The sequence below is a fragment of the Triticum urartu genome, chromosome 7 (assembly GCF_003073215.2).
Source record: "Triticum urartu cultivar G1812 chromosome 7, Tu2.1, whole genome shotgun sequence".
NCBI lineage: Eukaryota > Viridiplantae > Streptophyta > Magnoliopsida > Poales > Poaceae > Triticum > Triticum urartu.
In genome coordinates this window covers 89,257,709-89,329,797 of record NC_053028.1, presented here as the reverse complement: position 1 = coordinate 89,329,797, position 72,089 = coordinate 89,257,709, and the positions used below count along the sequence as shown (strand labels likewise).

The following is a 72,089-nucleotide window of genomic DNA, read 5'->3' as shown; positions in this document are numbered from 1 at the left end:
TATTATTATTCGCCACATGATATGTGTTTTGCTTGGAGCGTAATTTTATTTACTTTTGTTTTGCTTGTTGTTTGAATAAAATGCCAAGATATGAAATTATTAAATGTTAGAGAGTCTTCATATAGTTGCATAATTGTTCGACTACTCATTGATCTTCACTTATATCTTTCGGAGTAGTTTGTTGTTGCCCTAGTGCTCCACTTATATCTTTTTAGAGCACGGTGGTGGTTTTATTTTGTAGAAATAGATGAACTCTCATGCTTCACTTATACTATTTTGAGAGTCCTAAACAGCATGGCAATTTGCTCTGGATATGAATTTAGTCCTAATATGATGGGCATCCAAGAGGGATATAATAAAAACTTTCATATAGAGTGCATTGAATACTATGAGAAGTTTGATACTTGATAATTGTTTTGAGATATGGAGATGGTGATATTAGAGTCATGCTAGTTGAGTAGTTGTGAATTTGAGAAATACTTGTGTTGAAGTTTGTGATTCCCGTAGTATGCACGTATGGTGAACCGTTATGTGATGAAGTCGGATCATGATTTATTTATTGATTGTCTTCCTTATGAGTGGCGGTCGGGGACAAGCGATGGTCTTTTCCTACCAATCTACCCCCCTAGGAGCATGCGCGCAATACTCTGTTTCGATAACTAATAGATTTTCGCAATAAGTATGTGAGTTCTTTATGACTAATGTTGAGTCCATGGATTATACGCACTCTCACCCTTCCACCATTGCTAGCCTCTCTAGTACCGCGCAACTTTCGCCGGTACCATAAACCCACCATATACCTTCCTCAAAACAGCCACCATACCTACCTATCATGGCATTTCCATAGCCATTCCGAGATATATTGCCATGCAACTTTCCACCGTTTCGTTATTATGACACGCTTCATCATTGTCATATTGCTTTGCATGATCATGTAGTTGACATTGTATTTGTGGCAAAGCCACCGTTCATAATTCTTTCATACATGTCACTCATGAGTCATTGCACATCCCGGTACACCGCCGGAGGCATTCATATAGAGTCATATTTTGTTCTAAGTATCGAGTTGTAATTCTTGAGTTGTAAGTAAATAAAAGTGTGATGATCATCATTATTAGAGCATTGTCCCAGTGAGGAAAGGATCATGGAGACTATGATTCCCCCATAAGTCGGGATGAGACTCTGGACAAAAAATAAAAAAGGGAAAAAAGGAGGCCATAAAAAAAGAGAAAAGGCCCAAATAAAAAAATAAAAAATAAAAAAATGAGAGAAAAAGAGAAAAGGGGCAATGCTACTATCCTTTTACCACACTTGTGCTTCAAAGTAGCACCAGGATCTTCATGATAGAGAGTCTCCTATATTGTCACTTTCATATACTAGTGGGAATCTTTCATTATAGAACTTGGCTTGTATATTCCAATGATGGGCTTCCTCAAAATGCCCTAGGTCTTCGTGAGCAAGCGAGTTGGATGCACACCCACTAGTTTCTTTTGTTGAGCTTTCATGCATTTAGAGCTCTAGTGCATCCGTTGCATGGCAATCCCTACTCACTCACATTGATATCTATTGATGGGCATCTCCATAGCCCGTTGATACGCCTAGTTGATGTGAGACTATCTTCTCCTTATTGTCTTCTCCACAACCACCATTCTATTCCACCTATAGTGCTATGTCCATGGCTCACGCTCATGTATTGCGTGAAGATTGAAAAAGTTTGAGAACATCAAAAGTATGAAACAATTGCTTGGCTTGTCATCGGGGTTGTGCATGATTTAAATATGTTGTGTGGTGAAGATGGAGCATAGCCAGACTATATGATTTTGTAGGGATAGCTTGCTTTGGCCATGTTATTTTGAGAAGACACGATTGCTTTGTTAGTATGCTTGAAGTATTATTATTTTTTGTCAATATTAAACATTTGTCTTGAATCTTATGGATCTGAATATTCTTGCCACAATAAAGAGAAATATATGGATAAATATGTTAGGTAGCATTCCACATCAAAAATTTTGTTTTTATCATTTACCTACTCGAGGACGAGCAGGAATTAAGCTTGGGGATGTTGATACGTCTCCAACGTATTTGTAATTTTTAATTGTTCCATGCTATTATATTATCAACCTTGGATGTTTTATATGCATTTATATGCTATTTTATATGATTTTTGGGACTAACCTATTAACCTAGGGCCCAGTGCCAGTTTCTGTTTTTCCCTTGTTTCAGTGTTTCACAGAAAAGAAAAATCAAACGGAGTCCAATTGACCTGAAACTTCACGAAACTTATTTTTGAAAGGAAAGCAACCCAGGAGACTTGGAGTCCACGTAAGGGAAGCAACAAGGAAGCCACGAGGTAGGGGGCGCGCCCTCCACCCTCGTGGGCCCCTCGTGGCTCCCCTGATGTACTTCTTCCACCTATATATCTTCATATACCCTAAAATGATCGGGGAGCACAATAGATCCGGAGTTCCGCCGCCAGAAGCCTCAGTAGCCACCGAAAACCAATCTAGACCCGTTCTGGCACCCTGCCGGAGGGGGCAACCCCTCTCCGGTGGCCATCTTCATCATCCCGGTGCTCTCCATGACGAGGAGGGAGTAGTTCTCCCTTGGGGCTGAGGGTATGTACCAGTAGCTATGTGTTTGATCTCTCCCTCTCGTGTTCTTGAGGTGATACGATCTTGATGTATCGCGAGCTTTGCTATTATATTTGGATCCTATGATGTCCCCCCCCTCTACTCTCTTGTAATGGATTGAGTTTTCCCTTTGAAGTTATCTTATCGGATTGAGTCTTTAAAGATTTGAGAACACTTGATCTATGTCTTGCCGTGCGTATCTGTGGTGACAATGGGATACCACGTGATTCACTTGGTGTATGTTTTGGTGATCAACTTGCGGGTTCCACCCATGAACCTATGCATAGGGGTTGTCACACGTTTTCGTCGTGATTCTCCGGTAGAAACTTTGGGGCACTCTTTGAGGTTCTGTGTGTTGGTTGAATAGATGAATATGAGATTGTGTGATGCATATCGTATAATCATACCCATGGATACTTGAGGTGACATTGGAGTATCTAGGTGACATTAGGGTTTTGGTTGATTTGTATCTTAAGTTGTTATTCTAGTACGAACTCTAGGGCTGTTTGTGACACTTATAGGAATAGCCCAATGGATTGATTGGAAAGAATAACTTTGAGGTGATTTCGTACCCTACCATAATCTCTTCGTTTGCTCTCCGCTATTATTGACTATGGAGTGACTCTTTGTTGCATGTTGATGGATAGTTATATGATCCAATTATGTTATTATTGTTGAGGGAACTTGCACTAGTGAAAGTATGAACCCTAGGCCTTGTTTCAACACATTGCAATCCCGTTTGTGCTCACTTTTATCACTAGTTACCTTGCTGTTTTTATAATTTTCAGATTACAAAAACCATTATCTACTATCAATATTGCACTTGTATCACCATCTCTTCGCTGAACTAGTGCACCTATACAATTTAACATTGTATTGGGTGTGTTGGGAACATAAGAGACTCTTTGTTATTTGGTTGCAGGGTTGCTTGAGAGAGACCATCTTCATCCTACGCCTCCTACGGATTGATAAACCTTAGGTCATCCACTTGAGGGAAATTTGCTACTGTCCTACAAACCTCTGCACTTGGAGGCCCAACAACGTCTACAAGAAGAAGGTTGTGTAGTAGACATCAACAACCATCACCGACGGTCGCAAATGTCAGAGAGGAATCAGTGAGGAAGAGTCTCCACTATATAGACTCGGCAGACCGATAGTCAACCCGTGATGAATAATAATGATCTAATTTAATTTTTATAATACATATATTGAACTGTACAAGTTTAATATTTGAATTATGAATGTAGAAAATGTCGTCATCGGACAACGAAAGTCTCCCGGGGGAGTGCAGCTGGTGCAACGACGATCGAGGTCTGTGCGACAGGCCTCACCTGGACGAAGATCGGTGCTTCAGCATTAAGCTCCAGGAGACCTTCGATGTTGAAACGGTACGCAACGACGAAAAGTGTTTTTTCGTAATTAAGCATGACTTCAACTATTTCAATGTGTAATTTTCATCTTTTACAATTTGAGTAGCTTATCTCATGCCATGCAAGATGCTATGTCTTGGAGAGGATGGGTTTTGAAGACCATGAAAATTTCAAAACAAAAAAATTCACCTAAGAACCCATCATGATGTGGATTTTGAAGTAAATATGTATAATTCTAAGAGCGTAACCCATTTTGGTTGCAAAAATTGGGAAGCACTTTGCAAGGTGTATGGTTTTTATGAGGGTATGCTTGTCACCATGGATCTTGGTGATCCTAACATCGACCAAGACAATATGGACATTTGGGTCCTTGTTGATATACGCTTTCAATTCTATCGCTATGTGAGTTTCTCAAACATAGTTATTAACTAATTTATATTGTTCATTTCAAAATAGTTGACAGCTTATTTCCATTGACAGCTTATTTTCATTCTTCAAACAATGTGCGGAACATGATAGACAGAACCTACTACACTGATGGCTCTGAGTTAACTTATCAAGAGAAAAATCATCTGGTCGCATTTTGTACTGATCTTGAAAATTACAATATCTATTATGAAACTCCTCCCCATTATGGTCAATACGTGCCACTAGTGCACGTGTTGAACTACAGTAACATCCATGGAGATGTGGTAAGATTTTTTAGTATTATGACATCCGTGCATCTTTTGCATTAATTCTTTTAAAACTTAACTACATTGCTAACTACGAAGTTATTACTATGTTTTTCAACAGAAAATCCCGAATGATTTTGTGCGTCATCTGATGTATCAGAATGGTCGCCTTGATGTTTTAAACATACAGCCAGGTTATCATACGAATCTCACCTGTCCATATTGGATTTCTAAAAGAAGTGGAGACATGAAAATCAAAGAATGGAAAAAATGTATGGACAGTCGTAAAGAGGTACTTGAAAGCAACATTGTGCGAAAGGCAATAATTGAAGACAAGATAATCTCCATTCTTCATAATGGAGAGTCAGGACCTATCTTGTTTTATGCTATTTTACCTAAGAGAAGGTAGTAGGTCCTAGTTAATAATACTCATGATCATGTGCTAAGAACGACTAAGTAGGATTGGTTAGATGACTATGATGATGATGTGGTATCGAGTAGAAGTTGTATGATCAATGATGATGAGTATGACTTGTTATTATGATACCAATGATGAGTTATTTATTATTATGATCGATGATGCATGATGCTAAGTTATTATATGAGCATGATTACTTATTATATATAACAGCAGGTGAAATGAACCTGGATTAGATTGTGAAACCAACATGTGGTGCACATCGAAAGTACTACTAATCCAAACTAGATCAAGTTTGGATTAGAGTAGTACTTTCGACATGCACCACATGTTGCCTCCAATTGAATCTACTCCATGTTCATTTCACCCACTGTTATATATAATAAGTAATCATGGTCATAAAATCATATGATGAAAGTACTGTATATAAAACCACACAATGTTCTACGGGGTTTGCTTGTTGAATTGCATCAGTGGATCTACGTGATTGGCAGAAGCAAGAGAAAAGAAGACGTGGCATGGACTCATTTTTTTCAAAATTGAAATTATCTGGATGAATGAAAAAAAAGAACACCGAACCACCGTGAAGAATGAAGGTAGGGGAAAACATATGTTGCTTGTCCATACTTGTTGCATCGCACCGTCTGTTCCGCATAATTGGGAGAAGCTAGAAAAAAAGTGATTGCCCATACTTGTAGCGTCACACTGTTGGATCTACACAATGGGAGGAGCAAGGGAAAAATTGTAGAATAATATCATCATAATTTTTTGGGGAGAAAAGATGAACGGAAGGAAAAAAATCAAAATCATCATAATTGTTTTTGGGGAAGCGAGAGAAGAAAATCAAAATCATTTGAATAAACAAAAACATGATTGGGAGAAGCAAGAGGAAAAAATTAAGAGCGTTACTAAAAAATTAAGAGAAGCGACTGAACTGGCAGAGCTAAGAGAAAAAAATAGGCAATATCATCATTAAAAAAATTAGGAGAAGCAAGTGAAAAAATAGGCAAAATCATACGTATGAAAGAAGAAAAGTCATCATTTTTTTAAAGAAGCGAGAGATAAAAAAATCAAAATGATCTGGAAAAACAAAAAGACCAACCGTGTATGTCTACACGGATCTGAGGATCGTATAGCATTAGGCGAACCCAATAGCCATACGTCGGCCTTTTACCTCCGCAGACCTGTTAGATCAGCGCTAACTAATTCGTGACCGCGTCGTTGGTGACAACCGGGTCAGTACCAGCGTATTTAACCAGCGAAGTTGCCTACCAAGCTTGCGGTGTGGTACTAAATAATGGCGACCCGATCGATGTGCTCGTTTCCGGCGCACCAGCAGCTGAACGCTCGCTGGGCCACCCTCGTCCTCGGTCCACCAGCTAAGCTGGGCCTCTAAGGAAAATAAAAGTAGCGATTTGTTTTTTGAGCGGAAGATCAACTAAAAAAACGTTGCCCCCTAAAAAAAAGTTTCTTGGGTGACAACGAGCGCTGCGCTGCACGGTGGGGTTTCGACGGTTTCGAACACGCGACCAACGGAACCGTACACAACCTGAAGATGTTCTCAAGGAAAAAAAGACTGAACACGTTTTTTTGCGAGAAAATTTCCATCTATCCATCTTCCATCATGGCGGTACAACGGACACCCGAAATAATAAAAATTACATCCAAATGCGTAGACCACCTAGCGACAACTACAAACACTGAAGCAAGCCGAAGACGCGCCGCCGTCATCGCCCCTCACTCGCAGGAGCCAGGTAAAATTTGTTGTAGTAGACAGTCGGAAAGTCGTCGTGCTAAGCCCCATAGGATCAGCACAGCAGAACAGCAACCACCATCGATGAAGTGTAGCGTAGATCGGAAGGATTGAGCCTGAAGACACACCCATGTAGACGAACTATGATCGATCCGAGCAAATCCACCGAGGACATATCCGCCGGAGACACACCTCCACATGCCCACCAACGATGCTAGACACATCACCGAGACAAGGCCTAGGCAGGAAGAAACTTATTCCATCTTCAGGGAGCCGTTGTCGTCTCGTCTTGCTGAGCATGACATATACCCTAACAAAACTCGAAGGGACGTCTAAAAACAGAGCCCCCCCACCGGCAAGGGCACCATGCCCTAAATCCACGGAAGACGAGGCGGACCGGCGGCAGCACGTTATTCCTATGAATAGCAATAGCACTGAGAGTTTAGAATATCAGAGTGAGAATGACATCTCTGTAACTTGTAAAAGAGTGTGGTGAGAGGGTTGAGGCTGTAGTAGGTTTTGATGGGGCTATGGTTCATGTTACTAAAGAGATAAATGGGGGAGAGGAAGAACTTCAGGAGAGGAGGAGAGAATCTATGGGAGAGGAAAAGGAGGAGCGTGGCACTCCAAAGGAAGCAACCGGCCCTGGGGCTGCCGGTCAACTGACGGGCGCGTCTGATGACGCCCGTCAGGAATCATGAAAATCCTCAGTTGGAACTGTCGAGAGATGGGGCAACCTCGTACAGTTCAAGAGCTTGTGTGTCTGTCTAAGACGCACCGTCCTAATGTTATATTTCTTTCCGAAACTAGGAAAAATAAAGAGTATGTTGAGCTTTTGCGTTACCGGTTGGGTATGAATAATGTGTTTACTGTTTCTGGTCGTGGTAAAAGTGGAGGCCTAGCTGTGTTTTGGGATGAAGCATACTCTTGTGAGCTGAACAAATTTGGTGAACACTTTGCGGATATGTACGTCAACAAGGGTAATGGTACAAAGTGGAGGTACACCTTTATTTATGGAGAACCTAAGGCGAGCCAGAGGTATTTGATGTGGGATCTTTTGAGGCGGATTAAACCTCTTGGTGTTGGGCCTTGGTTTATGGTTGGGGATTTTAACAAAGCTATGTCCCAAAATGAGCACTTTTCTCGTCATAAGAGATCTGCTAGACTCATGGCCAATTTTCGTGAAGTTCTGTCGGATTGCAATTTATTTGATTTGGGCTTTTATGGTGTTCCATGGACGTATAGTAATAAGCAAGGGGGCGACAAGAATGTAAAGGTACGTCTTGACCGTGCAGTGGCCTGCCCTTTTTGGTCTTCTATTTTCCCGCAATGTAAGGTCTCCCATGTTATTAGCTCCAGGTCTGATCACTGCCCCATTTTAATTGAGTTGATGGGTAATGTGCGGGGTGGTAGGTTTGCTAGGCAGTTGAAATATGAATCTTATTGGGAGAGGGAAGGTCATGGTTTGGATGAACAGATAAATGTTTGTTGGAAGAGAGGATCAAATATTAAGGATCTGAAAGATGTTGCTAATAATTTAGAAAAATTAATGAAATCTCTTCATGGTTGGAGTCGGATGCATATTGGGTACCTTCCAAAGAAACTTGACTGGGCTCGTAAGAGATTGAACATTTTGTTTAATAGAACTGATCATTCTGCTTTGTTGGAAAGAAAGAAAAATTTAGGGGAGATGGATGAACTTCTTATCAAGAAAGAAATGTTATGGAAGCAGAGATCTCGTCTAGATAAGATGAAAGGGGGAGACCATAATACAAAATATTTTCAGCGAAAGGCTTCTTGGAGAGAAAAAAAATATTCTATTTCTGCTCTTAGGAAGGATGATGGTTGTCTCACGGAAAATTTGGAGGAAATGAATTAAACATCTTTATTCTTGTGATGCTTCGGTTGATCCAACTCACATTATTTCGATTGTTAAGCCCCTTGTGACTGATGATATGAATGATGATCTTTGCAAACCTTTTACGGAAAAATAAATAAGTGACGCTCTCTTTCAAATGGGGCCGTTAAAACCTTCAGGACCAGACGGCTTTCCTGCAAGGTTTTTCCAACGGAATTGGGGTCTAATCAAAGATGATATTATCAAGGCTGTTCAGCAATTTTTTATTTCTGGAATTATGCCTGAAGTTATTAATGATACTACTATTGTTCTCATACCAAAGGTTAAGAATCCTCAATTAATCAAAGATTTCAGGCCGATCAGTCTATGCAATGTTATCTACAAGATTATTTTCAAGTGTCTCATTAACAGGCTATGACCGCTCCTTGATGGTATGATTTCCCCTACTCAAAGTGCGTTTATTCCGAGAAGGTTAATCTCTGATAATGCTCTCATAGCTTTTGAATGTATGCATTCCTTAAGTACGCTTAAAGATTTAAGAGGGGAGTTTTGTGCTTATAAGCTGGATCTTGCCAAAGCCTATGATCGTGTGGATTGGCAATTTTTGCAAGGTATGTTGGGGGCGTTGGGTTTTACGCCGCAATGGATAAAATGGATCACGACATGTGTTACTTCTGTGAAATTTGCGGTGCGCTTTAATGGCCAATTGTTGAAGTTGTTCTCACCTACTCAGGGCTCGGGCAGGGAGATCCTTTATCTCCTTATTTGTTCTTTTTTGTTGCTGAGGCGCTCTCCTTGTTGCTTAATGACGCTTGTGCCAGGGGAATTCCTCAAGATTTCAGGCTGAATAGACAAGCACCTGGCATTTCTCACTTATTATTTGCAGATGATAGCTTGTTATTTTTCAAGGGGTATCTCGATCAAGCTCTAGAAATTAAAAATATTCTGACGATATATGAGAAGGGAACTGGACAGTTATTGAGCCCTGAGAAGTGTTCCATCATGTTTGGGAAAAAGTGCAGCTTGGAGAAACAAGTGACTATTATGGTTATCTTAAATATTACTGTGGAGGGGTTTGAGGATAGATATCTTGGATTACCGGTCCCAGAGGGTAGAATGAAGGCTGGTAAGTTTCAGTATACTAAAGACAAATTTCTGAAAAGGCTTTCTGACTGGATTGAAAAATATGCATCATCTGGAGTCAAGGAAGATTTGATCAAAATGGTAATTCAGGCCCTACCAGTGTATGCTATGGGGATTTTCAAATTTCCGGTTTCTCTTTGTGAGGAGTTATCCCAGATTATAAGGAATTTTTGGTGGGGAGATGAAGAAGATAGAAGAAAAACACATTGGTTGGCGTGGGACAAACTAACAAGACCTAAAGGTAAGGGTGGCATGGGATTTCGTGATCTCAGACTTTTTAATCAAGCGCTTTTGGCCAAACAAGCATGGCGGCTGGTGGTTTATCCGGACTCACTGTGTGCGAAGTTGATGAAGGCAAAGTATTATCCTCAAGGACATGTTCTGGATACGGTGTTTCCGCATGCTACTTCGGTAAACCTGGCAAGGTATTGCTCATGGTCTGGAACTCCTAAAGAAGGGGATCATCTGGCGGGTCTGTGATGGATCGAGTATTAATATTTGAAGAGATAATTGGATACCTAGGGGGCATGGCCTTAAAATTTCAGCTAGAAGGCATAATACCAGGTTGAAGTGGGTATCTGATTTATTCATGAGCGGACACAAGTGTTGGGACGAAAATTTGGTTAAGTATCTTTTCTACCCATATGATGCGGAGGAAATTCTTAAGACTTGTATTCAGGCCTCTAGGGATGGGGATTATGTTGTATGGCACCATGAGAAGAATGGTATTTTTTCTGTTAAAAGTGCATACAATTTTGCGCTTAAACTGAAGGATAGTCAGGACACCTTTGGCCAATCTAGTAGCAAACCAGAGGGGGAAAGGGGGATTTGGGATTTAATCTGGAAAGCTAATATCCCTCAGAAGATCAGGATTTTTGCGTGGCGAGTTGCAACTAATAGCTTGGCGGTCCAGATGAATAGAGTTAAACACCATCAGACTGATTCAGGTACATGTTCTATTTGTGGTGTAGAAGATGAAGACACTTTTCATGCTCTAGTGAGTTGTTCTAAAGCACGTGCTCTACAACTGACATTGAGAGAGATGTGGAATATTTCGGATGAAGATGTCTTCAAGTGCTCAGGACCAGATTGGTTGTTGATTTTGTTGGCTCAATTAAGCGTGCAGCAGAGGGAGCAAATCTTGTTTCTTTTCTGGCGAGCATGGCATTTGAGAAATGACTTAATTTTTGGGAAGGGGAAAGAATCTGTTAATGCCTCTACACTTTTTTGGGGCAACTATTGGGCCACCTTCACATCCAATAACGACACTGTTCAAATGGATGCTAGCAACAAAGGTAAGGAGAAAATGAGCGGTGTTGTAGCTGATTTTACACTGTTTAAAGATAATGTGATGTGGACACCTCCCCCTAATGACCATATTAAGATCATTTTTGACGCCAGTCTTGTGGAGAGTCTTAGTGCAACCAGTGTGGGGTTGTGGCTCATAATTCTTCCAGAGAAATTATTGTTTCTTCGTGGGATTTTATTGATCGGTGTACCAGTGTGAATGAAGCTGAACTCCGCGCCTGCCTCGCAGGACTTTATATAGGTATCACGCTTCACCAATCTATTATATTAGAGACTGATTGTGCTTTTGTACATTCGTTTCTTGCAAATGAGAAGATTGACAGGTCCCCTCTGGCTGATCTAATGAATGAGGCTCTGAGTATATCCAGGATGATCCAAAATTTTAATATCTCAAAGATAAATAGGATTGCCAATAGGGTGGCACATGAGATTGCTAAGTTTAGCTTCGATACTAGGTCCGGTGGGATTCTTTTTAGTTCTGTTCCTCCCTGCGTGATGTATGATGTAACGAATGATTGTAAGAACTTTCTTTGGATTAATTAATATATGGGGTGTTTTTAAAAAAATATGTTGCTGGGCCATTGGCGTGGAGGATGGAGCGATGGAGCATGACCTTCATCTGTTGCTCGGGCTGCGCCCTGCGTCACCGTCTTCTGTTACGGCGGCTAGTCCTCCTTGTTGCCAGAGGAGATGATGATCTCCTACTTCACCGAGGAACCGGCCGCCGATGAGGACGACGGCCCCGGAGTTCGAGGGCATCGTCACGAATCTCTGGAGCCCGTTCCGGAGCTGTCGTCTGTCGACGTCGAGGCTGACCTGCCCATCGTCGGAGTTGTGAAGGAAGAGCTATGGTGAGGACGAGGACGCGCGAAGCGATGTGTTGAGTGCGACGTGGACGACGTCGGATCACAGCTTATATAGCCTCGACCAGACCATGCGAATGGACGGTGAGCCGCTTCAATGTGGCGTAGCGGCCAGAGTTGATTCCTCATGAAGTTGCGTCCGCATTGAAACAGCGACTCCCCTCAGGCGCATCTATCAGCATCGCCCTCCCGTTTGGTCACATCATGCGGCATTAATGTTGGCCACTAGGTGCTCCGGTCCGGCATTGATGCGGCACGTGCATCGGACGTAAAGCGCGAGAGAGATGGATGGGGTTGTTTGGTAGGCCAGGGTAGTCAGTCGCGGACATGACAGCTGTCCGGACGACCACAAAGCCTCACAGTTTATCTCGAGTTTGCGGAAAAAAACATGTTCGAACCATCGAGCGAACCGATACGGGACCGTTTTGGATGACAAAATATATCCGGACCACGCGGTCCGAACTGTTGCGGGTGATTTGAGGGCCGGCGTTGGAGATGCCCCAACGTTAACATTTGTAAATGACACAAAAACTGAAATTGCTGCCAGACGGTTTCGTTATCGATGGTTCAATGAACCCAGCTTCAAAAGACGGATGACACGCACCAAGATGATCCGATCCTACGACAGATCATCAGCAGTTCACCGCCTCCGTCGGGTCAACTGCTTCTTTTCCATTTTTCCTTCGCAAAAAGTCCACTATTTCCGTTATCTGAACAGCACAGCGCGTGAAATCTTTCCTGGGAGGAATAGATTACTCATTAATGGACTAAATCGAATCCGCCCCCCACCACCGCCACCGCGAGAGGAAGAAGACGGCTTCCTCCCCCAGCCGTCGTGGCGAGCTGGCGAGGGGATACGCGACGCTATGCCTGCACGGACACCCGGCCGGAAATCAGCTGCAGATTCATTTTCGGGCCTTGCCCGGCCGCCGCGTATCCTCGCTTTTCTGAGCCTACGTGAGCAACATGATCTGATCAATCAGACGGTGGCAAGCTGTCACACCGAGAGACGAGTGCCGCACGTTCGCTCGTTGGGTTTGCCGATTGTCCATACTCATTGCATTGTACCGGTTGATCGGCGCGGTTTGGAGAAGCGAGAGAAAAGAGATGTTGTGGTGCATTTGTTTTTTTTCAAAAATGAAATCACACTGACGAGCCATTACGAAGAAGAGAAAGTCAAATAAAGTATTCATTGCTCGTCCATACTTGTTGCATCGCACCACGGGATCTACGGGGTTTGCTTGTTGAATCGCACCAGTGGATCTATGGGATTGGGAGAAGCAAGAGAGGAAGACGTGGCACGGACTCATTTTTTCAAAATTGAAATTGTCTTTATGAATGAAAAAGAGAACACCGAACCACTACGAAGAAAGAAGGTAGGGGAGAACATATGTTCCTCGTCCATACTTATTGCATCGCACCACAAGATCTATGGAGTTTGCTTCTTGAATCACACCACTGGATCTACGTGATTAGGAGAAGCAAGAGAAAAGAAGAGGTGGCACGGACTTATTTTTTTAAAATTGAAATTATCTGGATGAATGAAAAAGAGAACACCGAACCACTGCGAAGAAAGAAGGTAGGGGAAGACATATGTTGCTCGTCCATACTTGTTGCATCACATCACAGGATCTACGGGGTTTGCTTGTTGAATAACACCACTAGATCTACGTGATTGCGAGAAGCAAGAAAAACATGACTGGGAGAAGCAAGAGGAAGAAATTAAGAGCGTTACTTAAAAAAATTAAGAGAAGCGACTGAATTGGCAGAGCTAAGAGAAAAAAAATAGGCAATATTGTCTTTTAAAAAGTTTAGGAGAAGAAAGTGAAAAATAGGCAATATATCATATAAAAGAAGAAAAGTCATCATTTTTGAAGAAACGAGAGATAAAAAAATCAAAATGATCTGGAAAAACAAAAAGACCAACCGTGTACGTCTACACGGATCTGACAATCGTATGGCATTAAGCGAACCCAATAACCATACGTCGGCCTTTTACCTCCGCAGACCCGTTAGATCAGCGCTAACTAATTCGTGACCGCGTCGTTGGTGACAACCGGGTCAGTACCAGCGTATTTAACCAGCGAAGTTGCCTACCAAGCTTGCGGTGTGGTACTAAATAATGGCGATCCGATCGATGTGCTCGTTTCCGGCGCACCAGCAGCTGAACGCTCGCTGGGCCACCCTCGTCCTCGGTCCACCAGCTAAGCTGGGCCTCTAAGGAAAATAAAAGTAGCGATTTGTTTTTTGAGCGGAAGATAAGTAGCGACTTTGGGTGACAACGAGGCCGAAGAGAAAAAAAAGTACGTAGCGATTTGTGTTTTGAGCGGAAGAAAAGTTTAGACCAGGCGACCAACGTAACAGTACACAACCTGAAGCTCTTGTCCCAAGAGAAAAAAAAGACTGAGCATGTATTTATTTATTTTTGCGAGAAATTTTTCGTTCTATTCATCTTCCATCATGGCAGTACGGCGAACACCAGAAATAATAAAAATCACATCCAGATGTGTAGACCACCCAACGACGATTACAGGCACTAAAGTGAGCCGAAGGCGCGCCTCCGACATCGCCCCTCACTCGATGGAGTCATGCAAAATTTGTTGTAGTAGACAGTCGAAAAGTCGTCGTGCTAAGCCCCCATAGGAACAGTGCAGCAGAACAGCAACCGCCGTCGATGAAGAGTAGCGTAGATCGGAAGGATTGAACCTGAAGACGCACCAACGTGGACGAACTATGAGCAGATCCGAGCAAATCCACCAAGGACATATCCGCCCGGAGATACCTCCACATGCCCACCAACGATGCTAGACACATCACCGAGACAGGGGCTAGGCGGGAAGAAATTTACTCCATCTTCAGAGAGTTGTCGTCGTCTCGTCTTTCTGAGAATGACATAAACCCTAACAAAATTCGAAGAAACATTTTAAAACAGAGCCCTCTCACCGGCAAGGGCACCATGCCCTAAGTCCGCAAAAGACGAGGCGGACCGGCGGCAGCATGTTATTACTATAATATAATTTTGGCGATGGACCAAGGAGAATGAATGTCCTTCGATCCTCAGACCAAAGTATGTTGCCTGGGCCATTGGCGTGGAGGATGGAGCGATGGAGCTTGACCTTCATCTGTTGCTGGTACTCCTTGTTAGTCATGACGTAGAGTGCGCTCTGTGTCCCCGTCTTCTGTTGCCGCGACTGGTCCTCCTTATCGCCAGAGAAGATGATGATCTCCTACTTCACCGAGGAATCGGCCGCCGATGAGGACGACAGCCTCGGAGTTTGAGGGCATCGCCATGAATCTCCGGAGCCCGTTTCGGAGCTGCCGCCTGCCGACGTCGAGGCCGACCTGCCCATTGTTGAAGTTGTGGAGGAAGAGGGGTGGTGAGGACGAGGACGTGCGAAGCAATGTGTTTAGTGCGATGTGGACGGCGCCGAAGCACGACTTATATAGCCTCGTCCAGACCATGCGAACGGAAGATGAGCCGCTTCAATGTGGCGCAGCGGCTAGAGTTGATTTCTCAGGAAGCTGTGTCTGCATTGAAGCGGTGACTCTCCAAAGGTCGCATCTATCAGCACTGCCCTCCCGTCCAGTCACATCACGCGGCATTAATGTTGGCCACTAGGTGCTCCGGTCCGGCATTGATGCGGCGCGTGCATCGGACGTAAAGCGCGGGAGAGATGGATGGGGTTGTTTGGTAGGCCAGGGTAGTCAGTCGCGGATATGACAGCTGTCCGGACGACCACAAAGCCTCACAGTTTATCTCAAGTTTGCGGGAAAAAAACATGTCCGAACCATCGAGCGAACCGATACGGGACCGTGTTGGATAACAAAATATGTCCGGACTGTTGGGAGCGATTTGAGGGACAGCATTGAAGATGCCCCAACATTAACATTTGTAAATAACACAAAAACTGAAATTGCTGCCAGACGGTTTCGTTATCGATGGTTCATTGAACCCAGATTACAAAGACGGACAACACGCACCAAGACGATCCGATCCTGCGACAGATCATCAGCAGTTCAGCGCCTCCGTCGAGTCAACTGCTTGTTTTCTATTTTTCCTTTGCAAAAAGTCCACTATTTTCCTTATCTGAACAACACAGCGCGTGAAATCTTTCCTACGAGGAGTAGATTACTCATCAATGGACTAAATCGAATCCGCCGCCCCCCACCACCACCGCCAGCGCGAGAGGAAGAAGACGGCTTCCTCCCCCAGCCGTCGTGGCGAGCTGGCGAGGGGCTACGCGGCGCTATGCCTGTGCGGACACCCGGCCGGAAATCAGGTGCAGATTCATTTTCGAGCCGGCCGCCGCACCGGCCGTCGCCATCGACGCCGCTTCAAATCCATGGCTTTTTTTACGCTTTCCTCGCCAGCGGCTCCTGCGTAGTCCTTTGCCACGCCGCCCCCCCCCCCCCCCCCCCCCCCCCCCCCCCCCCCCCCCCCCCCCCCCCCCCCCCCCCCCCCCCGCGCGCCCAAACCTCCTTTAAAACCCCGCCACCGTCGCCACCGACTCGCCATCACCCGACAGAGTGAGCTTTATTCCCCCGGAAAGAAAGTAGCTACGGCGAGAGGGCGGGAGCGAAGAAAGTCCGGCGAGGAGGAGGAGGATGCCGGGCGCGGTGAAGGCCGGGAGCAGGCCGCCGTGGCTGGGGCTCGGGGCGGCCGTGTGGCTGCAGGCGTCGGCGGGGACCAGCTCCGCCTTCGCGCTCTACTCGCACGCGCTCAAGGTGGCGCTCGGCGCCGACCAGAGCCGCGTCGCGCTGCTCGGGGTCGCCTGCAACGTCGGGGACAGCCTCGGCCTCCTCCCCGGCGTCGTATGCAACAAGCTCCACCCGGCCCTGCTCCTGCTCGTCGCCGCCGCCTCCGGCCTCCTCGGCTACGGGGTCACCTGGCTTGCCGTCTCCGGCCTCGCCCCGGCGCTGCCCTACTGGCTGGTAAATGAGCTCCCCGATGAGATCCCCTTTTACTAGATTAATCCCTACTGTAGATCGGTTCTAGATCGTGAAATCCTATGCTTCAATTGCTCTGCTGGGTTACATTGTAGAAATTGATATTAGGGGAAAGGCGTTATGCTTAGTTGGGACCAGCTAAACAAGTGTCCCTTTCTAAGATTCCACAAACAAAACCTATACCAACTGTTGGCGAAAAGTTAATCCTCGATTGCAATTGGGCGAAAAAGTATCACCTGCATTTTGGCTTCATTTGCCGGGCGATATGCGCATAGCCTGATAGCCACATAATTTCCTTTACAAAATGGAAGCTTTCATCGCCTCGAAGAGCCACATATTGAGGACATCTTACTAATTTACGCGGCGGAAGATTGGCCTTACTAGGCTAGCTCTTTTTTCCTTACTTTGATCACCATATAGTGGAAATTTACTAGTGCCAATCTTTGCTTTGGCCCTATTGCAGATATGGATCGCATTATGCATGGGTTCGAACAGCGGTGCGTGGATGTCGACCGCCGCATTAGTAACCAACATGAGGAACTTCCCACTCAGCAGAGGGGCTGTTGCCGGCATCCTCAAGGGCTACTCTGGTCTAAGTGCAGCTGTATACACTGCCATTTACACAGGTGCGCTTCACGGTTCAGCTGCAAACCTCCTGCTTTTTCTCACCCTGGGAGTTGCCATCGTGTGCCTTCTGGCCATGTACTTCGTGAGGCCTTGTGAGCCTTCTCTGGTGGAGAATTCTTCAGAGCGAGTTCACTTCCTGTTCGTACAGATCAACAGTGCTCTTCTTGGGGTTTATCTCGTCTGCGCCACGACATTGGATCGTTTTGTGACTCTCACCCCTGCTCTGAACTATTCCTTGATTGCTATCATGGTCATTCTCATTCTTGCACCGTTTGCGATACCCGTGAAGATGACATTGTTTCGAAGCGTCCCAAGGAAAGGCACTTCTGCTGCTGCTGACAATGATCAAACAGAACCATTTCTTCTGCCTTCTTCCTCTGAACAAAACTTCGGCAAAATTGAAGATGAGGATGCTGCAGATATTGATCTTCTCTTAGCTGAGGGTGAAGGGGCTGTGAAGCAGAAGAGAAGAAGACCAAAAAGGGGGGAGGACTTCCGGTTCCGTGAAGCTCTGCTGAAGGCAGATTTCTGGCTGCTCTTTGCAGTATTTTTTATAGGTGTTGGGTCTGGGGTCACCGTTCTTAACAATCTAGCACAAGTTGGAACTGCAGCAGGTGTTGTTGGCACTACTATATCAGTCTCTCTCTTCAGTTTGGGAAATTTCTTTGGCCGCTTAGGAGGCGGTGCTGTTTCTGATTATTTTGTCAGGTAATCGAATCACTTATTTATTGAATTGCAAAACAAGGTGTACTTTCATCTACCTGTCCAAGCACCAGTTGGTCTACATAGTTGCTCTACCAGTTTCATGGAGTTCTTTTGGTTATGTGGTTGTTTATTGTTTGTTTTTTGGACAAAGTGTGGCATGCCAAGTTAGCTAGGTAACCAATGGATTTTTTTTCAAACAAAAATATTTTTCTGCCATTATCCTAATGGAATTGTTAGAACCTTCAGTCCAGTTTCAACTTACAAGCCAATAAAGAATGAGTTGACCTCTTATATTAAAAAGGAACACGTTATGTCTGCCGTGGGCTATGGATCAAACTGTTTCTCTAACTGAATTACTAAAGCCTCCATTCCAGCTTCAGATTACAAGCCAATAAACAATGGGTTGACAATATTTCTCTCCCTTATTTTTTTTTCTGACAGACGCGAACAGTAAAAAAGTTCCCAGCCCCAACTGTGTATGAAATATAAATATACGACCAGAAACTTTCTTGTTTGGATGCAATGCACGGTTGAATGCATTTGTTCACATTTTAAATTTGATTTAATTTTTCATCCTGCGGTTGGTTAACCAAAGCTTATATTCCAGGTCAAGGACACTTCCACGGACAGTACTGATCACATGCACCCAAGTGGTGATGATAGTCAACTACCTAGTCTTCGCGCTGGGTCTCAAAGCCACGCTCTACATCTCCGTTGCCATACTCGGCGTCTGCTACGGTGTCCATTTCTCGGTGATGGTGTCGACGTCATCGGAGCTGTTTGGGCTAAAGCAGTTTGGGAAGATCTACAATTTCATCTTGCTGGCGAACCCGCTTGGCGCGCTTGTGTTTAGCAGCCTCGCCGGGTATGTCTACGATCATGAAGCGGCAAAACAGCACAGCGTCGCAGCAGTGGCGGGCTCTGACCATGTCATGGTATGCTACGGCCCCAGCTGTTTCAGGCTCACGTTCTTTGTGCTGTCAGGCATGGCATGCTTGGGAACGTTTCTGAGCGTGATCCTGACCGTGAGGATCCGACCAGTGTATCAGACGCTCTATGGAGGTGGACCCTCGAGTCAGCCCAGGAGCTCTGCGCATTGATGCCCGGTGAGCTTGTTTAGTGATCTGTTGTAATATATTGTACTTGAAATATGAGCACGTTTTTATTTATTTTTGGTGTGTTGTGTGTGTGTGTGGGTGGGGGTGGGGGGAGGTGCTCTGTATTGCGAATTTTGGGACCTGGTTGTTGACAAGTTCAGTCTTGGTCCTTGTATATGATGAGGAATGAGATATGTTATTTTTCGAGTCGCTGCTTGTTTCTTCTGGTTGATCTGGTGGAGCATGAACCTGAGGATACAAATAGAATCCTCATTTTGTTTTTGGAAAAAGGAGGGTCAGACCTTTGGCCTCTGTATCATGATGATGCACGTTTATATGAAATTGCCATTTTGGATTTCCTTCTGATGTTCGTGTTTTGAGAAACCAACCATGTTGAATGGATTTTTGGACATTTTTCCTTTTAAAGAGAAATCTCACTTGTACGTGTCAAAAAAAAATCTCACTTATAACTACAATTCTTTTCTTTGTTGAAAGCCAGTGCTGCTACCTGTTTTTTGCATAGAAAGGAAATGCATTTCCAGTGCTTTTCACGCCACTGCTACTTAGTAATTCTGAAAATCAACATTGTCACATTGGCGGTTGTTCCTTACTTCATACTCCCTCCATTCCTAAGTATAAGTCTTTTTAGAAATTCCAATAAGGGACTACGTACGGAGCAAAATAAGTGAATCTACACTCTAAAATATGTCTATATATATCCGTATGTAGTTTGTATTGAAATCTCTAAAAAGGCTTATATTTAGAAACGGAAGGAGTACTCTTCATTGCAGTTTGATTCACTCATCTGTAGGAATGACCTCAAGGCGCAGGTCCTCTCTAGGTGATCGCATAACTCATTAGAATTTAATGTTTCAGAAATTTGATTATTTCTTTTTGCATGCAGATATAAATTTGAGTTGGGAGTCGGTATCGCACAACCCAACTACGCAAACTGTATCTCCTTCCAATTTCGGTCATGAATTTTTCAGTAATGAACACATATGCATAGATATTTTCAAGCAGAAGTGCTGACGGCACATCCAAAGAAAAAGATAGGTAATGTATTTTTTAACAGGCACTGCTGTTACTTCCAGAGAATTAATTTGGGACGTTGATAACCACCGCACGTGTGGTCTAGAGGCAGATCGCCCGGACGGAGACGTGCGGTGGGAAGCAGCATCGACCGAACGATTTCCCCGAACCAAGACGTGCGGTGGGAGGCAGCATCGACCGAACGATTTCATTCGATCGACTCCAGCTGTACCCCTCTTACTGGGCCACAAGCGGTCAAAAGCCCAACAACAAATATATAAAAAAACTGCGAAAAAACTATATAAAAGCAAAAAAAAGCTGTTGGTTAAAAGACACGCAATTTACCTATGTGAACTATAGGGAAAACAACAACGAAATAACAACATGTTGCCATTGTTTAAAAACATAAATTTCGCCAAAATGACAAAGAACACATGGCAATTTTTTTCCGAGTATTTCATATTTACAAATATGTTTGCAATAGTCCAAAAAAATGTTCGTGATACATAGAGCTTAGATATTACTAAAAAAACCAAAATGGTTCAAAAAAGATCCTTTTTGATACAAAAATGGCACAAAAAGAAAAAAGTTCAACCAAAATTGTCGCGAGCAATGGAGGTAAAAATCGCCATGTATGTGAAAATAAAAAATTTCATGGCGATAAATGTAAAATTGTATGGCAAATAGAAAGGTTTCCGTGGCCAATTTTTTTAAAAAGTAAGAAATTGACATGGCAAAAATAAAGTAAAAATGCCATGGCAATAAAAGTAAAAATAAACATTATAATTTTTTGCAAAAAGTTATAAATAACCAAATGGCAAAATTTTATGTTACACCAAATGGCAAAATCTATTGCATCCACTATCGCATTTGGTACTGAACACACAATATTCATGGGAAAAAAACAACATATTTGCCATGATCCATTTAAAGTAAATTTCCCATGATTTGTAAAAAATAGAATTGTCATGTAGTTTGGCATATCTATTCCGTTTGAAATAAATTTGCCATGCTTCATGAAATAGAATTGCCATGGTCCATGGGAACAAATGCCATATAGTATGGCATATCTATTCCCTTTGAAACAAAATTTCCATGCTTCGTAAAGTAGAATTGCCATGGTCCATGGGAACAAATGCCATGTAATATGGCAAATCTACCCCGTTTAACTTAAAATGTCATAGTTCATGTAAAATAGAATTGACATGGTCCGTGGGAACAATTGCCATGTAGTACGACAAAATATATCCCATTTAACTAAAGTTCCCGTGTTTTGTCAAAAAAAATCCATGGTGGAGGGTGGAAATTCCCATGTAATATGGCAATTTTGTACTCAACAAAAAAATTCATTTCAATAAATTTGCCATGCTTCATTAAATATAATTGCCATGGTGCGTGGGAAAAAATTGCCATGTAGTATGGCAAATCTAATCCATTTAACTAAATTTGCCATGGTTCATAAAAAAACTTGCCAAAATGTGGAGGGGGAAAAATTGCCATGTAGTATGGCAAATCTATTTCATGTGATGTGGCAAAAAAACTATTGTACTCGGCACAAAAAAATCCATTCAATTTTTTTCCATGCTTTGTAAAACTATAAAACTATCGTTGCCATGAAACATGCACTAAGATTGCCATGGCCCATTTGAAAAAAGAAGATTTGCCATGTTACAAAAAGAAACAAAATTGCCATGGTCCATATAATTAAAAAAATTGCCATGCTCCATAAACTACATTTGCCATGATACATAGACTAAGTTTGCCATCGTCCCATTCTAAAAAAGAAAAATTGCCATGTTGGAAAGAAGGACAAAATTTTGACATGTTGTCGTTCAAAACAGAAAATTTGTACTATGCATAGACTAAAAAATGCCAAGATCCATAAACTATAATCCCCATGATGCATGCACTAAAATTGCCATGGTCCCGTTCAAAAAGAAATTGCCATGTTGTAAAAAAGAGAAGAATTGTTGTCGCCCCGTTTACAAAGTTCAAAATTAAGTATGAACAAGAAAATTTGCCATGGCAGATTCGTATCAAGAATTGCCGTGTTCTGTATGATGAATTTACCCCGTGTGAAAAAACACAAAAGGTTGGAATCAAGTATGAACGAGAAACTTGCCATGGCAGATTCGTATCAAATATTGCCGTGTTCTTTTATCAAATTTTACATGAAATTTGCCAAGAATGTGAAGTAATAAAAAATTGATCAAATGTTGCCATGGCAAATGCATGTTTCCTTTTGCCATGGTATTTTCAATGAAAATGTCATCTTTTACGTAATAAAATTGTCGTGTATGTGAAAATAACACAAACAAAATGATCAAAAACAAATTTCCATGGAAAATGCAAAGTCAAAATGCCATGGCACATGGAGTAATAATGCTATGGTACATGAAAAAAAAGATAGATTTGCCATGTTATATGAATTAAATTTGCCACGATAGTAACATTGAAATTGCCATGTAGTTATTGAGTAGCATGCCAAATTGTTAAGTAGGAAAATGTACATACATATGGGTGAGTTGCCATCTACCATGAAACCAACAGGGCAAAATTAGGCTGATTGAACATGGGGGAGTTGCCATGTCTATATTTAGTACCATTACAGAATGATGGCATGAAGATGGCAAACATGGCAAAAAAAATCATTTCAGCCATGGCAATTGATGGGTTATGGATCTGATGAACTTGCCAAGCATTTGGTATAGTAGCATACCAATTGCTTGGTACCTGTTAACAGACATAACAAATATGAAACATGGCAAATTTCAGACTTTTATAGAGAGGGATTTGCTATGTATTTATTCAGAAATATGAAAAAAAAAGGCTGTGTTGTGGTTTGAAAAACATGGCAAACAACGCAAGTTTTTACAGTTCCACACATAGGGCAGGTTGCCATCTATTTATTCGGTAGAATGGCAAAATGATGAGAGGACAAATGTAAATGCATTAACTGTCGTATGGCATATCAGAACACATGGCAATTTTCAGCGCCAAAAAGTAGGATAGTTGCCGTGTATTTATTTAGAAGCATGGCAATTGATAAGAAGTGGAATTGTAGACACATTAACATCAGTATGAAATGGCAGATAACACAAAAACACATATTTCAGCTACAATTTTTGTGAACATGCATACATATGAAAAATAGTGAGTAGAATTAGCCATTTTCATAATAAAATTTGCCATGGAAACAACCATTTTCACACCGGGGCAGGAAACTAAAACATTCAGTAGGAAAATGGTGAAAAAAACCGGGAAAAAAAAAACGCAGGGGGGGGGGACCTGTGTTTGGGAAGTGACAAGCTAACGAGAAGATTTCAGGTAGGTAGATAGCCGGGGCCGGCCATGCCGACAACGCTGCAGCGGTGACACCCACGAGAAGAGGGTGGCGCCGGGAGGAGCTTCATGCGCGATGGGGACTAAATTCACCAGAGAATGGACTTGCTCGAGCCGCCGCCATGCTTGTACTTCTCCCCACGCTCGAGCCGCCGCCGCCTTTCCTGCGCTCGAGGCCGCCGGAGGTCGACAAGCGAGCGTCCCTGCTAGGTGGCGCGAGCCACCCCGTCGTCGGTTTGGACGGCGACGCAGAGGAGACCGCCAAGCCTCCACGCCCGCGCTCCCTACGATAGAGAAGCTCCCGAGCGACAGCCGCACCCTCAAAGCCCCCCTCCCCACCCGATTTCCGCTCGCCCCCTGCACGTCGCCATCCGCGACGGCGAGGTGCCCATGGATGCGCGGCCGGGACGGGCCTGGTTCTCCTGCTCGCGCGTACGATAGGGACCGGCGGAGCACCTCCACGCTCGGCGCGACAGGGCCAGGTGGGAGGGGAGCGCCTGCTCGGTCGATGAGCAGGGTGTATGGCCGTGGCCGGTGGTCCAAGGTGGAGCTGCGCGGGGACGGTGAGATCCGCGGGAGAAAGAGAGAGAAGATGATGGAGTGGGGATCTGCAGAGTGAGCTCAAGACAGAATGGCAGAAAGAGTGAGCAGCGGAGTGGATAAGATAGTCGTCCGGTCGTGCTTCGTTCAGCCCGAACGCCCACAAAACATGACGTGGCAACCACTCCCGCTTTAAAAATCGCAAATCGCGATGGAGGGCGATGGAAGCGTTCGGGCGAAGTGTTTTCATGCCACACGTGTGGGTGTTAGTATTTCCGTTAATTTGGTACATCTTTTAAACGCTTAAACAAACTCTAGTATGAGACCCAAAGACATGATGACCCGGCTTAACAGTTGGCAAAGGACAGGACTAAGGCCCTGTTTGGTTCAGTTTTTATCGACGGATTCCGCTGCCGCGCAGCAGAACCTGAACCAAAGGGCGAACCCAGCAGAATCCAATTTCAGAAATCCGCTGCCAAAATCTGAATCAAAAGCGGAAGCAGTCCAGGACGTGCTTTCCAAAATCCGATTCCGCTGCGGGCCAAAATCTAAAAAAGTTGTATCAGCTGGTTTGCCAAATGACCTACATCTTTTTCACATCAGATTTTTCACAGCTGTTTTTTCACAGCTGCTTTTAGAAATCCACAGCCGAACCAAACAGGGCTTAAGTGGTAACGTTCTAACGGCTAAGGCGGTGGCCTAAAAGTGGTCCATTTTGGGTTGTCAAAATCTATCATTTTCAAGCATTTTTTTCTGGTGGTCGTCCATCAAATAGGTGTTCCAAGTTTATTCTTGAACTTCCTCTTTGCCTTGAGGTCGACCACAATAACTGTGATGTCATCCTTGCTCCCCTTCTGGAGAGCAAGCTTCGACAAGTATTCAGCAGCCTCTTGAGCGGCTGGATCTGATGAGTCACCGCTTCGTTCCGCCGATGATGAATCTATGATGTTCTTTTTATGCCATAGAAGTATTCTTTTGCGAGCAACATCACACACCTCTTGATTTGACAGTACGTTCCAGAGGCCATCGCTGGCAAGAATAAGGAACTCGTCCTCCTTCTGTCGAGGAACAACTGTGACCTCTGGGACTGGAATTATCCATGGCTTCAGATACCAGTCACCTGTAGCAGGTACAAGGCATGATAAGTTTTGTAGCTTACACTCATACAGTAAGACAAAAGTGAATTACACAACAAAACTAGGATGTACTATAAAACCAGGTCTAACAGTGACTAATGAATGATAAGAGATGGTACATCGACCGTACGGAATAGTCTATGATAAGAATCCGTATTGACTGCAAGAGGCAGGTAACTGAAAAAAGAATGTTTCTTTAGTTGACAAAAGAATGTTAGCAATATATGTGCAATCATGTGGTTTCGTAAGATGAATGTCAGATTCAGCTGGAAGATCTACAAACCCATGTGTATGTCCAGCCCAAGGAAAAACAATTGAAGTAACAAAGGCAACAAGTAACTAATGTAGGCAGCCATAAACATTTAGTAACTCTTTGAATTAGAAGATTCTTATTGGATTTTGAAGGATTTCAACTCATAAATTGTTGTTCCTATAAAGCCTATTGGATCATAGGAGTCAAGCTAGCTACAACCTTCTATATAATTTGCATTAGGTTTTTAGCATCAGGTTGCCTTGTGGAAATTTCTTCAGTCTTCAGAAGTACTCCGTCCGAAAAAACTTGTCCCCTAAATGAATGTATCTAGCACCAAGTTAGTGCTAGATACATCCATTTGAGGAGTAAGATTGAGACAAGCTTTTCGGACGGAGGGGGTATGAAACATGCAATTTCTAGATAGCATTTCGATATGTCCTTGAATAGGGACAACCAGAAAGCTTCTTTTACATATTCATTTGTTTCGATATGTCCTGCATATGGTTTACAGGTTTAGGGTTAAGGAATAGCAAACATACCAATTGATCGCGACATGCTAAGGACACCAAAAACTCGATAGCCATCCCACTGTATGATCTTGCCACCCGCCGCCTCAATTCTTGCATACTCATCCTTCCTGTTAGGCTGGAGTACAAACGAATAATTAATGTAAAAATAAATAAAGCCTGAACCAAAAGTTAAACAATTGTTTAAGAAAAGAAGCCTCACAGGGCATGGGACCTTACTTTGTGATCCACTGTCAATGGCATGGCCTGCTTGCCACGGCAGAGCACTGCCCGTGAATCTCCACAATTGGCAATAATGATATGTGAGAACCAGACGACAGCGACAACCGCTGTCGAACCCATGGTCTCAGGTGCCAGAGGTTCTACCTCGGCTGCCTTAGCTAGGCCTCTCGTGCCGACACCTTGCCCTCCTCCTCTGATCACCTTGCCCCCGACCTCGTCATCCACCATACAGAAGACATCCACAAACGCCTTTTCCCACTGCTTCTTGAACTCCACAGTTCCCCAGCTAACACCAGACAAGGGCCTCTCTGTCCTACCGAGCTCCTCCACCAGCACTGCATGGAGCCGATCCCGGCAGTAATTTGCAACCTGAATATGAATCAAGCAGAATGTAGTAACGCACCTATCAAAAACTTTGCGTACAGTTCTCTCTTGGGACATAAAATTAACTAGCCTCTTATTATTGTCATTCATGGTCGGGGACTTGGGATACCTGCACGCCACCGTGGCCATCGTATACACCGAAGAAGTGTGCACGAAGGCGAAACCACATGGGATAAGGCCCATCAACCATCGCGTTTCCCGTGAGGAAGAGCGGCAAGCTAAAAAATCGTGGTACGGCGATAGCCGCGTCCCAATTCTCCGGCGAACGGCTAGAAATTGACGTGAGCCCCCAGAATGCCGCACATTCCACTATATAGGCACTCGCTCCAGCAGCACCCCCGGACTCAGATTCCGCACTGTCCACGCTGCTGGAGTCGCTGGTCACGATGCCACAGTCGCTTGCCAGAGTGCTGAAATCGGTGACCACCCAGCATGAACTCTGCGCGTCTAAGACCTGCGCTGAATGTTGACTGAACTTTTTCTTATTAATTAAAGCGGCCGGTTTTCCCTTTTACAAAAGAAGAGAGCAAGTGCAGAATCAAGAGTAAGAAGCCATACCTTCGACAGAACATCACGTAATCATTCAAGTCCATATCGGGATTTTGCTTTATATATTCGAAGATCCTTTTCTTCCGACCTCCATGTTCATTTAACGGGTCTTTATATCGTATCGAATGCTGTTCCTCTTGAGGATCATACTCTTCCTCTATCCAATCTGCTCTTTTTACATAGTCATAACTAGGAAACCTTGGATGATTGCGAATGGCATCCTTAAATGCAGACTCTGCAGCCCTCCTGTCAGGTTCTTCGGCTCCAGGGGCAGCCCCAATTGTTCCAGCAATCTCCTTGAGGTTTAATAGGTACTCGATGCCAGCAAGAAAATGATCATAATCTTCTCCTCTGTGAGCATTGAAACTTAGCTCGAGCCTCTTAAGATTGGGCAATGCTCCTTCCTGGAAGGCCAGGCATATTGCGCCACATGTGTAATTAAAGTACTTGAGAGCTGGGAATGTCCCTCTTTTGAAGATCACCCTTTCTGCCGTGGGTTGCCGGACATGCAGTGAGAGAACTGTCAGGGCTGGCAATTCTGTCAGTATATCCATATCTTTCATCAGCATCTCACCAACAACAATTTTCAGAATGCAAAGTTTCCGAAGTTGACCAATCCACTCTGGAAGCCTGGAGAAGATGCAAATGGGGGGCGACAACTCAAGTCTCTGAAGAAATATGGGTGGAGAGGACATGCTGCTCCATACATCATGGTAAATTGCCATGCCTGAAACACCAGGAGCCAGAGTGACATATTTGAGGTTAGCCAGTTTCCCAAGAGAAGAGGCCAGAGCTGCCAGGTTTCTCTTCATACGCTCATTGGACTCCGCTGTACAATGCTCATCTGAGTCCTCAGTATAATAAGTGAGGTGAAGATCCTGCAGGTTCACTAGGTCACCAAGGCTCAATACATTGTCCTCGGAGTTACTGCCAATGTCAAAATAGTGTAATGTACGCAGAGAACTGATGCGGCCAATCTCATCAGGTAGATCTGTCTTATCTCCAAGAGAAAGATACAACAAACCCGGCAGATGAATAATATCCAACGGAACTGCAGACACTGCTGCATCAATTATCAGTGTTTCCAAGTACCGTAGCATTCGCATCTGGGTTGGTAGCTCTACTTCCACACTGGCATCACATAAAATTTTCAAATATCTCAGCTGAAACAAACTGCAGATTCTTGCGAGATTGAAACTGGTGCTCCCCCGTTGATCACCCCAAAATTCAAATATTAGGACTCGGAGAAGCTTAAACTCCACAATTGAAGGCACACACTCAAGGATTCCGAAAAAGCCAATTGATCGAACTTTTGACAGTGATAGACCAGTTGGCTTCGTTGCATATCTGGTATTGCTGAAGTGGAACGACAGCCGACGAAAGTTGCTATAATGTCCTCTGATGTTCTGAGAGTAATCTAATGCAGTGATAAATCTTTCTTCAGTAGACTCAAGTGTAATAAGATCGAGTACAACGTGGTGCAGTGTGCAGGACAGCACCTCACCATTGTAGTTAATATCCACGGGTTGGATCATTCCCCTGTTGACAAGTTCTCCAAAATAGCTATATGCAACCTCCCATGTGTCTGTTCCTTCTGTTACACCGATGAAACCTTCTGCCATCCATTGCTTAATCAAATCAATCTTCCACATTGTGTAGCCCTCTGGATACACCCTAGCGTACATCAAACATGTCTTCAAATGGCGAGGAAGACTGTTGAAACTAAGCTTTAATATTTCCTGCACTGTCTCTTCCAAAGTAGAATTTGTACTCAAATTCGAATATAAACATTGTTGCACATACTGCCATAGCTCAGCGTTGTCAGGCTCGCTTGTTAAAAGACCGGCTACAAAAATGGTTGCTAGTGGCAAACCAGCACATTTGGTTATGATTGGCTCAGAAATAAAGTTTAATTGTTCAGGGAATATGCATTCAGGTCCAAAAACCAGGCTGTATAACAGTTTCCCAGAGTCTTCCCTGCCAAGGGGTTTCATCTTCAAAATATTATTAGACTGATCATCACAGCATTCCTGAGCTACACCCTCACTTTCTGTCGTTGTTATTATTCTACTGCAATTAGTACCTTCAGGGAAAGCACTGGTAACAATATCCCATGCTGTCGTTTCCCACAAATCATCAATTACAACAACATATCTGCAAAAGAAACATACAAAATTGTAATATGAATAATTAGGAATAATAATAAAATATCATGTGTATAGAAACAGTTATTGCGGAGTACTATAAAGGCAAACTACAAGTGGAAACCGAAGTCAAGGGCCTCATCTTTTAAAAACGGACAGACCCAGTGCTGGAAGCTTCCACACCAGGTGTGATGTGGGGAAGGATTATACGAGGCAAGCCTTACCCCTGCACAATGCAATGCAGAGAGGCCGCGTCGAACCCATGACCTCTTGGCACAAGTGGGGAGTATTTCACCATTGCATCAGGCCAGTCAAGGGCATCCTTGATTGGACGGAATTCTTACATTTGGAGAATTCTATTCCTTATGAATTGACTTACCGAGTTTGTTTGATTTGTAATACTGAAACCATAGAAATTTTTAGTGTGTACTACCCTGCATGCAATTCTATTGTAGAATTTCCACTCAGTCCGAAGTAATGAATTTTTTTCTTTTTTTTATGAGAACTACGGGAAACAACTATCCTTACGAAAGTTTCATTTTTTGATATGGTACAACCACAACCAAACAATTTCTATTACATGTTCTTGTGCTTTTGGAATCCTGAGTCAAAGAGTCATATAAGTTTTTTTTAATAATAGAATCATCCAGCTGTAAATAATGATTAAATTGTCACTAGACACATTTCAAGTAGACAATATAGAAAGGTTGAGGCATGTTAAACCAATAAAAAATTAGAAATTGTCAGCATGAACACTTCCTTATTTATGATATTATTAATTTGCTAAATTTTATCGTGCATATACACTTCCTCCACGAATATGTATGTAGAAATAAACTTACTCTCATGTTTACAAAGTTTATGAAACTTGGAAGTATGTTAAAACAAATTTGACCTCATGGTATTTAGGTACAGACTGAACTTTATTTGGCAAAAGGAAACCCATAAATTTCAACTGAAAGAGGCAGCAACCACCAACAATACAGTACCTCTTGTTTTGGAGATGTTTGGTGAGATCGTCAATGAGGTTTTGCACCGTGCAGGAATCAGAGGGGCGTCGATGTCCCTGAACTTGAGAGAGAATGCCCCCAAGTAATCTCCTCATGTCAGGCTTCCGGGATGCCCGGACGAAAGCTCGGCACTCGAATTGCTCCCCGAGTTCATGGTACACCTGTTTTGCAAGCGCGGTCTTGCCGATCCCTGCAGGTCCAACTATGGCCACCACTTTCAGCTGCTGCTCCTCCTCATCGATGAGCCACTTGACAAGCTTCGTCTTGGCGTCGTCCACACCAACAAGGCAGTGTGCAGCCTCTGCATACATTGCTGGAATCCGGCCGTGCCCAGTGAACACACATCTAGAGCTCGAGGTGCAACCATCAAGATACCTTTCATGTCGTTCGATCGCCTCCCGCACCAGGGCCCTGAGATCTGTGATCTTGGCGGCCCTTGTGCACGGCTTGCGCTTGGGAAGCCAAGCAATCTTGACACGGCCAACCTTGTAGCTCTGCGCCGATCTCATCTTGGCATCGGTGTGCGTCGACATGATGCTGTCGATGAAATCCTCTATGTCATAGCAGAGTTCACGCACCTCATTCATCCAGTATTTTGCCATCTCGTTGGGGGAATCTGCCGTTGACTGCTCCACAAGGGCGACGCTTATCTCTTCCAGATCTGCCTTGAGGAGCTCGATTTTGCCCTTGAGTGCCTTTGGCAGCCGGTAATCCGGAGGCAGCATCGAGTCGAGCTTCCTGAGAAGGGGCCCCATGGCACCAAGGGAAGAACTCATCGGAGCATCCATGGCGCTCGGGGCGGCCAGCGAGGAACTCATCGGAGCATCCATGGCGCTCGGGGCGGCCAGCGAAGAAGTCATCGGAGCATCCATGGCGCTCGTGACAGCCAGCGAAGAGCTCATCTCCGCCTGGAGAAATAAATCAAAGCATAGAGAACACTCTGTAAGAGGGGAAGACCAACAATGGAGAAAGCAATAAAGGTGGATCAGAGTACGGGTAGATGGTCAACGACTGAGCGCGAGCGCATGCGAATGTGAGACTCCTAGCAGGTATCGCGAGGCGCGCAGCGCACGCCCATACGGGTTGTTGTCGTTTTTTATTATTATGCAAGTACTCTCTCTATCTCCAAATATAACGTTTTTGACACCAGGCTATTATGAGAACGTTTATGAGTCGCTTTCCAACTCGGAACGTAGCCGCCGCCGACGCAGGGCGATCTAGGTCAGCGGCCGCCGCCGGCCGCCACTTTGGCGGCGGCCGCCGCCGCCGCTACTCCTTCCGACCCTCTGTGTTGTGGTAGGTCGTGATTAGTTTTCATCGGGAGATTACTCGCTGTTTGTCTCCCGCTGAATGGATCTGATCTGGTGCATGCAAGTGTAAGTCCTACGTGTTTTGAAGGCTATGTACGCATGCAATCTCAGCACGAGGTGATTGTCTTGGGTGTTGAGAGTTGGATGCTAGCTTGATGTTTTGACGAGGATTTTTTTTTCTGCTAGACCTGTTGTCCCCTAGTGTTAAAACTAGGGTTTGCTGTCCTCCGGCGGCTACAGCTGTTCGAGAGTTTTTCGTTCATCGTACGTCGTCGTCTCCAGCGACCGGGCGCAATGAAGCTAATCAGTTGGAACTGCCGTGGTATGCTTTCGCCCATGGCAATTCGAGAGCTCTTGGATCTTCAAGGGCGTGTGAAAGCGGATGTGATTTTCTTGTCTGAATCCCATCTGAATATAGCTAAGGCAATTGAGCTAAGGGTGAAGCTAGGTTTTGATCGTTTTCATATTGTTGATAGTGATGGACGATCAGGAGGTCTTGCACTTTTTTACAACCTTTCATATGAAGTGGTGTTAAATTATACGTCGCCTAATTTCATTGATGATTTTGTCATGGATGGAATCAACGTGTCATGGCGGCTGACTGGTTTTTATGGAGAGCCAAACTGGGACATGAAACACTTGTCATGGACGAATATGAGAACCCTTCATCACAACTCAACAGGACCATGGATGATCTTTGGAGATTTTAATGAGATACTAGTTGCTAGCGAGAAGGAGGGTGGAAACATCAGACCGCAACAATATATGCAGAATTTTCGAGACTGTGTGGATGATTGTGGTTTACAAGAAATCATGTCTATAGGGGACCCTTTTACTTGGAGTAGAGGTGTGATCAGAGAAAGGCTGGATAGAGCCTTATGCAACGAAAAGTGGGCTGATATTTTTCCTTATGCAGCGGTTATCCATGAACACCATGTGCATTCAGACCACAAACCAATACTGCTAGATACAGAATATTATTCCGCAATTATGGGACAGAGGCAAAGAGGTGAAAGAAGGTTTTGAAGCAAGATGATTGAGTGAATCTATAGTTGATGAAATTGTTAAACGCGCCTGGGAAAGAGCGAAGCTGGCAGGGATCGGTCCTTCGCTTGCATCCAGAACCAAGTCAGTTAAGGATGACATGTTCATTTGGGACCGTGATACACTCAAAGGTCCGAAGAAGAGAATTAATAAGTTGAAGAAAGAGCTAGAGAAGTTGAGAAGATGTACACTGACAGAAGAAGTAAGACAGAAAATCAAGGAGGCACAAATCCTAATAGAAAACCTATTGGATCAGGAGGAGCTAGTGTGGCTGCAACGTGGACAAGCCAACTGGCTACTACATGGTGACAGAAATACATCTTATTTCCACAAAGCAGCTACAGCTCGTAAGAAAAGGAATTGTATCTGAAGATTGCTTGACGATACAGGGGTTTGGAAGGAGGAGTTGGATGATATAAATAGTATAATTACGAGTTATTTCAAAGAGCTTTTTACATCCCAGGTGACCGTACCCGATATTAATGTTTTGAGTAAAGTCCAGAGGCGAGTTTCGGAAGCAATGAATACGACCCTGATGGCGCCATACACGGCCGAGGAGGTACGGAAGGCTCTCTTTTTCATTGGAGATTTCAAGGCACCAGGACCAGATGGCCTTCACGCGGTCTTTTATAAACGGTTCTGGTCTATGTTGGGTGATGACTTGGTTATGGAAGTTCTGAATGCGATCAATTCCCGGGTTATGCCACAAGGGTGGAATGACACTACTATTGTCATGATCCCAAAAGTAAATTCCCCGGAGAAAGTTACTCAATTCAGACCGATCAGTTTATGCAATGTGGTATACAACGTAATTTCTGAGATGATAGTTGCGAGACTCAGGGTGTTACTCCCAGAGATCATTAGCCCTACCCAGAGTGCCTTTGTTCCTGGTCGACTCATTACGGATAATGTGCTAATAGCTTACGAGAGTTTACATGCAATAAAACAAAAAAAGGTGGGCAAAGATGGTTGGTGTGCGGTGAAACTTGATATGCATAAAGCCTATGACAGAGTTGAATGGGTTTTCCTAGAAGCAATGTTGTTGAAGCTGGGATTCCATGAGGACTGGGTTAAGATGATAATGTTGTGTCTGTCTTCTGTTGAATATAAGGTGAGATATAACTCAGTGGAGACGGAATATTTCAAACCCTCCAGAGGTCTTCGACAGGGTGACCCACTCTCCCCATATCTGTTTCTCCTATGTACGGAGGGTTTGACAACCCTACTTTCTCATGCGGAACAGAGTGGAGACTTAATGGGGGTCAAGGTCTGTAGAGATGCACCTGTGGTAACAAATCTACTCTTTGCTGATGATTCATTAATTTTGATGAAAGCTAATATTTAGAATTCAATGTGCTTGAGATCAATTCTGGATTTATATTGTGCTGCATCCAGGCAACTTGTTAGTGTTGACAAATCAAGTATCTTTTTTAGCCCCAGCACCGAGGTAAATATGAAGGCTCAGATTTGCTCTTGTCTGAATATCATGACCGAGGCCTTAAATGACAAGTATCTGGGATTGCCTGCTACTCTTGGACTTGATAAAAGTGACAGTTTTCAATATCTAATAGATCGGTTAATTATGAAGCTTACGGGGTGGAAGGAGAAGTGTCTCTCTTCAGGAGGGAAAGAAGTTCTTATTAAGTCTGTTGCTCAAGCAATACCAACTTATGCGATGTCGGTCTTTCAAATTCCTAAGAAAATTTGTAAAGGAATCACAGATGCGATATCTCGTTTTTGGTGGGGTGATGATGCAACTCATAAGAGGATGCACTGGTTTGCATGGTGGAAGATGTGTATTCCCAAGAAAGAAGGGGGTATGGGCTTCAGAGATATTCACTGCTTTAATCTTGCACTTCTGGCAAAACAGGCATGGCGCCTTATTGACAACTCGGACTCTTTGTGTGCGTTGATCCTTAAGGCGAAATATTTTCCTGATGGAGATCTCATGAATGCAACTTTAAAAAAGAAGGCTTCATATACATGGCGGAGTATTATGGCCAGAGTTGATACACTCAGACGTGGGTATATTTGGAGAGTTGGTGATGGTGAGAAAATTAGCATATGGGATGATCCCTGGATACCTCATAGCCCAACAAGAAAGGTGATTTCACCAAGGGGCAACAATCTTCTTTCTAGAGTTTCTGACCTCATTGATCCAGTGACAGGGAGTTGGGATGAGCAGCTGGTTAACCAAACGTTCTGGCAAGTGGATGTTCGAAGGATTTTGGCCATTCCACTACCATTACATGAGATGACAGATTTCCTGGCATGGAACATGACAAAGTCAGGGACTTCCACGGTGTGATCTGCATACCATACAGAATGGGAATTTCAATTTGGGCACAAGTTGGAATCAACGGCTGGAGCTTCAAACCCATCTTATACATGGGACTCGGTATGGAACTTAGTCTGCCCAGCAAAGATAAAAATATTTATGTGGCGCGCGCTCCAGAGTGCTATTCCCTGTCGATCTATCCTGGCTAATAAGCACTTGAAAATAAATCCGAGTTGCCCAGCCTGTAACCAGGGGCCTAATGTGAAGGAAATATGCCCTAGAGGTTGCAATACACGCTTTGATAAGTTTGAGGTTGCAATGCTTATGTGAAAATGTTTTCAACCTGATAAGCTCAAACCCAAATCGGAGAAATATGTCTTCATAGGATACCCAAAGGAGACTGTTGGGAACACCTTCTATCACAGATCAGAAGGCAAGACATTCGTTGCTAAGAATGGATCCTTTCTAGAGAAGGAGTTTCTCTCGAAAGAAGTGAGTGGGAGAAAAGTAGAACTTGAAAAGTTAATTGTACCTTCTCCCTTATTGGAAAGTAGTTCATTACAAAAATCTGTTCCTTTGACTACTACACCAATTAGTGAGGAAGCTAATGATGATGATCATGTAACTTCAGATCAAGTTACTACCGAATCTCGTAGGTAAACCAGAGTGAGATCCGCACCAGAGTGGTACGGTAATCCTGTTCTGGAAGTCATACTACTAGATCATGATGAACCTACGAACTATGAAGAAGCGATGGTGAGCCCAGATTCCGCAAAATGGCTTGAAGCCATGAAATCTGAGATGGGATCCATGTATGAGAACAAAGTGTGGACTTCGATTGACTTGCCCGATGATCGGCAAGCCATAGAAAATAAATGGATCTTCAAGAGGAAAACGGACACTGATAGTAGTGTTACTATCTACAAAGCTAGAATTTTCGCAAAAAGTTTTTCGACAAGTTCAAAGGTGTTGACTACGATAAGAGTTTCTCACTCGTATCTATGCTTAAGTCTGTCCGAATCATGTTAGCAATTGCCGCATTTTATGAAATCTGGCAAATGGATAAACAAAACTGCATTCCTTAATGGATTTATTAAAGAAGAGTTGTATATGATGCAACCAGAAGGTTTTGTCAATCCTAAAGGTGCTAACAAAATATGCAAGCTCCAGCGATCCATCTATGAACTGGTGCAAGCATCTCGGAGTTGGAATACATGCTTTGATAAGTTGATCAAAGCATATAGTTTTATACAGACTTGCGGTGAAGCCTGTATTTACAAGAAAGTGAGTGGGAGAACTACAAAATTTCTGATAAGTATATGTGAATGACATATTATTGATTGGAAATAATGTAGAATTATTCTGCAAAGCATAAAGGAGTGTTTGAAAGGAGTTTTTCAAAGAAAGACCTCGGTGAAGCTGCTTACATATTGAGCATCAAGATCTATAGAGATAGATCAAGACGCTTGATAAGTTTTTTTCAATGAGTACATACCTTGACAAGATTTGGAAGTAGTTCAAAATGGAACAGTCAAAGAAAGAGTTCTTGCCTATGTTACAAGGTGTGAAATTGAGTAAGACTCAAAGCCCGACCACGGCAGAAGATAGAAAGAGAATGAATGTCATTCCCTATGCCTCAGCCATAGGTTCTATAAAGTATGCCATGCTGTGTACCAGATCTATTGTATACCCTACACTGATTTTGACAAGGGAGTACAATAGTGATCTAGGAGTAGATCACTGGACAGCGGTCAAAATTATCCTTAGTGGAATAAGGATATGTTTCTCGATTATGGAGGTGAAAAAAGGTTCGTCGTAAAGGGTTACATCGATGCAAGTTTTGACACTAATCCAGATGACTCTAAGTCTCAATCTGGATACATATTGAAAGTGGGAGCAATTAGCTAGAGTAGCTCCATGCAGAGCATTGTTGACATAGAAATTTGCAAAATACATACGAATCTGAATGTGGTAGACCCGTTGACTATATTTCTCTCACAAGCAAAACATGATCACACCTTAGTACTCTTTGGGTGTTAATCACATAGCGATGTGAACTAGATTATTGACTCTAGTAAACCCTTTGAGTGTTGGTCACATAACGATGTGAACTATGGGTGTTAATCACATGATGATGTGAACTATTGGTGTTAAATCACATGGCAATGTGAACTAGATTATTGACTCTAGTGCAAGTGGGAGACTGAAGGAAATATGCCCTAGAGGCAATAATAAAGTTATTATCTATTTTCTTATATCATGATATATGTTTATTATCCATGCTAGAATTGTATTAACCGGAAACATAATACATGTGTGAATACATAGACAAACAGAGTGTCACTAGTATGCCTCTACTTGACTAGCTCGTTGATCAAAGATGGTTATGTTTTCTAGCCATAGACAAAGAGTTGTCATTTGATTAATGGGATCACATCATTAGGAGAATGATGTGATTGACTTGACCCATTCCGTTAGCTTAGCACTCGATCGTTTAGTATTCTGCTATTGCTTTCTTCATGACTTATACATGTTCCTATGACTAAGATTATGCAACTCCCGTTTACCGGAGGAACACTTTGTGTGCTACCAAACGTCACAACGTAACTGGGTGATTATAAAGATGCTCTACAGGTGTCTCCAAAGGTACTTGTTGGGTTGGCGTATTTCGAGATTAGGATTTGTCACTCTGATTGTCGGAGAGATATCTCTGGGCCCACTCGGTAATGCACATCACTATAAGCCTTGCAAGCATTGCAACTAATGAGTTAGATGCGGGATGATGTATTACGGAACGAGTAAAGAGACTTTCCGGTAACGAGATTGAACTAGGTATTGAGATACCGACGATCGAATCTCGGGCAAGTAACATACCGATGACAAAGGGAACAACGTATGTTGTTATGCGGTCTGACCGATAAAGATCTTCGTAGAATATGTAGGAGCCAATATGGGCATCCAGGTCCCGCTATTGGTTATTGACAAGAGAGTTGTCTCGGTCATGTCTACATAATTCTCGAACCCGTAGGGTCCGCACGCTTAACGTTCGTTGACGATATAGTACTATGAGTTATGTATGTTGGTGACCGAATGTTGTTCGGAGTCCCGGATGAGATCACGGACATGACGAGGAGCTCCGGAATGGTCCGGAGGTAAAGATTCATATATTGGATGATATGGTTATGCCAAGGGGTCAGGCCCACAGGGCTATAAGTCGGTGCAAAAGGAGTTTTGCGGAGGCCAGGGGGCCAAACGCCGGAGACCCTGGCGTCTGGCCTTGGGCCAGACGCCGAGGCCCATGGCGTCTGGGCCAGACACCAAGGTTTGTGGCGTTTGGTCCTGGAGTCCGAGTGGGACTCTTGCCTTTCGGGCAAAACCGACTTTGAGGAGGTTTTTGCTCCAAGTTTCGACCCCAGGGCTCAACATATAAATAGAGGGGCAGGGCTAGCACCAAAGACACATCAAGAAACACCAAGTCGTGTGCCGGCAACCCCGTCTCCTCTAGTTTATCCTCCGTCATAGTTTTCGTAGTGCTTAGGCGAAGCCCTGCGAAGATTGTTCTTCACCAACACCGTCACCACACCGTCGTGCTGCCGGAACTCATCTACTACTTCGCCCCTCTTGCTGGATCGAGAAGGCGAGGACGTCACCGAACCGTACGTGTGCAGAACTCGGAGGTGCCGTGCTTTCGGTGCTTGGATCGGTCGGATCGTGAAGACGTTCGACTACATCAACCGCGTTGATATAACGCTTCCGCTTACGGTCTACGAGGGTACGTGGACAACACTCTCCCCTCTCGCTGCTATGCATCACCATGATCTTGCGTGTGCGTAGGAAATTTTTTGAAATTACTACGTTCCCCGACATGATAACATAAGACATATGTTGTTGGAATGCAAATTGGCAATGGACGTGTGGAAGATGCTCGGTCTTGAGCTTGTTATCAAACAGGCACTAAAAGTTGACAAGGCAGGTGAGCTTGTGTTGGCACATCTTCTGTGCCTTCCAGAACAACAAATCCAAGTGTTGGGCTCGCCGAAGTTCAGAGAAACGATGGCAATGACAGCTTGGTATTTGTGGTATGAAAGGCGAAAATTGACACATGACGAAGAAACTCAAAGTGCATATCAAATCAATATGTCAGTGAGAGGCTTAGTAGCAAATTATACCATCTCTTACAGCCCAAAGGCTCACGTCCGTTCAGATGCTTGGTTGAAACCAAAGTATGGTTACGTGAAATTAAATGTTGACGCGGGATTTGATAGTGACACACTCGCAGCAACATTGGGAGCAGTTATCCGGGACCATAGGGGGAAATTTATAGCGGCTGCTAATGAAAAGATGGACCTTTGCTTCGACTCGTTCACAACAGAAGCAATTGCAGTGAGGTTTGGTTTGAATCTTGCTAATACCATTGGATGTAGTAAGATTGAAGTGAATTCGGATAGCGTGGAGGTGGTGAATGCGTTGAGCCAAGGCTACTCTTCTTCAGTCGCTTCATCCATTATAGATGACTGTTATTTCATGTTATTAGGTTTTTCCCATGTCATTTATGATCATTGTAATAGGGAACGTAATCGAATAGCTCATGAACTAGCAAGGTTAGCTAGATTTTCTTCTCCGAGTGTTTGGATGGATAACGCCCCTAACGAGGTTATCCCTTTACTTGTAAACGATGCTACTTTACTTATGAATGAATAAAGAAGAAGAAGTTTATCAAAAAAAATATAAAAGCGTTAAATCACTACTTTAGTGATATAGAGGGAGTAGTATTTAAGAATAGAGGCTTGAGAGGAGTCCGATTTTGAATTAACGAAGTCATTGGCTATAATACATAGACCAACAGCTTAGAGAAACAACAATGGATACAAAATGCTAGAAAAGGAGCGGCGAAACAAAACAAAGGAGGACGGGTCTTGGGAGAAGGACCATCATGAACGAATCATGCCGTTCTTCAAGCGATAATAGCCGAAGGAAACAGACGGATAATGACAGTAGAGCGGTAGTCAGAGCAATAGTACTCTATAAGCGGTACTACCGTTTCACTATCGTGCAACTACTGCGTGATGGTAGAGAGGCAACACAAAGCCTTCTCCAAGGGATTGCTCTAGTGAGCAGTACTTCCGTGAATTCTCTTCTGCCTTACAAAGGGAGCGGTTGTAGTACACGCAGTACTTTCAGCGGAAGTACCGCTTATCGTGGTAGCAAGCGGTACTACCGCTAAACCTCTACTCGATATAGTCATGCGTAATAGAGGGATGCTCCAAAGACTAGGAAGGGAACGTGGGTGCATATGGTTTGTGTACGTGTTGATTCTACTGATGCCTTTCAATACGGACCCTCTTTCAATAGTACGGTTTTTCTACGACTCAAATCAACAAAAAGAAACGCCAGAAATAAACCGTCTTTGCTCTTTTTATCACTGAGGGGAATAAACCGTCTTGTGCCATATCTAATGATCTTTGAAATGCTTAAGACACACGGTTAGTCCACAAAGCACATTGTCATCAACACCAAAACCAATTAGAGAGAGATATGCCGTAACACTAAGGGTAGTAATATAAATACCCCCTTTAGAATATAGCCAAGATGAAGAACATCAATATCAAAAGTTAAAAACATGCACAGACTAAGATGGAAGAGAGAGCAGAAACTGGAACTTAGGTAGAACTTCATAGAGATCTACATCTTAAGTTAGATACGAAGAATGAAAATTTCTTCAACAAAACACAAATGACTGCAAGCACATCAATAGTAGTCAATGTGCCTCTTAGCTCCTGTAGATTTGTTTTCATATGCTAATTAACCCAAACAAATCATTACTAGCACTTAAATTTGGGTGCGTTAACATAAGAAATGTTTATAGGCAGTCATAAATTATTATTAAAGCCGGATGGATGAAGTGGCGCCAAACTTCTGGCATTCTCTGTGACAAGAGAGTGCCACAAAAGTTAAAAGGCAAGTTCTATATAGGAAGATGATTCAACCTGCAATGTTGTATGACTCTGAGTGTTGGCAGACTAAAAGTCGACACGTTTGATAGTTAGGTGTGACGGAGATGCACATGTTGAGATAGATGTATGTGACCACACGAGGAAGGGCCAGGTCCGGAATGACGATATATGAGATAGAGTTAGGCTAGCACCGATTGAGGAGAAGCTTGTCCAACATCATTTGAGATGGTTTGGGCATATTCAGCGCAGGCCTCCAGAAGTTTCAGTGCATAGCGGACGGCTAAAGCATGCTTAATGTCAAGAGAGGTTGGAATAGACTGAACTTGACATGTGAGGAGTCCGTAAAGAGAGATGTGAAAGACTAGAGTATCACCAAAGAACTAGTCATGGATAGTGATGTGTGGAAGCTTTCTATCCATCTGCCAAAATCATGAGTTGGTTGCAAGATCTTATATGTTTCATGTCTAGCCTACCTCAACTTATTTTGGACTAAAAGCTTTGTTTTTGTAGTTTCGGGCAACATAAACTAACTTATTAACTATGGCATATATTGAGGTGACATGAACATCTTTGGCTACTAATAAAGTTGGCCATTATTTTGTGAGTACCCGACACGTTCGAGAATGGAAGAGAAAAAATCACCTCGGAGTTGGCTTGCTTTGTATTTTCTTTATCTGCAATATAGTCCATTTCAGTTGTTTTCAAATAACTTCACCTATACATAATATAAAAATGATAATGTACCCTTGGTACCTGCTAGCATCTTGGAGCTGAGAACCTCATTAGCAGCATCAGTCATAACGCCCATATGTGTACTTCTGTAACAAAATCACGATCTTCCCGATCAGTCATCTCAAATCATATTGGGTAGACAATATGAAGGTTCTTACTGGTACTTACTAGCATAAAAAGCAATATTTGCTGAATCTATACAGATATGAAAATTTTCTACATTGTGGAAGCCCAACAGATTATTTAAGAAACAAAATGAATTTAGTGGACCTGGAAGAACAATGGACATAAGATATTTAATTTTATACCTTGACTTTTGAATACAGTTACCTATTAGAATACATTGGCAATGTTTAGCCATCTTCAACGATCTAAAATTTACTTAATGGTGTAATAGTGCTAGAAATTATGCTAAGAACTTTTTACCATGTAAAATTGAAGGTTTGGAGTTATTCGTGACTTGTAATGGCTCTAGATTATCAGAAAGCTATTTGCAAGTCAAACTTATATGACGAATTTGAATGTCAAAGTAAAGGGGAGACGTGAATAATAAATATAAATATTTATTTGCTATGATTTCTTATATGCACGTGCAAATACATTTAATCAGAAAACTAAATTGTTGAAATTTAAAACAGGGCCACTATACAAGACAAGGCAAAGAATTAAGGCAACCAATTGTATGACTATAGGGGACAATCAGAAAAGTTTACTGTTCATGGAAGAGCAACAAGGAAAATAGTATTTACGAAGATACTAATAGCAAGATGAAGCGGGCATATTTGTAGTCTTATCTCTCTTACATTTTCTGCTTATTTAAATCGCGCAGAAGGAACAAAAGCTGGTTTGCCTGGTAAATGAAAAGCATCACTATAAGATTATTAGCAAACGTACATACAAGATCAAACATAATTTGAGCAGATGAACATAATATGTATAACCTGGTATATGAAAGCATCTCTTGGAAATAAACTTAATATTTAGCTTGTAGCTTTTGTCATCAAAGCTATGGGGGTGGCCCTAAAAAAACCCATCTACTATTAAGCAACTGCCTAGATACTTGCGACTGGATTTTTAGAATCATTACCTACAATAGCTCTAGGCAATGAGAGAAACTGGGCAGTGTCCTATGAATAAAGAGAAGTGTAGAAGAAATTGAGCATGTGATTCTGAATCCAACTTGCATCTCGTTGTCTACTCTCGTAATCACGAAAGGCGCACCAAATCAAGTACTCCCTCCGTAAAAAGAAGAAGATTGGAGCTCATTGGTCTCGATGAACATACAAAAGTGGGTTTACATGGGCTGCACGGAGTACACCCTCCCCCCCCCCCCCCCTCCATGCGGACGTCCAGAAGCACATCTTGAAGGAGAAGCTCATGGAAGCAAGTATGCTATAGAAAGACCGTCAACTTAATTTTCTCCCCATTATTCTGTCCCCACCGAAGGATCAAGATGGTTGACTACGGCGGGGGGGGGGGGGGGGGGGGGAGGGGGGGGGGTGAATAGGGGACTATAGAATTTCATCTTTTCTTCAACAAATTTTAGGGGCTTTGCTATTCTTCTAAATGTATTCAGATGATGCAATATATATGATGGTAAACAAGTCAAGTGACTAAAGTAAATAAGATAAGTGATGAAGCTTGGATAAGAAACAACCGAGGCATGCAGACACACAAATGTATTCTGATTTTCACTTCCTTTTAGGGAAGTTAGACACCATTGGAGAGGTGCAAGGAACACAAAGTACCCCCAAAGCCAATGGCTCACCATCTTCTCATAACAAAAATCCCTCGTATCACATCCATGTAGCAATTTTCATATCCATAATGCATAGTTTCTCTAATATTTACCAGTTTTACCAAGTTCATTGCACAACTTTTAGTTTTTATTAGTTTTCCTTTGTTTTGTTGTCTTTGTAGGTGTATTGGCATGTTCATGGACTTGGCACATAAAAAAGGACCAAGTTGGGGCCAAATCGGAGAAGTTCTAGGCATCAGATTTGGGACCTACGAAGAGTTTGATATATTGACATTTTTCAGAGTGTCCAAATTGAAGATCCAATACCATGGGTGTAACGGGCTTTTCAAGAAGAAACCCAACGAGCCCAAGGACACCAAAATCGAAGTTCGTAGAAGAAATGACAACCAAAATATGAAACTACACGCGCATAGTCCAGGGGAGAAGACGTCGCCTGATATGACCGTGCATGGTCGTGCCAGTGCTCGTACCAGTCTCCGAAAGCTCTAAAATCTACCACATCTCACGCGATTCTTCAACGATTTCGTCCCGGTTTGTTTCTATGCATTTCTTGGCAACCAAGAGAGGTGTTCGGAGAGTATTTGACTTCCCTAGAGCTCTTGGATGAGGGGTTGGGTGAAGGATCTATGGAGGAGACCCGAAAAGGCATCCTGCTATATATTCACCTCCAACCGTAGTCACCATCAATCATCATCAAAAAGTCTTATCTACTCCACAACGTGCCGCCACACCTCCATTGTTGTAGAAGAGTCATCTCCACGATAGAGGAAGGGCCAAAACAAGGATGAAGGGAGGAGGAGGCTCCGCATACGCCCGACACGAGCCATAGGACCGGTGTCATCTCCATCGACATCGGCATGCCTCTCTTCTCCCCCAGGACCATGTTTTCTCTCACCTCTATGTTCTCCATATACATGAGTAATTGCATTTGTTCTCGGGGAAATATGGATGAGCTCTAATGCCTTATTTTAATGCTAATGATATACAATCCTTGAAATATGTTTATGTTAATAATCCTCGCGATGTTGGTCGAAGTCGGCCACCCAACATTTGCCTTTTTTGGATGAAAGGTTATTATTGTTGGTCTGTTATGGGTTTGCAGAGGTACCGCGGTGAAAAAAGCTACTACCTCCTTTCCTGGCCATTGCAATAGATTAACGGAGACAATCTTTTGCTGCATCCACGGGAAGACTCTTAATCACTGTTGTCGTAACGTGCATGTGGGGAGGAACAGTGGCGTATGTGATGTGTGGGTGCTGCATGTGCACATATCTGTACTCGGCTCCACCCACTTATAAAAATATATAACATGGATTACATCTTAAACTAGATTATGTACTTCCTTGACTGTGTATTCTAAGTACTACTCCCTCCGTCCGGAAATACTTGTCATCAAACTTGTCAATTTTGATGATAAGTTTTTTCCGGACGGAGGAAGTACTACTGATGAACCCTGAGGATGCCTGATTACTCAAGTGCCACCCATTTATTTGTAGTCTCTTTTTATTTATGTTTTTACCCGCGTTAGTAGTTTAGATAAACCCGAGTGTGGCGCTGCAAAGGCCGAGCTACATGGAGCTCGTTTTACAAAAGAAGTCAAAATATATTTAAAAGTTTTAAAAAATGTCAATATCTTTTCCACAAATAGATATGCATATTCGTCAAGTATGTATAAAATTTCATCAACTAATTTGATTATTTGCATGCTGCACAAAAAAGACAAATATCTGAACCAAATACAACAAAGAAATTGATTATTTTAATCTGTGTATTTGTCTTTTTGTGTACATCACATATATTCATATATGTTTATGAAATTTTATACATGTATACTACAAATATATGTCCACATGTATACTTTTTTCAGATTTTTTTGAGATGTGGAAAAGGTATTTTCGCTGAAAAAATAATAAAGAGCTTTATGGAGCTCGACCTCTGCTTGCACTTTTCGAGATAAACCCCCCTTATTATTTTCATAGCAACTTATAGAATAGACTATTTTCATACTAGACTTTAGTCTGGGTAAGAAGTTGTTGTGTATGTGACACGTAATTGCTCTGGGCTGGAACAACTGAGGCCCGTGGAAGATTGCACTATCTTTTCACCTGTGGGATTTGAATTTTTTAATTTTCCAACTTATACATTTCGAGGTGCTGCTCAACTACCAATACTGCAGAAGGTTCACCATAGTATTGATAGATCTGGGCCATCGGATGACACTAAATTAACGGTCATGCTTAGTTAGAGGGTACCGGAGAACAACTCCCGTCTTAATTGATGTACCACATTATTATTAAATCCATTAAAAGGCGCTAGAACGGCGGCCAACCAGCTACGCCATGTGATGCATGCTGATTGGTCACGGTGAGGAAGTATTTTTGAGTGTTTTTTAAATGGTATGGAGACTTTTTTTAGAAAAGTTTTTTTAATTTTTTTTTTCTTTAAGATGGTTGCGATGTCCACGTGACGTAAGAATATTTTTAAAATTTTTGAACACGATGATGAGGTGCGCATAGCTTTCTCTCAAACGGCCCGCAATAGCCTTCGAGAGGGTCTAGTATCAGTTGAGTGATTTATTGTAGTTTTGCGGTTGATGTAGTAGATCTGGGATACCTCGGTGGGTATATATACACTTCCAAAGAAATTACTAGTACTAGTATATCCGAAGATGCAAACTGTATTGTGATTATAATAGCGAAAGGATTGTGCTTCGATGAGGAGCTGCAATTGGTACCTTAGTTTTGAGCTTGGGGCTTGCGTTGGGCTGGGAGAGGGCGACGAGGGGAGGGATGGCGCCCTCGCGGGCAACCATGGTGCGGTACACTGCGTTGTCATCGCAGATCTGGAGGAGGGAGAGGATAGCGATCTCCTTTTGCCGCGAGGTCCCGACCTCCACCATCTCCACCAGGACGGAGATGCCGCCCTCCTTCACGGTGGCGGAGCGGCCCTCGGCAGAACCCACCAGGGAGTGGAGAAGGTAGGCGGCCTTGTCCACCATGCCGGACTCCGGGTCCGACATGAGGTCAAGCAAGGGTCGCACGGCGCCGGCCTCGACGGCGCGCAGGCGATTCTCGCGCGCGCCGCTGCAGAGCGTGTAAAGGGCCGTGGCCGCGTCCTTCTTCCCGCGCGCCCCGCCGGTCTCGAGGAGGGATACCAGCAGCGGGATAGCGCCCGCGTGGCCGACGGCGGCGGCGGCGGTGCTGTCGAGCTGGGAGAGGCGGAGCAGCGCGCACGCGGCGTTCTCCCTGGCCGCGGGCGACGCGGCCGACTTGAGCGCGCGCACGAGCGGCCGTATCGCGCCGGCCTCGACCATGATGGCTTTGTTCTCGTCGCAGATGGACAGGTTGAGCAGCGCGGTGACCCCGTGCTCCTGCACCAGCGGGTCGGCATGCGACAGCAGCGAGACGAGCGGCCGCACCGCCCCGGACGCCCCGATGCGAATCCGGCCGTCCGGGTTGTGCTTGGCAAGCAGCCGGAGCTCCATGGCCGCGCGGCGGAGCGAGCCCACCGACGCCTTCGGCGACTCGAGCTCCGCCACGAGCGAGGAGATCGGGCCGTCGGACGCCTCGGCCGCGCAGGAGAGCAGCAGGCGGTGGATGCCCGCGGCAGCGGCGGGCGTGAAGGAGAGGTCGTCGCTGCTGCACGGCTCGGAAGTGGAGGAGTCGCGGTCATCGCTGCCGCAATCGCTGAAGAGCTCGGAGGCATCCGAGTCCATCCTCTACGTCGGATTCGAGTGGAAGCAAATGCCGCGGCAGGGGCGAGGAGGCCAGAGCTGGGATGTTGTTTGGTGCGTTGCGTTTTGGAGAGGAGACGACCCGACGAACGGATGAAATTAATCAATGGCCATAGGTCCGTTTCCTCCGGATTTCTTCCGCGCACACGCCCGTCCGCTTAGGGCATCTTCACCCGCGCCCCCAACAGGCCTCCCAAGCCACTTTTTCAGTGCCGGCGTCGAAAAAACGATCCAGTCACGCCTCCAAGACGTCGAAAATCGTTGGTTCGGATCTTTTTTCCGCCCGGCGGTCACAGGCCGAACCCGGCGCGCTGGGGAGCACTTGGGGCTCCGGCGCTAGGGAAAAGCACGCCTGGCCCACACCGACAGATAAAAAGTCAAGGTTTTCTTCCCCCGACTCGCCTCGCACCCCCCGCGCCCTCGGCCACCACTAGCTATATCCCGGCGACGGCCGCCGCCCTACTCCGCTAAATAGCCATTCCCCGCCGGAAAATAGCAGCGCTTCGCCGCGGCAGCCCCTCCCACAGCAGCTGGGCGTTTCCGGCCGCGGAGGCGCGGTTTAACGGCGGGTACACGCCCACCGAGCGCAAGGTGTTCGGCGTTTTGCCTGTCTCGGCGATGGACTCGGATGACGAGGAAGAGCTCGCCGTGCTGCTGGAGGAGGAAGCCGCGGCCGACGTCCAGGAAGAAGAGCATCTCATGGTGCTCGGCACCCTCGCTCAGCTGCTGGCGAGCAATCAAAAGCCACGGCGAGGTGGCTCGGCGCCGGGGCGGGTGAAAGCAAAGAACCGGCATCGTCTCCAAGGCTACTGCATGCTCTACTCCGACTACTTCGCCGATGCTCCACTTCATGGCGAGAGAACATTCCGGCGCCGTTATCGGATGAGCCGAAAGCTCTTCCTCAGGATTGTGAATTCCATCCAGGAGTTCGACAACTACTTCAAGTGCAAGATGGATTGCACTGGCGCTCTTGGGTTCACCTCCATCCAGAAGTGCACGACAGCGATGAGGATGCTTGCATATGGAGCTCCCAGTGATTCACTCGACGACTATGGGCGCATGGCCGAGTCCACCAGCATAGAGTGTTTCTACAAGTTCTATCGGGCAGTGGTGGTAGTGTTTGGGCCACAATACTTGAGAACACCCAATGCGGAAGACACTGCTCGGATCCTAGCCCAGAATGCAGCAAGAGGATTTCCTGGGATACTTGGAAGCATCGACTGTATGCATTGGAAATGGAAGAATTGCCCATTTGGTTGGCAGGGGATGTACAAAGGCGCCAAAGGCGGTTGCAGTGTGGTGCTTGAGGCGGTAGCCACACAGGACCTCTGGATTTGGCACTCCTTCTTTGGTATGCCAGGAACTCACAATGACATCAACGTGCTGTAGTGCTCTCCTGTTTTTGCCAAGCTCGTTGAGGGCCATTCTCCTCCGGTGAACTTCGAGATCAATGGGCACCAATACAACAAGGGGTACTATCTAGCTGACGGCATCTATCCGAGATGGTCGACATTTGTGAAGACGATCTCAAACCCTGTGGCAGGAGGCAAGAACGCCTAGTTTGCGAAGCTTCAGGAGGTTTGCAGGAAGGATGTCGAGCGGGCATTTGGTGCGCTCCAATCTCGATTTGCTGTTGTTCGATACCCCACTCAGACCTAGTCCAAAGATCAAATGTGGGAGATTATGACTTGCTGTGTCATCTTGCACAACATGATCATCAAGAGCGAGCAAGAAGACCCGGTGTTTGACACTGAACCATACTACAGGCAGGGTCCTCTAGCCGAAGTTGATCACCAGCTACCGGCAACTTGGACTGCCTATCTCAGTATGTGTCAGGAGATCCGAGACCCACAGGTGCATCATCAACTGCAGAAAGATCTGATTGAGCACCTATGGAGGCTCAAGGGGGACGCCATGTGATGAAATACGAGTTTTTATTTGTTGAACTATATAATTTGTATTGAACTATTTGTTGTTGTACTATTTTGTTGAAGTATTTGGTTTTTCTGTGATAAAATATGTGATAAGAAATAATTGTGTTGATAATTGAACGCCGAGACACGGCGAAACCACGCCGAATATGGGCCTATTCTCGCCCATATGGGCCCTTTATTCGTCGAAATTGGGCTGCAAAGTGGGCCAATTTCGATGCCTGGGGGCGAGATGGGGGCGACGACTGGGCGCAAAACCGCCCCCAGCGCCGATTGTATCGCCGGCTCGCCCCCAGGGGGCGATTTTTATGCGTCCTGGGGGGGGCCAACGGCTGGAGATGCCCTTACGGTCGTGCCGTCGCCGCCTCGCCGGTGCGCCCAACCAGCCCACCGCATCCTAAACTGCCCCGATTTTTTGAATTTCAAATTTTACCAAAAAACCCAAATAAACATTGCAAATAATATATAAAAACATTAATATGAACATTAAAACACCACTATACCAAGTTCACCACATTCATATAAACAAAAACTTAATTTTAAAAAAACTAGATAAAGATCCGTCGCCGCCGCGGCCGCCGTCATCTTCAGTAGTTGTCATCTTCCTCCTCGTCGTCGTCTCTGGTGAGGTCAATGTATGGCGGTGGCTGCCAGAGGGGGCAGGCGGCCCTTGCCAGGCCGGAGGCGCCTGCTGTGGTGGTTGCGCTGCTGCTTGGACCATCTCTCCCGTGGCGAGGATGGTGACCACCAGGGCTTAGAGCATCTCCAGCCGTTGGCCCCCCAGGGGGCGCCTAAACTCGCCGCCTGGGGGTGACCTGGCGCAAAAAAATCGGCTTGGGGACGAGTTGGTCCCAAGCCGCCCACCCCAGGTCCGCCCCAGGCGCGTTCAAAAAAGGCAAATATATAGCAAATTTTGGCAAAGTTCGGCGAAGTTCGCCATATATTACATAATAGTCGCGGATTTTTATTACATAATATATCTAATTAAAAAAGAAACTGGCTGAACGGGGAGTAGTCGCCGTCGTCGTCGCCATCCTTGCCGCCATCGTCGTCGTCGGGCTTCTCCTCCTTGACGCGTCCGTCCCTGGTGGACCCCTGACCGGCGTCGCCAACGCGGACTGGTGGCGGCGGCGCGTCATCGTCGCTGTGCTCGATGACGATGACTCCTCCTTCGTCGCGGCCCCGGCGGCGCTACGCGAAGCGCCGCAGGGCGGCGCACTGGCGCTCCCTCGACATTTTCAGGGAGTCCGCGCGCGCCCATTCCAGGGCCGCGTCGTCATCGAGCTCAACGTCGCCGCCGTGCTCCGTCTTCACCGCGGGGAGGCCCGGCTCCGTCTTCACCGGCGCGAGCCCCGGCTCCGTCTTGGGCTTGACGAAGCGCGGAGGAGACAAAGAGGAGGCGCGCCGGCCGCCCTCGTTGATGACGATGTCGACGCTGCGAGTGCGCCCGCAGAGCGGCGTTTCCGCCGCGGGCTCGGCCTTGACGCCAAGCAGCGCCAGAGAGCCGGAGGAGTGCGAAGAAGAGCGTGATGAGGAGGAAGAAGAGGAGGGCCGAACCTCCTGGGCAACCATTGCCCGTCGCGTCGGCGGCGAGCCGTGGCCGTGGCGGCCGCCCTCGCCGGGGGGTATGCCAACGGCGGGTCGTTGCCGCCCTCGAGGTACGTCAGAACACCCTCGAGGGTGCGGCCGGGGACACCCCACCGCAAGTGGCGTCCCTCGCTATTCTTCAGGCCGGCAACCACTGGGGCGCCGTTGGTGGACGCCATCCTCTGCTGCTGCCGGCGCTGGAAGTACGCTGTCCACGCCGCTTGGTTGTCGGCGGCGTACTGGGGGAGGGCGAGCTGGGCGTCGGTGAGGGAGGCGCGCACGACCTCGACCTCGTCGGCAAAGTAGGAGGGTTTCGCCACGGCGTCGGGCAATGGGGGAATGGGCACTCCCCCGTTGCTGAGTCTCCACCCCGTCGGCCCGGCGCGCATGTCCGGCGGCGCCGGATGTTCGCCTGGAACAGGAGCCAAGACTCCTGTTCGCGGAGCGAGCGGCGGCCGAAGCCGTTGGCCGCCGCCTCATCTCCGGGGAAACGCTCGGCCATCGGGAGAGGGAGGGCTCTACGGCGGCGCACGGGAGAGGGAGGGCTCGGGAGAGGGAGAGCTCGGCGGCGGCTCTCGGGAGAGGTAGAGCTCGGCGGCTAGGGCTGGTGTGGCCAGAGGCGAGGGAGGCCACCGGCTTTATATAGCCGCGCCACGCCCGTGTGTACGCGTGCGAGGGGAGAGGCGTCGGCGCGTCGCCCCGTGACACGCCGCCCATGAGGGATCAATGGTAAGGCTGACCGGCGGCAGCCTTGCCATTGATTCCCCGCAGGAAACCGAGACGTTGGGGGAAGACGACGCGCGGTGTCGCTGACGCGGCAGGCCCGCGGCTCTTTCGCACCAAAACCGCTCGCCCCGGTGCCCCCGAGCGCTCCCCAGCGTGCCGGGTTCGGCCTGGGTCCGCCGGCGCTAATTTCGGCCCAGGCCGGCGAAAATCGGGCTCCTGGGGGCGCGACTGGGCCGATTTTTCGGCGTCGGCGCGAAAAAATCGCCTGGGAGGCCTTTTTGGGGCTGGAGATGCTCTTAGGCATGCACGGTATGGTCTTCGTCTACGACCAGGCATGCCCGACCAAGGCCGAGTTCCATCCCGCCGGTTACTCCCCCCCTCGGCGCCCCCAGACGGACGTCCTCCATGGCCTCCTCCTTGACGTAGGCGTTGAGCTCCGGGAAGTCGACGTCGCCGACCGCCATCAAGGCCATCATCTCCTCCAGGCCCCGCTGCTACCTCTTGAGCATGCGTTGGTTTTTCCCTTGAAGAGGAAAGGGTAATGCAGCAAAGTAGCGTAAGTATTTCCCTCAGTTTTTGAGAACCAAGGTATCAATCCAGTAGGAGGCCACACGCAAGTCCCTCGTACCTACACAAACAAATAAGAACCCTGCAACCAACGCGTTAAAGGGGTTGTCAATCCCTTCATGGCCACTTGCAAAAGTGAGATCTGATAGAGATGATAAGATAATATTTTTGGTATTTTTATGATAAAGAGTGAAAGTAAAGATTGCAAAATAAACGGTGAAAGAAATAACTAGTTGACGGGAGATTAATATAATGGAGAATAGACCCGGGGTCATAGGTTTCACTAGTGGCTTCTCTCAAGATAGCATAAGTATTACGGTGGGTGAACAAATTACTGTCGAGCAATTGATAGAATTGAGCATAGTTATGAGAATATCTAGGCATGATTATGTATATAGGCATCACGTCCGCAACAAGTAGACCGACTCATGCCTGCATCTACTACTATTACTCCACACATCAACCGCTATCCAGCATGCATCTACAGTATTAAGTTCATAAGAATAGAGTAACGCATTAGGCAAGATGACATGATGTAGAGGGATAAACTCAAGCAATATGATATAAAACCCATCTTTTTATCCTCGATTGCAACAATACAATACATGTCGTTTCCCCTACTGTCACTGGGATCGAGCACCGCATGATTGAACCCAAAACTAAGCACTTCTCCCATTGCAAGAAAGATCAATCTAGTAGGCCAAACCAAACTGATAATTCGAAGAGACTTGCAAAGATAACCAATCATACATAAAAGAATTCAGAGAAGATTCAAATATTGTTCATAGATAATCTTGATCATAAACCCACAATTCATCAGATCTTGACAAACACACCTCAAAGAAGAGTTACATCAAATAGATCTCCAAGAAGATCAAGGAGAACTTTGTATTGAGATCCAAAGAGAGAGAAGAAGCCATCTAGCTAATAACTATGGACCCGAAGGTCTAAGGTAAACTACTCACACATCATCGGAGAGGCTATGGTGTTGATGTAGAAGCCCTCCATGATCGATGCCCCCTCTGGTGGAGCGCCGGAAAAGGCCCCAAGATGGGATCTCACGTGTACAGAAGTTTGCGGCGGTGGAAATAGGGTTTCGTGGTGCCCCTCGATGGTTTCGGGGTACATAGGTATATATAGGAGGAAGAAGTAGGTCGGTGGAGCCACGAGGGGCCCACGAGGGTGGAGGGCGCGCCCAGGGGGTAGGCGCGCCCCCCTGCCCCGTGGCCTCATTGTCGATTGCTTGATGTCCACTCCAAGTCCTCTGGATCATGTTTGTTCCAAAAATCACGCTCCCGAAGGTTTCATTCCGTTTGGACTCCGTTTGATATTCCTTTTCTGCGAAACACTGAAATAGGTAAAAAACAGCAATTTGCACTGGGCCTTGGGTTAATAGGTTAGTCCCAAAAAATATATAAAAGTGTATAATAAAGCCCATTAAACATCCAAAACAGAATATATAATAGCATGGAGCAATCAAAAATTATAGATACGTTGGAGACGTATCACCCGCCATTGGCACTCGTCATGGGTGTGGAGGGAGTCCTCCATCACATGCCTCATCAGCTCCTCCTCCTCCTCCTCATTGTGGTCATTGGAGCGGGTGATGGTGGGTCGGCGACGACTAATGGGTTGGCGTCAGGCCGCGAACCAGCCTACGCCCGCGCGGCAGGCTCGGAGCACGACCAGTAAAATAAGATTGCTGACGTAGATCATGCTCGTCACACAGCCAAGTATCCCACAGCAGGGAGCCGACGGTGTACTTACAGTCGTGGAAGATGCCAGGCGGCAGGTGGGCATGACGGTAGTCGATCTCATCGCGGCGGGCGCGACCGCTCACCGGGATCAGTGGAATGGGCACCCGATCCGCGGAGAGGTGCCAGTCATTGGGGAGGTGCACGTTGACGGAGTCCTGGACTAAGGGGTCCTCGGGTTGCCGGTCTATCTCTTATGGGCCGGACAGGTGGGCCACTCTGCAACTACTGGAAGGCCGAGCTATAAGGCGCGTGTTCGGGAGGGAAACCTTCTAAGCCTTCGTGTGTCCTCTAAGTCAAGATGGAAGAATCAACATGTTTATTCCCTTATGGTAACCGACCATGTGTAACCATAGGAACCCCTGGTGTCTATATAGATCAGAGGGTTTGGTCCGTAGAAAAGAAGAAGAAGAACCATCATCCTACTCATCTAGGGTTTAGTTCATCCAATCTCGTGGTATATCAACTCTGTAACCATCATACACATATCAATACAATCAAGCACGACGTAGGGTTTTACCTCTTCGAGAGGGCCCAAACCTGGGTAAATATTGTCCCTATGTTTCATGTTGCCCATTGATCCAAGATCCACAGCTCGGGACCCCCTACCCGAGATCCGCCGGTTTTGACACCAACATTTGTGCTTTCATTGATAGTTCCTTGTGGGATCGCCAAAGGATCGATAGCTCGCCTAGTCATCCGAGATGGCATCCGCACCGGGGTCATCTTTGTTCTTGGGAAGATTTTCTCGTTCGGCGGCATCGTCTTGCACGCCAACTCGGTCGGTCACCTTGACCAGGTTGACAGCTTCGCCCGTGAGCATGAAATCAGGTTTGGTAACCTAGAGTATGTCGCTGACGCCCGGGGCTATCTAATCTTCACCGGATTCTCAGCTTTGCCCGAGGAGCCCAAAAACCTTGAAGCTTTGGCTTTGAACTCTCTTTCCGACCCTATCTCTGCGTCGGCCCTTACCTCAGATCCGCCTTCGAGCCCGGATATGGCTTCGACGTCCGATGACTAGGGGTCAACCCTGGCCGGACGCGCCCCTCACACTACCACACCGGAGGTTGACTCCGAAGAAATCCCTGATACGTCTCCAACGTATCTATAATTTTTGATTGCTCCATGCTATATTATCTACTGTTTTGGACAATATTGGGCTTTATTATCCACTTTTATATTATTTTTTGGGACTAACCTATTAACCAGAGGCCCAACCCAGAATTGCTGTTTTTTTTTGCCTATTTCAGTGTTTCGAAGAAAAGGAATATCAAACGGAGTCGAAAGGGAATGAAACCAACTGGAGAAGTTATTTTTGGAAGGAAAGCTACCGGAAAAGCTTGGAGTGCACGTCAGGAAAGAAGGGAGGTGGCCACGAGGGTGGGGGCGCCCCCCCTAGGGTGCGCCCCTGCCTCGTGGCCCCCCTGGAGGTCCACCGACGTACTTCTTTCACCCATATATACCCACGTACCCTAAAACTTCCGAAGACGAGAAGAGATCGGGAGTTCCACCGCCACAAGCCTCTGTAGCCACCAAAAGTCAATCGGGACCCTGTTCCGGCACCCTACCGGAGGGGGGAACCCTAACTTGTGGCCATCTTCATCATCCCGGTGCTCTCCATGACGAGGAGGGAGTAGTTCACCCTCGGGGCTGAGGGTATGTACCAGTAGCTATGTGTTTGATCTCTCTCTCTCTCTCTCGTGTTCTTGATTTGGCACAATCTTGATGTATCGCGAGCTTTGCTATTATAGTTGGATCATATGTTTCTTCTCCCCCTCTACTCTCTTGTAATGGATTGAGTTTTCCCTTTGAAGTAATCTTATCGGATTGAGTCTTTAAGGATTTGAGAACACTTGATATATGTCTTGCCGTGCGTATCTGTGGTGACAATGGGATGTCACGTGATCCACTTGATGTATGTTTTGGTGATCAACTTGCGGGTTCCGCCCATGAACCTATGCATAGGGGTTGGCACACGTTTCGTCTTGACTCTCCGGTAGAAACTTTGGGGCACTCTTTGAGGTTCTATGTGTTGGTTGAATAGATGAATCTGAGATTGTGTGATGCATATCGTATAATCATACCCACGGATACTTGAGGTGACATTGGAGTATCTAGGTGACATTAGGGTTTTGGTTGATTTGTGTCTTAAGGTGTTATTCTAGTACAAACTCTAGGGCTGTTTGTGACACTTATAGGAATAGCCCAATGGATTGATTGGAAAGAATAACTTTGAGGTGGTTTTGTACCCTACCATAATCTCTTCGTTTGTTCTCCGCTATTAGTGACTTTGGAGTGACTCTCTGTTGCATGTTGAGGGATAGTTATATGATCCAATTATGTTATTATTGTTGAGAGAACTTGCACTAGTGAAAGTATGAACCCTAGGCCTTGTTTCCTAGCATTGCAATACCGTTTACGCTCACTTTTATCACTTGTTACCTTGCTGTTTTTATATTTTCAGATTACAAAAACCTATATCACTACAAAAAATATACACTTCCGTGATGATATGTGTTTGTCACAGTATGTCGCGTTTTCTGTCATGCATGTACATCCATGACAAATTTATGACAGAATCAAGATAGTCGTACTTGTGATGTCGTAGAAGTGTTCCATGACATTGCCAAAATTATCATCACGGAAGTGTCCACTTCCATGATGATAAATCGAGTGTCACAGAAGTGCTTTTGTCAAGGGTGACCGACACGTGGCATCCACCGTAACGGAACGCTGTTAAGCTATCGGGTCGGGTTTTGGATCCGATAACCCGTTAACAGCCCCGACCAATGGGGATTTTCCACGTGTAAAATCATCATTGGCTGGAGGAAACACGTGTCGGCTCATCGTTGGGACAGATGTCATCCACTCATTGGACAGAAGGCGCCTATGATACGTCGACATGTGACACGGCCCAACAGAGGCCCATTCATGTGAAAAGGCCGGACCGTTTGACTTGGTCAAAAGGTGGCGGGCCGGCCCATGGAAAGCCTGTTAACGACCTCTTCGCATATAGCCCATTTACAAACCGCTAACCCAAGGCCCGTTACGCCCTATCCGAATTAGGCCCAGTAGCGTCATCTGGGCCATCCAATATGATTCCAGCCCATTTTCACTTCTGGCCCATGTATGGCCCATGACGTCTTTCGGCCCATATGAGGCTCTATGTAACTCTTGGCCTATTAATGGCCCGTGGTGAAACTGGCCCGTAATGAACAGTGTATCACTTTACACCCATTAACGGCCCATGGTGAAACTGGCCCGTAATGAACAGTGCATCACTTTATACCCATTAACGGCCCGTTATTCTGTTGGGCCGTTTCCAGCCCATGTTGTTTTTCGGCCTTCTCAGAGCCCATTTATTCTTGGGCTCATTTCCAGCATTCGTTTACTTACGGCCCGTTACTGTCATTTTCTGCTTGTGGGCCAAATTCAGCCCGTGGTTACAGTCGGCCCGTTTGTGGTCTGTTAATACGTTGGGTCGTTTTCATAGCGTCATCAAATACAGCCTATTAACGATGGACCGTTATGGTCGGCCCATGAACGGATGATTCCAACTCTAGCCCGTTTACGACCATAATGTGGCCTGTTATTGGCCCATGTTTGGCCAATCGATCATACGGCCCGTATAAGGCCCATTGATGATATGGCCCGTAGAAGGCCCATTGTTTCTACGGCCCGTAGAAGTCCCATTGTTTCTACGGCCCGTAGAAGGACTATTGTTTCTACGACCCGTAGAAGGCCCACTGTTTCTACGGCCCGTAGGAGGCCCAGTTGTTGGGTTTCATAGTAATTTCAAAAAATTTCCTACGCACACGCAAGATCATGTGATGCATAGCAACGAGAGGGGAGAGTGTTGTCTACGTACCCAACGCAGACCGACTGCGGAAGCGATGACACAACATAGAGGAAGTAGTCGTACGTCTTCACGATCCAACCGATCAAGCACCGAAACTACGGCACCTCCGAGTTCAAGCACACGTTCAGCTCGATGACGATCCCCGGACTCCGATCCAGCAAAGTGTCGGGGAAGAGTTCCGTCAGCACGACGTCGTGGTGACGATCTTGATGCACTACAGCAGCAGGGCTTCGCCTAAACTCCGCTACAGTATTATCGAGGACTATGGTGGAAGGGGGCACCGCACACGGCTAAGGAATAGATCACGTGGATCAACTTGTGTGTTTTAGGGTGCCTCTGCCTCAGTATATAAAGGACTAGAGGGGGGGAGGCTGGCCGGCCAAGGTGTGGCGCGCCAGGAGAGTCCTACTCCCTCTGGGAGTAGGATTCCCCCCCCCCCCAATCCTAGTTGGAATAGGATTCGCGGAGGGGGAAAAGAGAGAGAGAGGGGGCCGGCCACCTCTCCTAGTCCTAATAGGACTAGGGGAAGGGGGAGGCGCACAGCCCATGTAGGGCTGCCTCTTCTCTTTTCCACTAAGGCCCATCATGGCCCATTTAGCTCCCGGGGGGTTCCGGTAACCTTCCCGGTACTCCGGTAAAATCCCGATTTCACCCGGAACACTTTCGATATCCAAACATAGGCTTCCAATATATCAACCTTTATGTCTCGACCATTTCGAGACTCCTCGTCATGTCCGTGATCACATCCGGGACTCCGAACAACCTTCGGTACATCAAAATGCATAAACTCATAATATGACTGTCATCGTAACCTTAAGCGTGCGGACCCTACGGGTTCGAGAACAATGTAGACATGACCGAGACACGTCTCCGGTCAATAACCAATAGCGGGACCTGGATGCCCATATTGGCTCCCACATATTCTATGAAGATCTTTATCGGTCAGACCGCATAACAACATACGTTGTTCCCTTTGTCATCGGTATGTTACTTGCCCAGATTCGATCGTCGGTATACCAATACCTAGTTCAATCTCGTTACCGGCAAGTCTCTTTACTCGTTCTGTAATACATCATCCCGCAACTAACTCATTTAGTTGCAATGCTTGCAAGGCTTGAGTGATGTGCATTACCGAGAGGGCCCAGAGATACCTCTCCGACAATCGGAGTGACAAAACCTAATCTCGAAATACGCCAACCCAACATCTACCTTTGGAGACACCTGTAATGCTCCTTTATAATCACCCAGTTACGTTGTGACGTTTGGGAGCACCCAAAGTGTTCCTCCGGCAAACGGGAGTTGCATAATCTCATAGTTATAGGAACATGTATAAGTCATGAAGAAAGCAATAGCAACATACTAAACGATCGGGTGCTAAGCTAATGGAATGGGTCATGTCAATCAGATCATTCAACTAATGATGTGACCTCGTTAATCAAATAACAACTCATTGTTCATGGTTAGGAAACATAACCATCTTTGATTAACGAGCTAGTCAAGTAGAGGCATACTAGTGACACTTTGTTTGTCTATGTATTCACACATGTATTATGTTTCCGGTTAATACAATTCTAGCATGAATAATAAACATTTATCATGATTATAAGGAATAAATAATAACTTTATTATTGCCTCTAGGGCATATTTCCTTCACCAGTGTCACTGCACTAAATATTAGCCCATGGTTATTGTGGCCTAGTTTTAAAAAATAGGTTATTGCAACCACTAGTAAACCGCGGAAAAAGAACTGCACTGACTACAAGCAAACAAATAAACAAGACAACAAGGAAATAAATAAGCAAGCAACTTATGCTAGGCTATCATGGCTATTACACATATTACATCCACTGGGCATCAAAGTTCGCCACCAGTGCAAATATAGGGAACAAAGTAGCATATAAACGCCGCAGAAAAATAAGTCCAGAACTGAAACCACTTCAGAAGAGTTCAAGAAACAATATCCTGGGTACCCATAATGCTGGCAAGATGCTTAGCAAGCTTATTAACTTTCTCTTGTTTGGCGCTTAAATCCTCCAGCGCTTGCTGTTGCACAAGAAAGTACGCATCTGAATTTTGCACGGACTTCCTCAGTCCTTCGGCTTCTTGTCGCAGCACAGCTGACTGATGCCTTTCAGCTTGTAGCTAAGACTGAAGAAGCCAAAGTGATTCAGGCAGAGAGTTCAAAGAGCTTGTGCCAGCGGTACTGGCCAGTAACTCGAACACTACATCAACGCAGGACTGTGGGGTTTTCTCACTATCTACAAGATCATTTTTATCACCTTTCTTGGAGACCAACAGGGTTGTCTCACTATCTTGAACCTTATCTGCATTACTTTCTCTACCATTGCATAGTGGGGTGCTCTTCTCCAATATTCTGTTTGCATACTACAAGAGAAACAAGCAGACACATCACAAATTTAGCTTGTAGTATATGAAACTCATTTTGGTAAACCGGTTCAGTAGTAAGGTGGACAGGATAACATCATGAAACAAACATATATCTATGTACTATGGTCACTGTATTGTCCATATCATTCTAGTTTATGTTCCCTAATCAAGATAGAGACACAGTTCAACTCATATATTTTTAAGACACAGCAGCATAGGCAGAATATAAGTGTGAGAAACTACACAGCATTGGCAGCACTTGTAATGTGCATCAGATGAGAACATAATTGTTTATACAACTTAAACTGAAATCAACATAGAGCAAGAAGTTAGAACAGCAATCCAGTTAAAGAAATAGGTTTAAAACATACCTGTTGCACCATTGGAGTTTCAATTGGATCCTTCAAATTCGAAAGTAGTTGGCATGAGTAAATACAGTGATGCAACAACAAAGGAGTATGGACCATAGCTACGGAATCTGACCTGAGAACAGTTGCTCTTCTGCTTTAAACGTGGAGTTTGGGTTAGCTGTGGTGGTCTTCGTGCTTTGGGCATTGCAGTAGCTTTACAAACTGCTCGTGTGGGGGTACTCTGTGGTTGACATGGTGCTTTGTCAACTATAAGTGGGTTACTATCCACTGGGGTTGCGGTTAGATGGGTTGTAGCTGGTTCTCTGCCCAACGGTGTAAGTGTGCAATCTGGAACAGTCTCGATTATGTGTGGTGGGGCTAGTTTGTGGGCCATTACAACCATGGTTCTATCTGCATCGACGGGTAGCACTGTCTTTTGTGAAGAACGGGTTTTTGCTCCCTTAGATACTGCCATCACCCCCTCCAATTCAAATGGCTGATAAACAAGAAAAGAAATTGAACGTACAGAAATTGTATGATAGGCAGATGTGGTAATTCAAATATATGTTGTCTAACCAAACATGACAACATGACACAATTTCACATATATGATGCCTAACTAAACAGGATAGCATGACACAGTTTCAGATATACGATGGATAACTTAACAGGATATAATGGCATAATTCAACATATGATGAGTACCTAAACAGGATGACATGACAAAACTATATGATGTCTTTCTAAAATAGGTTGGGATGAAATAATTCACATACATGTTGTCTAAGTATACAGGATGTCATGATATAATTGACATAATTGATTCATATACTAAGCAGCTGGCACTCGCATGTATGATCTCTAAACTAAGCAGATAGAATTCAATATTATGCATATGATGTCTAAACTAAGCAGTGCAAGACACCATATGCATCATATGAGAAATATAAACATTGCAACTTAGAGCATACACCTCAGGTGGGATATAGGACTGGTCATCTGTCTCTAAATCGTCCTCTGAGGAGCTCCCTGTAACCATCGAGATATATGCTTCAACAGGTACCATTGCCTGCTCTGAAGACCTTGTTTTCACTCCAGATTTTTCCATAACCGGCTCAAATGGCTGATACACATGAAGAGTAGTTCAATATACACAGATTGTCGACAAATGGAATATGTAATGAAAAAAAAGATGGCACGAGATAATTCACATATATGATTCCTGGCTCCATGGCGGTGCATAATTCACATATATGATAACTGGCTGAAAAACATGGCATTGCATAATTCACATATCTGATATAGAAAGCAAACAGGAGGCATTCACATAAAGAATGTCTAATCTAAGCAGATGGCATGGCAATGCAAGACACCATATGCATGATATGAGCAATATAACCCAACCAAGTTAGAGCATGCACCTCGAGGGGGGGATACGACTGGTCATATCTCTTTGAATCCTCCTTTGAGGAGCTATCTGTAACCAGCAAGAAATCTGCATCGACGGGTAGCACTGACTGCTCAGAAGACCTTGTTTTCACTCCAGATTTTCCCATGACCGACTCAAATGGTTGATGCACAGGAAGAGTAGATGAATGTATAAACATTGTTGACAAATGGAATACATTATGGAAAAAAATATGGCACGATACAATTCACATATACGATGACTGGCTAAACAGGATGGCATTGCATGATTCACGTATATGATGCCTGGCTAAAGAAGATGGCATTGCATAATTCCCATATACTCCCTCCGTTCCTAAATATTTGTCTTTTTAGAGATTTCAAATGGACTACCACATACGGATGTATATAGACATATTTTAGAGTGTAGATTCACTCATTTTGTTCCGTATGTAGTCACTTGTTGAAATCTCTAAAAAGACAAATATTTAGGAATGGTGGGAGTATGATATAGAAACCAAACAGGTGGCATTCATAGAAAGCAAATCTAAACTAAGCTGATGACATATAAGATATATAATGTAAGCAATGCAAGGCGCCATATGCATGATATGACCAACATCAGCATGCCAGGTTAGAGCAAACACCTCAGGTGGTAAACAGGCGTGGTCGGCTCCTTCTGAATCTCCATCTGAACAGTTATCTTTCTCTGGAATACAATCTGGAAATGCAGGAGGGGGGCACTTCGCCCACCATGGAGCGACGTCTGCATGACATTATATTCGCACGCAACAGTCTTCTCTTTTTCTCTACATGTTCAGTACGATTGTGTACAATATCTGACATGCATAATAAAAAAATAGTTAGATTTTGTAAGGCCTAAGGGGTGCATGCAAAAATCAAGACTGGTGGTAGCAAACGAGTGGATGGATCCAAAACTAATGATAGCAGGTAGATTATAGCTTCAGTTTAAAAAGATAGACAATGGATCATCTATTGTTTGTTGCCCACCTAATATGAACCACATAGAAGACCCCAGATGAACCAGATAGTAGACAGATACTATTCGTTGCTGGCTCGATATGAGACCCATGGGCAATTCAAAACTCAAGATTGAATGATAAAGTAGCAGGTAATAATAACCGATGTATAACGTAAGCAAACACGAAAGACTACGACCTCTCTTCCGGAACTGTGTAGTCCTCAGGTTCATCTGCTCAGTCGATTTTGTAATGCAGTTGGCATGGCTGCCGGCAACGGGGAAGATGATCTGAGGCGACAAAAGGAAGTCTGCAGGGGGGATCTCTGCTGCAGTGAACGCTTCTGTCGATGGTGCACCTTAGGCGGGATGGATGATGGCACGGCAGGAGCAGGACATAACACACACTGTTTTCTTTGACGCCCATCTGAAAATGAAGTAAATCTATAAGGGCTCCTTAGAATTGGAGGATTCTATAAACGCAGGGACAGGAAAAACACATGAATGGGATAGGAATGCACGTGCAAAACAGAGCATTTGGAAACATAGGATTTCAGTCAACCTGGGTGTTTGGCTCACATGAATTGGAAGAACAGAGGAATGGAGAAACAAAGTGATGCGACGAGTGTACAACCTCTTTGGCATAGCCTTGTGGACCTCAGCATCATTGGGTTGGACGTGGAGGATGGTGATGATGCTGGTGTGACTGTCGGAGGCGGGGAAGAAGATCCGAGGCCTTTGGAAACGGTGCCGAGGGTACTGCTCCGCTGTGATGGACGGTTCCGTCGTTGGAACAGCTCCGCTAAGGTGTATGGCGACGAGGCTGAAGCATGACAAGACAGACAACGTTAATCTGAAGTGGGACCCTAATATCATCTGCAATAGATGATGTAAAATACATCACCAAAAAGTGCTAGATGTAAAATGCATCAGCCACGCCACGGCCGCTCCGACAGGTGCTGTAAGTACTGTTCACTCTGAACTTAACTGAAGAAAATGAACTTCACAATCGAAACTGAATTTTACTGTCGAAACTGATTGAACTAGTAATAGAGCATTGCAATAGATGTTTAGGGCGTTCGAGCACTAGTAGCAGAGAAGCAGTGATCTAAATCAGCAGACGCTCGAGCAGGGAACGCACTAGCAGAGAGCAAGTCGTGCAGTAGCACTGCGAGCGAGTGCTAAAGCAGCAACTACTATAGCTGTCGGAGGTCGTGCAGCAGCAGCAGCAGCGCAAGCGAGAGCAAGAGCAGAGCAGCAGCACGAACGAAAGCAGGAGCAGTGCAGCATCGCAACCGACAGCAAGAACAAAGCCGCAGCGCGAGCGAGAGCCGGAGCAGCTGCAGCTAGTGCCGTTGTGGAAGTCGCCGCCGAGGAAGCAATGACATGGGGGAGAGATGCCGTGGATGATGTGGCCGGCGACGGCACCGTCGATGGAGACACGCCATGTCTGCTCGGTATCGAGCACCGGCAGCCCCGTGAGATCGAATAAAAGATAAAATGCAGCGGTGAGTGCAGAACCTCCTTGGTGGCACCAAGTTGGCCTCGGCTTCATCGAAGGAATTGGTGAGGGTGCTGCGGTCCGGTGGGGCAGGTCAAGACGGCGCTGTGGGGATTGAGGTGGCGCGATAGACAAGGCGAACGTAGGGGCAGCTCCTTGGAGGTGGGGGACGGGGCGGCTGATCCGGTGGGACAATGAGATCGACAACGGATCCTCATCCGGTGCGGTGGATGAGGGACAACGAGCTGTTGCGGTGGACGAGTAGTCGGAGAAGAGTCTCCGGCTGGGCGGCTGTCGGGAGGCCGACGGAGGAGCGTGGGGTTTCTCGGGTTTTGGCGGCCTCGGTGTACGAATGGGGGGGCGAAGGGGGAGGGGGAGCCAAGCTTAGGGACGCGCTTGTCTGAAATGTAGGGTAAGTTACCAGTGTACCCCCACTGGTTTTGACACCGCGACATGGAGCTTCATTTTCGGCTGAGGGGTAGAAGGGGGATTTCGCATGTCTGGACTGCGGGAGCGATTTTGGATGAGGAGGGAGTTCTCGCGCGCTTCCAAATTTCGGATTAACAAGGCACGGCGCGGGTTGAAGAAGCGGGAGTTTCAAACCAGGTGAGACAAAAGATACTCGAGCTTGAAAATTTCGGGATAACAAGGTGCAGATTCCTTGTTCGGCAGAACAAACTTAACGTGTAAAAAAACAATTCATACAAGACACAAGAGAGTCATGTCCCCTTTTACTATATTGCTATAGATGCCATTGAAAAAACTACAAGAAAAATGTAAAAAAAATTAGGAGAACAAGATTACCCTATACAGTACCAAATCGATTCGCACTTCCCTCAACAACAACAAAAAACAAATCAATTCCCACCAAAGAAAGAGTAATGTCCCTTTTTATATGATTACAAATGCCATGATCTCGAATTTCAATTTTTGAATCCACGTTATGTTGAATTCGAATATATCGTTAGGTGACCTTGCGGTTTATAATTGATGTAGTCGTACATTTTGATCTTCCATCATATATGAACATTTTACTCCACCATGTGAACATATATATTGTCGTCTACCATATGGACTAAATTTGAATCAATTTTCCTTATTTGAATACGATTGTTGTCAAGTTATACAATAATTTAAATATTATCTTGATAACAAAAAACATACATATAGCAGTAATCATATTTCACTATGAACTACATGTACCATACGCTCTCCAATTCAAATATTTGTATCCATTTTATGTTGAATTCAAATCATAGTACATTATTGGTCTAGGTAGCGAGATGTTTGGGATAATCTAAACCATGTTTTCATACGTATAATTTTTGGCTGAATTGGGACTGTTTTGGTATAAGCCCCTTGCAAAACCGGAGATTCTCTCAACAAGCCTCGTGGTTCCGAAAGGGAATGTGTCACCTTTGTGTGTGAAACAATATACGCTGCCTCCCCCCTGATTTTATTTATAGAGGCAACATAGAACTATATGAGTGCCCTGTTAAATTTTGGAATTATTTCGGGTTCATTTGGCCTTTTTATACATTAATTGAGTTTCTGGACTTTTAATGTGCATAATCTAAATATGAATTGCATGCACATGCTCCGGTGCACCAAAGTGGGTTGAAAAATCACATGTGTGTCCTTGGTTGAATTTCTAGGTCCCATGGAAGAAATGAGAATGAAATTCAAAAATCTGGGCGTCATGACTCGGCCGAGAACATCGAGAAACTTTGATTTTAAATTCATGTAAATCCAAAAACTCGCCTGAAATTCATGAAACTTGGCATGGTGTCATGTCATGGCACTAACATGTTGTGGTAAAAAATTGGGCCGATTTGGAAGCTCGTGGTTCTAAGAGGGAACGTGCCACCTTTGAGTGTGAAACGATATACGTTGCCCCCTCTTGAGTTCCTAACAAAGGCAACATAGAACTACATTAGTGCCCTGTTAAATTTTGGAATTATTCCGGGTTCGTTTGTCGTTTTTATACATTAATTGATTTTCTGGTCATTTAATGTGCATAAGTCAAATTTGAACTACAAGCACATGCTCTCGTGCACCAAAGTTGGTTGAAAAATCACATTTGTGTCCTCGGGTGAATTTCTAGGTCCCATGCAAGAAATGAGAATAAAATTAAAACTTCTGGGCATCGTGGCTCGGCCCAGAACATTGAGAAACTTGGTTTTAAAATTCTTGTAAATCCAAAACACGTATGAAAATCATGAAACTTGGCATGGATGTCATGTCATGGTACTACCATGTTGTGGTAAAAAAAATGGCCGAATAGGAACAGATTTTGGTATAAGCTTCTTGCAAACCGAAGCTTCTCTCAAGAAGGCTCATGGTTTTGAGAGGGAATGTGCCACCTTTGAGTGCGAAACGATATACGTTGTCCCCTTGAGTTTATTTACAAAGGCAACATAGAACTACATGAGTGCCCTGTTAAATTTTGGAATTATTCCGGCTTCGTTTGGCCTTATTTACACATTAATTGAGTTTTTGGTCATTTAATGTGCATAATTCAAATTTGAACTACAAGCACATGCTCCCGTGCACCAAAGTTGGTTGAAAAATCACATTTGTGTCCTCGGGTGAATTTCTACTAGGTCCCATGCAAAAAATAAGAATAAAATTCAAACATCTGGGCATCTTGGCTCGGTCGAGAACATTGAGAAACTTGGTTTTAAAATCATGAAACTTGGCATGGTGTCATGTCATGGCAGTACCATGCCATGGTAAAAAAATTGGCCGAATAGGAAAAAATTTAGGTATAAGCTTCTTGCAAATCGGAGCTTCTCCCAAGAAGGCTCGTGGTTCTAGGAGGGAACGTGTCACCTTTGTGTGCATAATTCAAATTTGAAATACAAGCACATGTTCCAGTGCACCAAAATTGGTTGAAAATCACATGTGTGTCCTCGGGTAAATTTCTAGGTTCCATGCAAGAAATGAGAATGAAATTCAAAATTCTGGGCGTCGTGGCTGGGTTGGAAACATTGAGAAACTTAGTTTTTTAATTCCTGTAAATCCAAAAAACACATGAAAATAATGAAACTTGGCTTGGTGCCATGACATGGCACCGACATGCTGTGGTAAATTTGCAGTCCGATTTGTGAAGGCGCACACATTAACAATCAATAAAGTCATTTTGGAATAAGTGTTGTCACGTTACAATCGGAAACACAAGTATTATTGAAACCGTGGGCGTTCTACTTACTAGTACCATTTACGTGCCGCCACGCGTCCCCATTTTTTATTAGCTAGGAGGCGCCGTGCAGGGTAGCTATTTGAGTACGAGAGGCGTGCGATCAGACCCCTGCGCGTGCTTATCGGGAGGAGAGCCCTTTGACCTCCATCTGCCGTCCACCTCTCTCCCAAGGTCTCCATTAATGGCGCCCGAGCCTCTGTTTAATGGTGTGGCTATGTCTCACTCGACTGAGATTTAAGAGAGAAAAAAGAAAATTTGAAAGCACGGATCTTGATGTAAGATCCGACGGACCTATATAGCATCTACTGCGACTTATAGCAAGACTGATGAATATATAAGGACGATTAATTTTTTTGATCAAAGAAGGGCTTGCCCCTTCCGATTTTCATTACTGAAAACCACCACAATTCACAAGAAGTTCAGCACAACTCCAGCCTAACACGAAGGACTAAAAGCTACCAGATTGAAATCGCAACATCCCAAGAGGCCAACAAAGGCCAAACATCCGCGCTAGAACCCAACATTTCACAACCGACGACACAATCCACATCCTAAACCGATTATTACATCAAAAGAAACCAGGAAACTGAAGGAAGCCCATCAGCAACTAGAAGAACAGCAACGCCAGGGTCGCCACAACAAGAGTTTTCTTCATTCCAGCCTCGCAACATTGATCTTCCGCAGAAAGATAAGGATGATTAATTGTCTTACATAATTAGAAAGATAATTAAAAAGCCACATGCGGCTACGCCCGAAATACACAAGGGCAAAAGAAGAAGGAAGACAAGGATCTGGCTCGCTAATCTCTACTTTCTCGATGTGTTGCTGCAGGCCGCGGGAACTAGTCTCCGCGGCGAGCGGCGACGAGCTCTTTCGTGTCCTCAAGACGCTGCTTGAGAACATCCATGGATTCCTCCACCAGCCTTTGGCACTCGTTGCGGAGCATGTCATTCTCGTCCATAAGTTTCTTGATGATGACGCCGATCCTCTTCAACAAGGCATTGGTCTCCTCCTGCTGGTCTGCACTCCGAACGATCTTCTCCCTCAGCAGGTCGCGCTCGGCCCGGAGCCTCTCATTGCCCTCCCTTATCTTCTCCCTCAGCAGGTCGCGCTCGGCCCGGAGCCTCTCATTGCCCTCCCTTAGTTGTCGGATGACGTCGGTAGCTTGTTCAAACGAGGCTTTCATGTCGTCCTTCAACCTTGCCCAGCCGGAGATCTGATCCATCTGGCTATAGACGATCGCATGCATGCGCCTATGACAGTCGTCGCCTACCCGCGAGAAATTTTCCCAGGCCGCCGCGGCACGGCGGGACATCTCTGCTGCTTCCGCGGCGTGGCGGGACATCTCTGCTGCTTCCGCGGCGCGGCCGGACCAGTCTGCTGCATCGACGGCGCGGCGGGACCTCCGTGCTGCTACTTCCGTGCGGCGGGACATGTCGGCTGCTCTCGCAGTGAGGCGGGACATCTCTCGTGCTTCCGCTTCCATGCTCGCCTCTCCCTGGTGGCAATCTCTCGACCCAAAACTCACGCTGGCCATGGCAGACGCAAGGGAAGGATGCTGAATGACTTGTTTGTTTTTGTGGATGAGGAGTTGAGGAGGAATGTGCAGTCATCTTGGCATACTAGTATTTATAACAGAGTACTAATACGCTCCTAAGTGGGAAACCGTTTAGGTTGTGATCGGTGTGAACAGGTTTGCAATTCAATATAGTGTGGTACTAATACGCTCCTAAGTGGGAAACCGTTTAGGTTGTGATCAGTGTGAATAGGTTTGCAATTCAATATAGCATGGAGTAATTTGGAATGTGACGAGACGCAAGCTCAAAATTTATTGACGGTTCTAGTTTCGAAGTGCGGCACTATTCCCGGATGGAGTACTTCTTTTTCTACTCCCTCCTTTCCGGTTTTATAGGGCTTATCTCAAAATTTTAGTTTTTCCATTTTATAAGGCTCAATTTGGTTGTTCCCCAACACATGTTCAGATTCCAAGGTGCATTAAATCATTGCATGCAAGTATTAAGAGAAAATTGACCAATGCATGTACTTTATGCATGCATGCATTGCAATTAATGCATTGATAAACATAATTTTTTTAGAAAAACAAGAGCATTAATTAGGTGCTTTTGCAAACTACAAAAAATATTCCACCACTCACCATCTTGGTTGGTGATATTTTTGAATTAAGCCCTATAAACCGGAAAGGAGGGAGTACTGTTGTGTACGTGCAATAACCTAAGTCTGTTTTTTCTTGAAAAGGAGGATGATGACCCCTGGCCTCTGCATCTGGGAGTCACACACGCATCTGTAGCTACGAATTGTAGTGTTCTCAACCATCCGATTCGCTCTATGATGGATGTACCTATATACTAAAACATGTCTAGATACATCTTTATTTTGACAAATGGAAGGCATGTATTGTGGAACAGAGGGAGTGCTTGTCATCAAAATGGATAAAAATGGACGTATCTAGAACTAAAATACGTCTACATACATCTCCTTTTATCCATTTTGATGACAAGTAGTACTTCTTACCCAAAGGAACTTTATATCCAACAGACACAAAATATCCGTTCGACTATTGGAAATTACTGATCTGATGTCGAAGTAATTACTGCATCGCCACCAAAACCCACCATTTCTTAAGCTAAAGTAGACCAAGGTAATCCCTATATTAGCATATTACTAAGATAAACAGAAGGCACTGTAGAAACATTTAGGACGTGAGCTTGTGAATCTAAATGTGGAGGGACACAAGCTTAGCCCCGGCCAGCAGCTTGGGCGAAACTGTCAAGAAGGTCAGCTCCTGCATGTCGGCGTCGCCGGGATCCTTGCTGCTTGTCACCTCCATTTCCACCTTGACAGCGTCGGTCGTGCCTTCGGGCTCCCCCGGTGGGCCGTTCGCCCACAGCTTGGCCACGTAGTGAGGCAGTGGGGACGCCCCCGCTCTGATGCAGACGACCGACACGGCGATAGGCACGCCGATGTCGAGCACGCCGCCGACCAAGAAAAACGCACGGTAGTCCTCCTCCGTGAACAGCAAGAGCCGTGGCTCCGACAGTGGCACTTGCAGCTGGAGCACCTTGCCGTACTGGATCATGTGCACGGGCATGGGATGCGTGGTGCTGATGTGGTGGTAGAGCGCCGGCGGCGGGCCTTCGTAGCCGCAGACGGGCACGAGGCATTTGCAGGGCGCGAGTGGACACACGCTCTGGTGATCGGCGAGCTTGTGGTAAGTGACGTAGAGCCCACAACCTTAGTGCGGGCACTCCACCCTCACCGACGAAAGGACGGAGTCCACCGCCGTGTTCCGCACGTCGAAGCCACCACCGCGCTCGCACTTCTGGCACTGCTGCTCGTTCCCGGGGTGCTCGACGCGGCAGTCCGCGCAGGCCAGGTGCCCTCCCTTGAACTGCAGAAATCAATCGAACATCACATCAATCAAGAAACCTACACCTTGCTCAATCAGCCGAACGGACGAGGTGTATTTGAACCTCATACATTGAAGGCGTCAAGGAGCGGAGGCACAAGGGGTAGTGGAGCACGGTGAGGTCCATTGAGACCTTAGAGAGCTCTATCGTCGGGTCCTGTTCGGTCTGCATGATCTCGCCCTCCTCGTGCACAACCATCTCTCGACTTGGGCCGGGGTATTACAAAGCTTTGCCGTCACATATTTTATACTACTTCAAGGTGCATTAAATCAACACATGCAAGTATCAAAAGGAGAGTCACGGCATGCATGCATGCTTTGTAATTAATGCATCGGTAAACGCAAATTATTGAAATATATTGAGTGCAGTGCTTTGATGTGTCGTGTCAACTCGTACATCAACGAGAAGTTTGATTATCCTCTTCCTCGCGGACTTAACTGCACCTGCCTTTGGCTGTATGACAGGTTGGCCACACACCTGTCGGGCCCACCTGTCATACACGCAAAGGCAGGAGCGTCCCTCCCTCGCCCATGAGCGTGGTGGCTGGCAAGACTAGGAGAAGCTTTCGCTACACGCTCTCCCTCCCGCACGCAGTGGACATGCAGTAGTTCAATCGGTATCAGATGGCCAGAAGCATACTGTAGTACTCCTCCAATGCAGTACTAGTACTCCATCATTGTTCGACTTCCCGAAGAGGCGAAGAGCCAAGCGCAGCCCGGACGCTCGTGTGACAGTTTCATGTGTAGAGTAGTCTAGAATAGCGTGTACCGTGCCTATAAGCTTAAAATCGTTGGGGTCGGCTCCATGCTATGTGGCCGTCTCGAAGTTTTTTTAAATTAAAATAGTCTTCTGGCCCTACCTGACACCCTGGTGATTGTAGTTTGCACGCTCATCTGGTCAAGACAGGAATATATATTTTAATTTGTTTTTTTCGAAAAGGGGGGACTCCCCGGCCTCTGCATCAGAACGATGCATACGGCCACATATATTTTAATTAGTGGTGGGTAAATCTTAGAGGTTGCAGCAAATATATTGTACACTGCGGGTCTTTCAGCCAAATTTAGAGGC

At 45.3% G+C, this 72,089-nt stretch overlaps 2 protein-coding genes across 7 annotated transcripts; one reads left to right on the top strand and one right to left on the bottom strand.

Moving 5' to 3' along the window:
- Window positions 1–16,501: 16,501 nt before the first annotated feature.
- On the top strand, window positions 16,502–19,603 carry LOC125520069 (protein NUCLEAR FUSION DEFECTIVE 4-like). The gene is made up of 3 exons (XM_048684867.1): window positions 16,502–16,949; window positions 17,428–18,299; window positions 18,904–19,603. Exons 1-3 carry the CDS (start codon window positions 16,623–16,625, stop codon window positions 19,394–19,396), a joined length of 1,692 nt encoding a protein of 563 aa, XP_048540824.1. The 5' UTR covers window positions 16,502–16,622; the 3' UTR covers window positions 19,397–19,603.
- A 5,243-nt stretch (window positions 19,604–24,846) lies between these two features.
- On the bottom strand, window positions 24,847–47,449 carry LOC125526008 (disease resistance protein RGA5-like). Of its 6 annotated transcripts, none has more exons than XM_048691022.1 (10): window positions 46,344–47,434; window positions 42,654–42,700; window positions 41,872–41,936; window positions 41,761–41,792; window positions 30,512–31,440; window positions 27,388–29,532; window positions 26,939–27,299; window positions 26,443–26,814; window positions 26,236–26,341; window positions 24,847–25,427 (listed from the first exon to the last, which is right to left on the bottom strand). In XM_048691022.1, the coding sequence occupies exons 1-10, from the start codon at window positions 47,322–47,324 to the stop codon at window positions 25,075–25,077; spliced, it is 5,391 nt and encodes a 1,796-aa protein (XP_048546979.1). In that variant the 5' UTR covers window positions 47,325–47,434; the 3' UTR covers window positions 24,847–25,074. The 6 variants fall into 6 exon arrangements, 5 of the variants coding, with proteins under 5 accessions (XP_048546979.1, XP_048546982.1, XP_048546981.1 ...); XM_048691025.1 differs by having other exon boundaries at window positions 42,654–42,720; window positions 46,344–46,482; XM_048691024.1 differs by lacking the exon at window positions 42,654–42,700 and having other exon boundaries at window positions 46,344–46,576.
- Between the last annotated feature and the right edge of the window lie 24,640 nt (window positions 47,450–72,089).

Coding starts and splice junctions, on each gene's coding strand:
- LOC125520069 (XM_048684867.1), top strand. CDS start 16,623: ATGCCGGGCGCGGTGAAGGCCGGGAGCAGGCCGCCGTGGCTGGGGCTC. Junction 16,950..17,427: donor CGGCGCTGCCCTACTGGCTG/GTAAATGAGCTC, acceptor GCCCTATTGCAG/ATATGGATCGCATTATGCAT. Junction 18,300..18,903: donor GTTTCTGATTATTTTGTCAG/GTAATCGAATCA, acceptor CTTATATTCCAG/GTCAAGGACACTTCCACGGA.
- LOC125526008 (XM_048691022.1), bottom strand. CDS start 47,324: ATGGACTCGGATGCCTCCGAGCTCTTCAGCGATTGCGGCAGCGATGAC. Junction 31,441..41,760: donor CAAAGCAAGCCAACTCCGAG/GTGATTTTTTCT, acceptor TTATTTCTCCAG/GCGGAGATGAGCTCTTCGCT. Junction 26,815..26,938: donor ATGGCCACGGTGGCGTGCAG/GTATCCCAAGTC, acceptor ATTCATATTCAG/GTTGCAAATTACTGCCGGGA.